The sequence below is a fragment of the Somniosus microcephalus genome, chromosome 1 (assembly GCF_052327205.1).
Source record: "Somniosus microcephalus isolate GS21.2 chromosome 1, FLI_Smic_1.0, whole genome shotgun sequence".
Classification (NCBI taxonomy): domain Eukaryota; kingdom Metazoa; phylum Chordata; class Chondrichthyes; order Squaliformes; family Somniosidae; genus Somniosus; species Somniosus microcephalus.
This window is the reverse complement of record NC_140987.1, coordinates 251,129,318-251,190,265: the sequence shown is the minus strand read 5'-3', so window position 1 is coordinate 251,190,265 and position 60,948 is coordinate 251,129,318. Positions and strand designations below refer to the sequence as shown.

The window sequence follows — 60,948 nt, the reverse complement described above, 5'->3', positions numbered from 1 at the left end:
CGGGAAAGGCACTATATAAATGCAAGTTACTTTTCACAAAATGAAATGTATGTAGAGATGCAATACCAGCTAAATCACTATGGAAATGGGAATTAATAGGAACAGAGGAACAGGAGGAGGCCATACAGCCCCTCGAGCCTGTTCCACCATTCAATTAGATCATGGTTGATCTGGATCTTAACTCCATTTATTCGCCTTGGTTCCCTATCCCTCAATACCTTTACCTAACAAAAATCTCAGTTTTAAATTTTCAATTGACACCCAGCCTCAACAGCATTTTGGAGTGGGGGGGGGGGGGGCGGGGGGGGGGAAAGAGTTCCAGATTTCCACTACCCTTTGTGTGAAGAAGTTCTTCCTGACATCACCCCTGAATGGCCAGGCTCTAATTTTAAGGTTGTGCCCCTTTGTTCTGGACTCCCCCACCAGAGGAAATAGTTTCTCTCTATCTACTCTATCAACTCCTTTAATCAACTTAAACACATCAATTAGATCACCCCTTAATCTTCTACACTCCAATTTAACCCTTTTATCCTTGTGATCATTCTGGTGAATCTGTGCTGCACCCCCTCCAAGGCCAATATATCCTTCCCGAGGTGCAGGGCCCAGAACTGAACGCAGTGTCCAGATGGGACCTAACCACTAGCTCTTAGTGATTTCAGTGCAAGTAATATTCGACAGGAAGAGATTGGTTAACAAAGATTGGCCCCAACGTACATTGAAAAGCAAAAATTGCACTTCTCTACACTATCCAATTAAAAAAAACTAATCATGGAACTGATCCACATTTCCAGCAGCATAGATCCATTGCCAGAACATTCAATAAGTTGACTGCTGCATTTCCTATTGACTACCAAAAGCAAATCATTTTACAATAAGTTGGCACATTCAGAATACACCATATCAGACCACAATTCAAACAGGTATAACATCTACTTAATGTGATCTTTTCACATAGAAACATAGAAGATAGGAACAGGAGTAGGCCATTCGGCCCCTCAAGCCTGTTCCACCATTTAATGAGATCATGGCTGATCATCCAAATTCAGTACCCTGTTCCTGCCTTCTCTCCATATCCCTTTAGCCTTAAGAAATATATCTAACTCCTTCTTGAATATATTTAATGAATTGGCCTCTACTGCCTTCTTTGGCAGAGAATTCCACAGGTTCACCACTCTCTGGGTGAAGAAATTCCTCCTCATCTCTGTCCTAAATGGCTTACCACTTATCCTTAGACTGTGACCCCTGGTTCTGAACTCCCCGACCATCGGGAACATCCTTCCAGCATCTAGTCTGTCTAGTCCGGTTAGAATTTTATAAGTTTCGATGAGATCCCCTCTCATTCTTCTAAACTCCAGCGAGTACAAGCCCAATCGACCCAATCTCTCCTCATATGTCATTCCTGCCATCCCAGGTACCAGCCTGGTGAATCTTCGCTGCACTCCTTCCATGGCAAGAACATCCTTCCTCAGATAAGGCGACCAAAACTGCACACAATACTCAAGATGTGGCCTCACCAAGGCCGTGTACAACTGCAGCAAGACATCCTTGTTCCTGTACTCAGACCCTCTCGCTATGAAGGCCAACATACCATTTGCCTTCTTAACCGCCTGCTGCACCTACATACTTACTTTCAGCGACTGGTGCATAAGGTCACCTAGGTCTCGCTGCACTTCCCCTTCTCCCAATCTATTGCCATTTAGATAATAATCTGCCTTCCTGTTTTTGACACCAAAGTGGATAACCTCGCATTTATCCACGTTATATTGCATCTGCTATGCTTCTGCCCAATCGCCCAACCTGTCCAAATCATACTGGAGTTTCTCGGCATCCTCTTCACAGCACACATGCCCACCCAGCTTTGTGTCATCTGCAAACTTGGAGATATTACATCTAGTTCCCTCGTCCAGATCATTAATATATATTGTGAATAGCTGGGGTCCAAGGACCGATACCTGCGGTACCCCACTAGTCACTGCCTACCACTCGGAAAAGGAGCCGTTTATTCCAACTCTTTGCTTTCTGTCTGCCAACCAGTTCTCTATCCAAGTCAATACCTTGCCCCCAATCCCATGTGCCTTAATTTTACACGCTAATCTCTTATGCGGGACCTTATCGAAAGCCTTTTGAAAATCCAAATACACCACATCCACTGGTTCTCCCTTATCTATTTTACCAGTTACATCCTCAAAAAATTCCAGTAGATTAGTCAAGCACGATTTACCTTTTGTAAAGCCATGTTGACTTTGTCCGATCCGGTCACTTTTTTCCAAGTGCTCTGCTATTACATCCTTTATAATGGACTCTAGCATTTTCCCCACTACCGATGTCGGGCTTACCAGTCTGTAATTCCCCATTTTCTCTCTACCACCCTTTTTGAACAGTGGGGCAACATTAGCTACCCGCCAATCCATGGGTACTGTTCCAGAGTCTATCGAATTTTGGAAGATGACCAGCAATGCATCTACTGTTTCTAGGGCCACTTCCTTAAGTACCCTAGGATGTAGATTATCAGGCCCTGGGGATTTATCAGCCCTCAATCCCATCAATTTCCTTAACACCATTTCCCTACAAATACTGATTTCTATCAGTTCCTCCCTTTCATTAGACCCTATGTTCCCGGACATCTCTGGGAGGTTATTTGTGTCCTCCTTTGTGAAGACAGAACCAAAGTATGTATTTAGTTGGTCTGCCATTTCTTTGTTCCTCATTATAAATTCCCCTGATTCTGACTGCAAGGGACCTACACTTGACTTCACCAATCTTTTTCTCTTCACATATCTATAAAAGCTTCATATATCACAGGAGTAAAAAGCCTGCAAGTGCAACACAAAACAATTAATTCTCTGCATTCACAGCTTCACTAACTCAACTATCAACTTCACTGCGCCTTTCCAGATCAATTCATGTATTTCAAAACAAGCCTGTGTTTAGCAACCCCACACCAAATGCCGCCCTCTCTCCCCGCCAAAAAGTGATCCTGCATTTGAGACAATACTAATTTTTAAAACTATATAAGACCAATGAATTCATCAGCAATGGTTCCCAGAATCATCTCCTTCATTCTCAGAGGGAGAAACGTGTCTCAATGGCTACAATTTTCCCTCGTACAAGACAGCATTCGTCTTCTTTCTCAGGGTGTGGACCAATAGCAATCTCTTTTCTTCTCCACTAAAGCTCTCAATTTCCACCAACTTTACAAGCTTTCTTTTCCCTATATTGTACCAACAGGACCACTAGTGAGCAGAACCCATCTGTTCCCCAACCTATCGGAATTCCAGAGATCAAGACCAAACATATACTTGAAAATGAAAAAGAAAATGCAGGGCAGGTGGGGTCAGAGGGGGTGGTGGGGCGGGGAGGCTAGTGGAGGCGAGTGGGACTGATTGGATAGCTCTTTCAAAGAGCCAGCACAGGCATGATGGACCAAATGGCCTCCTGCTGTGCTGTATGATTCTATGTACCAAAACACAGACTGAAACAACTGCTGAAAGTGCTCCCCCTTTAACAGGTGCTCCCCCCACTATCTGCCAAAACTCCAACCTAACTTTCTAATTCACCATATTTTTTAATTTTCAAAGATAGGAAGCCCATGCACACTATTGGAATAAACAGGGGGAGAAAAAGTTGTATTTGACAATATTCTGTCATGTATAGGGGATGCATTCTCTGATGAAAGCATGGTAAGACACGTAACAATTCTAAAGTGACAAACTGCGTTCTACCACAAGAATGCTTAACTTCTTGTAAACCATGTCCAATAGACTCAATTTCAAAATCTTTGCATATTATCTATAGTGCAAGACTGAATGTTCATGCAACATGTTTTGTCATTTTCAATATTGTAAATTCTCATTATATACCCAAGTATAATTTCAAACAGATTACACCATCTGTAAATGAGGTGCATTAAACTGTTTTATGGTATTAGTATCACATTTACAGATTGCTGCAGTTAAAGTAACTTAAGCATACAGCACCTGACTGTGAATTTCAAAATATTTGCATTTGCATTTTAGAGGACTGAATGGCAGTGTCACTGTCCTTTCAACAACAATAGCAACAACAAAAACTTGCATTTCTACAGCGCCTTTAATGCAGTAAAACATCCCAAGCTACTTCACAGGAGTGCTATCAGACAAAATTTGACATCAAGCCACATAAGGAGATATTAGAACAGCTTGGTCAAAGAGGTAGGTTTTAAGAAGCATCTTAAAAAAGGAGAAAGAGGCAGCAAGGTTCAGGGAGGGAATTACAGAGCTTGGATCCCAGGCAGCTAAAGGCACGGCCGCCAATGGTGGGGCAACAGGAACCAGGGATGCGCAGGAGAATTGTGGGACCTTTCACCTTTGAGACCAGAGTTCAAATCTGGCCCATAATGATGGGAAGCAAGTCTCTTCTGTCTGTTTGTCTAGTGGTCATATATGAAATGCATTTAGGCAGCTTCAATCCAGTTCTTAGTGGGTATGGACCCACTCTGTTGATCTGTTATAGGAAAAGGAAGTGTTACACCACTGGAGTAGGGTGCTCTGATGAAATTTAGGTAAGTTTTCATCTTCTGTCCTCGTGATTTGGAACTTTACATGGCTTAAGTACACATTGGGAATTCAGATGCAAAACTTAACTTCTAAAAAAATGTCCTCCTTGTTGGAACAGCAAATGTGGAACTATATCTGACCCAGTGATACTTAAACTAAAAGCAAAATACTGCAGATGCTGGAAATGTGAAATAACAACAGAAAATGCTGGAAACACTCAGCACGTGAGGCAGTATCTGTGGAGAGAGAGAGAGAAACAGAATTTTCAGGTTGATGATCTTTCAAGTTCATCGACCTGAAACATTAACTGTTTCTCTCTCCACAGATGCTGCCTGACCTGCTGGGAATACTTGACAATCAAATCAGGCAATTTCCATTTGCCTGCAGTAGCCTCCAACCTTTACATAAAAAGTAATTTTAAGAATGCTTTTTTCTCCTGCCAATTGCATAAAGTCACTGAGCTGAGTATTCACACCAATTGCCTGACTCACTGAGGTCAAAAGTGACTTTAAATAGCTTTACGCTATTGTAGTTTGTATAAACAGAATCCACAATGAGGAACTATTCCGCTCAAGGCAGACATTAACTTTACCACTAGATATCATATCAAACGTACTCATGAAATCATGAGGTATTCTCTGTTCTCAGTGTAGTTTCAGGTGGACGTTAAAGATCCCTTGGCCACCGTTTAGAAGAAGAGCAGGGGAGTTATCCCCAGTGTCCTGGCCAATATTTATCCCTCAACCAACATCACTAAAAACAGATCATTTGGTCATTATCACATTGCTGTATGTGGGATCTTGGTGTGCAAATTGGCTGCTGTGTTTCCTACATTACAACAGTGACTACACATAAAAAAATACTTCATTGGCTGTAAAGCACTTTTTGGACGCCCCGAGGTTGTGAAAGGCGCTGTATAAATGCAAGTCTTTCTTTTTATGTGTTCAGTTTTCAGGATGTTACAAGGTAGTAATGGACTACAGCACTGAAGTGATTTCATAAACCATTACAGCAAAGCTTGCCCTGTTCATTAAGAGAACATCAGTCTCAAGGTACTTTACTGCCTTGAAGTTCATTGTAGCATCTATTGTCCTGCAACATATAAAAAAATAGATTTCTTATATTTTAAACTGGCTTACATGTTTCAAGATAATTAGACATGATATGACTGACAGTGATAGACAAATGACCCTCATTAGTATCACATGATTAGGCCTGATTGTTAACTGAATTTATTTTACTGAATAAATCGATGTAATCAAGACCACAGTTTATATTATCACTTTTGCGCCATTGTTGAGAGTTTTCAGCACTTCACAGACATAAAAAAGTGATAATATAACTTGGGAATCAACCTGACTCTCAAGTACACCAAAGCGAAAACTTTCCTCCCCTGAAGTTTAACAATAGGCATTTCTGGTTCCAAGCTCTGTTTAGCTCTCACTCTCAGCGGGCCAGGATTACTTCGGATATACAACACAGAAACAGGCCTTTCGGCCCAACCAGTTCATGCTCCACTGGAGCCTCCTCCAGTTTGCATGTTACAGCTCCCAGTCTCAGACTGGCAGGACAGTGCAGTGTAAATTATGCATTAATTACTGGCACCCTCTCCACTGAATAATCCCAAACTTCCAATTGTCCAAGTCTCTTTTTTTTAAAACTGAGAGTACTCTGTTTTGTACAAGATCGTTACACCGCTTTCGTTGAACTGAGAATTTAAAAAAATACATCTTTAGTCATGAGTCAAGATATAGAAATTTTAAGTTTATTACTTTTTTCTTTGTCCAAAAACACTATATGCAAAAACCAAACTGCAGAAAATGTTACTCCTTATTTACAAATGTACAAAATTGTCACATAAAATGTACATTAGATAAAATATTATGTCGAGTATAATATAGAAATGCAATTTGTTCTGCTTTTAAAGTATAGAATAGAATAAAATAACTAACCATTATTGCACAGAGACCACAGAGTGATATTGAGCGACATGAACGAGAAGCCGTTACCTGACCTTTGGCAATACCGTGAACCTGACGTTATTTGTATAGCTTCTTGTCCCGTGGCAGGATTGGTTGCATAGTTTTCGTCTCTGAAGGAAAGTCACCGAGCACCATCACATCAAGGCTTTTTTTTAGAAAAGCATTTATGTACCTGAACTCCCCCTTTGAAAAGGAAAATTAAAGTTGGTTGAGCTGAAAGTGGGAATCGACTGGTTCATCCCGCAAGTTTGTGGTGGCTGCAGTCTAGAATTGCGAAGAGCCTTTCTTTGTACCGTGTTTCCAAGTCTCCAGTCATTTCTGTGGGCGTTTGATCACAGGCCACACAATGCTCACTGGAGCGAATCTCCAAGCTTTCAATCCGCGACTCCAGCGAAGAGATTCCACTTTCAGACTAATATTAGACATACTGGTCATGAAAACGGAGGGAGAGGGTTGGGGGACGTCAATGTCCTTTGTATGACCTAGGGGTACAGTATATAAGGCAGTAAATCTTTCTATTTACAGGCTGAATAGTTGGAGCAGTTTCTCGCTGTTTAACTACAGGTGCCTTTTCATGTGCAGAGCCAAGTGATCAGATCTGGAAAACGCTCGGTCACATTTGTGACACTGGAAGGGACGATGTCCCGTGTGCTTTCTGTAGTGTCGAGTCAACTCATCAGAGCGAGCAAACTTCCAACCACAGCCTTCCCAATCGCAGTGATAGGGCTTCTCACCTGAAACACAGAGACACCTCCCGGGTCAGAGCGGTCTGGTTGGAGGACAGACGCAGAGAGAGAGAGACACACACACACAGACCACAACAGACAGGGCCGATTCATTTAGTCATTTCCCCAATGGACACTGGCATTTGCACCCTTGAATTGTCCAACATTTGCACATATTTAGAAACGCATTCCAATCTCTTGCGCATCCACGCAGAATGCAGTACAAAAGTGGTTGTCAAACACGCACGGTGACATTGGAAGGGACGATGTCCCGTATGCTTTCGATAGTGCCGCGTCAACTCATCAGAGCGAGCTGAACTTTCGCTTAAACCCCCACGGATATTGAATGGGGAACACCTCACACCTGAAGGAGGTGAAGTTAAACTGCGTGCACGGGAGGTGGGGTGGGAGGGGCAGATTTCTTGCTAAAAGACAACATTTTGGTGTTAACATGCTCCTTTCAATGTTGAAAAAGAGAAAGAAGTCAGTCGCCCACTCGGATGGGAAATCTTGAAAACCTTTTCGGAGGGGCAGACATTTCAGTACAAGAGGCTTGTGGGCATCACATGAAAGACAAAGGCTGTAACCGATGGACAGGGGTCGATTGGGTTTCCGCAATAGGGACACAGGAGCGAACAAGTGGCGTAACATTTCATGCCCAACATAAAGCTGAAACCCAAAGGCGGCTCCTTAGCGCAAACACGTTGCAACACACATGTTCACCTCCATGTCACATCGGATACAATTTTGGAAGCGATAAGAGGAAAAGCCTAGATTAAAAAAAAAAGAGACTTGCAATCGAACGATCTTATTTTACAAGCTGACCTTACAGTAGTAGACAGGAAATGGTCGTAATTGTACCAAAACACAACAAACAAGAGAGGAACAAGTGGAAGGCAATACCTGTGTGTGTCCGCAGATGTGCCTTGAGGTGCGAGCTCTTGGTGTACGTTTTCCCACAACCCGCATAGTCACACGTGTGAGTTGCTACCCTTTTCCTGGGCCACGATCTGCGACCTCTCTTGGGCTTGTCCTCTTGAGGAGTGTATCCCGAGGGCATGAGCTCTAAAGGTGAAGAGGGAGGAGTCAGCATCGCTCCTTGAACCGATTGTTGAAAGCTTAATGGATCTTCAAAAAGACTTAGATAAGACTGACCTTGGTACTGCATCGGTGGCTGCTCCTGGAAGTGGGGGAAGCTGCCTGGCGGAGGGAAGCCCGGCTGGAGTGGAAGGGCCGGCGCTCTTGGGTGAGTCAGGATCTGAGATGAGGAGCGGCATTGCCTGTTGAGCATGTCCTCTGAAGTCATGGGCGGGGTAACCCTGCTGGAAAACCCGTGCTGCGATGGCCTCGATCTGCAGGGCTGTCTGTGGCTGCTCCCTGGGAGTGGAGCACCACTCACACGTACATCCAGTGCGCTTGCCGAGGAACACGTGGCGCCGACACTGAGCGGTTCCTGCTTGATCTTCTGAATGTGGCTCGAATGGGTCAGAGGCGCATCCATGGCCGGGGTATGCTTGCCTATACTGGCGGGCTGGCTGTACTCCCTCGCGTCTGCCGCTGTCCTTAACACAAATTTGCCATGTAGGCTACTGGGATGGCAGTAACTGGGATCCAAGTCCGGCCTCAGCAGCTCAGCGACAAAACTGCCGCCGGTCGGCGGGCCCTGGCTAATGTCCGTGATGCTGTAGCTTGTCAACGAGTCTCTCTGGTACATGTCCCCGCCGCTCTCCTGCCTGCTGGGCATGGGGCAGTTGAAGTTATTGGCAGTGCTCGACATGGATTCCGAGTTCATGGTGTTGGATAAAATAAAATCTAAATCTAAAAGTTCGCTCAATTCCTCGTCCTCTCTTCTAAATCCCAAATTCAGGTTGTCGTGCTCCGTGGATCTTCTCAAGTTTGCCATTTCTTCTCTCCATCTCTGTAAAAGGTAGTTTTAATGTCATTGGATGGCTCCACATTTAAATATAACTATATACGTGCATAAACAGACAGACAGTCATTAAAATCAAACACAAACATTAATAGCGAATATATTATATAGAAAGTCAAATGATGATAATACGGTCCAGTAAAAAAAAGCCTTCTTTCATTATATCAATCTATAACGCAATTATTCCGCACTGCAACTTTTAAGTTCTGTACGTTGCTAAATGAGGCATAAAGGAATGTAATACTCTAACTTTGAAAACTACCACAACTTAATGCTAACAAACGTATAAAGTGGAAAAAATTGAAAGTCTATGTCCCACCATCTGTTCAAAGTTTTATTTAAAAATAATCTGAATAGGAGTTATGTTTAGCATTTGAAGAAGAAAAATAAACTATGAAATAATATAATCGCGGTACTTACATTGCACCCGATGTGTTGTCCTGTGGATCTTTCCATGCTTTTCTCGTTCGAACTGGTGGCGAACGTGTTTATGGAGGGGAGCACAGTCCCGGACAGAGCCATGTCAAAGTCACTCTGCGGCCGCCTACAGATAACCAGGAAGACCAAGCACAAGAAACTGATCAGCTGCACTCTCCCTAGTCAGCTTTCCTTTATTGCATCCCGGGACCAGAAGTTCTCCCAAATGCACTGACGGGAACACATTTTTTTTTTTTAACTCCTAATGAAAAAAAAACCGAACCAATCGGCACATTTTTGTGTTTAAAAAAAAACCTACCTCATTAATAATGAGTTGACCAATTGCAAAATCTGCCTACAGGAAGCACCTGCACTGGGAACGGCCGGAGCATGGAGTGCGATGTATTACTACTGGAGTCGGCTAGCCCTATATTTAGCCCAAGTATATAAAGAGAGCAAGGAGAAGGCAGAGACAGTCGGCCGGAGCTGGGGAACCAGCAGTTTTTTTTTGTTTGCAGAGAGACAAGGCTGTGCATTCGCTCCAAGAGACGGCAGTGTTGCTGGTGATGGTGATGGTGATGGTGATTGGGGCGTGCAGCGCTCCACACTGCAGTCCCCGGAGCGCGAGAGAGTCTGTCAGAGGCAGCGCGCGCCGCTCTCCCTTATTAAATCTCCAAGGACCCGCCCCTAGCTGCCGTTGCCATGGATGCGCAGCAACAAAAATAACAAATTAGGAGCAGTGAGAAAAAAAGAGGGCGCGGGATTGGGCGGGACCCGCTTACGTCACAATGCCGTACGTCGCAATGACGTGTCAGCCGGAAGGAAAGCCTGTAACTATTTGGAACCAAAACAGTGGCAACAAGCGGCGATTGGCCATTGTTTGTATCTCTTTATTTACTCTGTTCGGCCGCCACGCTTTTAGTAGCAACAACCTTGTTTGGGATAAATAAAAGTTTGGCTGTCACTTTTCATCTCTTTCAAAAGAAGCTGCTTTCTACGAAGATAGGACTTAAAAAAAACTTGCATTCATTTATTTGGAACAGAACTTAAAAAGGGAAGAAGTTGTCACAAGACTTTATTCGGGTGAGCTGTGCGGGCAGCTGGAGTTGCAAATGCAATGTTTTGGGGGGTTTAATCCGTTTTTTTCTTTTGCATTTACTCACGGGCTTGTTCCTCGTTTAAGAAGTCGAGCTCGACACTGACCGGGACTGTGCAACAAGCGGGGTTGGGGTGCCAGCGGCCAAATATCCGAGCTTGTGCAGAACAAGAGCTAAATTATCATCATATTGTCGGATTTCCATCCTGTTTGTATTTCCTCGAAGTAGATTTTGAAAAAAAAGCTTGCACGATTGAACTGAATCTGAATATTAACATTTCGATTAAATTGATATTACACGTATTGTGCATATAACTGTGACAGATTCTGATCTTACGTTGATAATGAATAAGACTTATTTGTCATCATAAATTTCGAATTTAAAAGTAATTTACGGGAGATCATAGTGCGATTTTACAATTTGCAGTGCTATGGGGAAAGACTGGGAGAGTGGGACTAATTAGCTTTTTCAGAGAGCCGGCACAGACACGATGGGCCGAATTACCTCCTTCTGTGCTGTAAGATTATGTGAATGCCACCTTCCCCATTCATTCAAGATTATACCAGGTTTAGTATTAGCTGGTGGGGTGGGGTGGGGGGAGGCAGGGTGAATTGGTAACCTCTTACAAAAACAAGGACCTCCCCTTCCCTTTTTAGGTTTCCGACATCAATGGGAACTGTTAGCTCTCAAACACTTCTCTGTTTATTGATTAACAAAACCGCAGTGACGTCAAGCGCATTATATTTAACCAATTTGTGTTGAATGGGTAACTGTTTACATTCACGACCTCATTTTCATTTCATATGCATGCAATGTGGGAACTTCCTTATCCTCAATGCTAAGCAATGCTTCGCAGGGCAAAGCGGCAGAGCTGGGACTCTCTCGGAGAGTGCCAGGCGGTGACTCATCCCGGCCACTTTCTCTGGATTGCGCTTCCGTCCCATGGAATCCACCAAGTACTGTTGTAGTCAACATTCCCCCACCCACCCCACAAATGTTAGGCTTATTACAATTGCAAGTGGTGAGATCGCTCCATATAAAGGGATTTGATAACACCGAAGATCTACCCGGCATCTCAAAACAATTTCAGAAAATATGCCTGGCCTTATCCCATTAGTACTGCCGTGAGCTTCTTAAAGTTAACTCTGCTGTCTGTAATAGGAAAATATAAATGACCAGATACCCTGCTGCTTCTAAATATGCTTCTCTTTCTGACGGCTTTTTAGACCCAAGGCGTCGACTTCTGTCTTTCCACAGACATTGAGTGTTTCCATCTTTTTCTGGGGTTTTTCAGATGTCCAGCAAGTAATTTTTGCTTCCTTTTCTGATGCAGTTTTCAATGTGACACAAATCATTTTAATTTCATTCTTTTCCGCAAGCACTCGGCCTTTTTACCTTAATGGTTCATTCGTTCTTTCTTCAGATCTCCTGTTATATTTAGTGCACGGTAAATTTGGAAACCAGTGATTATTTGTGCACTCACTGTTGGCCCCAATAAACCCCGCAAATTTTGCCAACGGCAGCAGTGTGAATTATAGGTCCCCAATCTACCTGAGCCAGGTAACAGCCACTTAAGCATCTGACACTGTAGCCACGGTAGTTGCAGTGCCCCTGTTAGGACTTCGTTTACTGGAGGATACATTTCAAAATCTTTGTTCCGGTAAAATGTATATTCACTTAAAAAAAGCCAGAGAGGCTGTGGGTATATACATATTTAGATTATACTAATTACACTAGTTATAGCCTTAGTTGGTGCTTGAATTATACTTTATAAAATTCAGAAAGCATATTTAGCAGAGAGAGAGAAACATTTGAATTATAAAAGCAAGCAGGTAGCCTCTATAAATCACTTGATTATCATCTGTGTTTTGTTGGTAGATAGAAATATATATATATATATTAATTACCGATACCCGTAAGACAGGGAGATAAGACAGAAACACACACAAAGTTTCTTTCCTCATCCTAATTTGAATTCTTTAAAAATAATTGCACTGAAGTTTGAAAAAAAGCCTCTAATTATCCCTAATTATCACTTGTGTCCTGTTGACAGTTAGAAAATGTAAAAATTCAAATTACTGATATCTGTGAGTTACAGACAGAGACACAAAGACAGAAATGCATATGGAGAGAAACAGACAGAGACAGACAGACATGGAGATACATTTCCAAGAACCAATCATAACTTTGCTGTTTGCAGAGATCTTTTAGACAGTTACTAACTAATGTTGCCAGACTTAAGTTGCCCCCCTACACAATATGGTCAGATACATGCCCTCCCCTCACTACTAACAGACAGCTAGAATCCAACAGTGAACCAAACCCCATATTACACCCATGCCCTTTGTTCTGCCAAGCCTCAGGTTCCCCAATATAGTAATGGAAGATCAAAGAACCCCCATGCTGCTAAACGCCCACAGTCCCACAGCAGCACTGCCAATCTCCAGGACCTCTACCTTAATTTTGTTAAAGCCTAGGACCATTCTCCAGTACTACAAAACCCCAGCACCATCCACCAGTTCTACAAAACTCCAGGTCATCCTCAGTGCTACCGAAGTCCAGAAACACCCACCCCAGTCCATCTGCACCCAATGTCCCTCCCCAGTATTGCTAAATATCAGATATCTAACTCCAACTGGTACATATTACATACCATCATACTGTATATTTTCAGCTTTAATGGAATATATAAAATATAAAGTTCATTCCTTTACAGGTTTTACAGAATAATGGACACATTTGTGGAACTCAATCCCAGGCAGCAGTAAAATTCCCCAAATACTCTTTAATAATGATTTAGTTTATGTTATTCCATTGCTAAAAATCAGTGGTCCTGTGCCACCTCTCACATGGCATAATCACCCCCTTGTTATAAAACAATGTATCCCCCATTTCAACATAAACAATGCCATAATAGACCGCTAGTGTTGTATATTATCTATAGCATGTATTTAGGAATAGTATAAAGATAGGGACTACATATGTTTCTTTAGGTGTTGTGTGATGAATTGTTTAGGTGTGAGATTTTCAATTGGGGGGAGGGCCTCTGGTTTAAATGCCAAAATGCTCCTGCAGCTAATTCCCTGGAGTACATAGCTCATCCTAAGTGGGCTTCAGTCTATTCAGCTGCAGTATGGGTGACTGCTGGGAAGTCAACACGAGTCTTGTGTGAAAAGACTGGTCCCTGTCCATTGCAATTTGTACACTCCTGGTCCTGAGCCAATATAAGGGAAATACAGACTGGCTGGCCTTGATTAAGGGTTGGCTTTTGGCAGCTTTGTATGTACTCATATGTGAATTTCTTTGTGGATGGTATATAAATGCTTAAAGAAAGACTTGCATTTATATAGCAACCTTTCACAACCTCAGGACATCCCAAAATGTTTTTCAGCCAAAGAAGTACTTTTGAAATGTAGTCACTGTTGCAATGTAGGGTAACACAGTGATCAATTTGTGCACAGCAAGGTCCCACAAACAGTACTGAGATAATCAACAGATAATCCGCTTTTAGTGGTGTTGGTAAACAGATAAATATTGGCCAGGACACCAGGGAGAACTCCATAGCTCGTCTTCAAAATAGTGCCATGGGATCTTTTATGTCCACCAACAGTGCAGCACTCCCTTAGTACTGCACTGGGGGCGTCAACCTAGATTAGGTGCTCAAATATCTGGAGTGGGACTTAAACCCACAACCTTCTGGCACTGAGGCGAGTGCGTTACCCACTGAGCCATGGCTGACAATTCCTATCAATCCAGCCCAAGCAACTTAATCCATATTTCTTATTTGTTGCTTTGTCCTGTTTGAATTTCGGTAGTGTGCAGTTTTGCAAAGGGCCGTTAGTGGCTAAATCCTGAACCGAAATCTGTTAGTATTCACAACTTGGGAACATTGACTTAAATTTTATATCTGACCAATGCTCTATGGTATGTCCCTAAGAGACCCAGGGAGACAAAGGTATTCGGGTGACAGTGACAAATATCCTCAAGGTGGCATTTGCCCAGAATAACGCGGGTAGCTGGTTACATACATTCCAAATCACATATTTCATTGTTAATTGTAATTTTTTTTAATGTTCCTTTTCATTATAACATCAATCGGTTTGCACTGCTGGTGAAAACACAAGAAAAAGAAAAGCTTACACCAAAATGGCATAACTGGTAGAATTGGAGTTTCTTACTTAGGCAAATATCTAATAGAGGATTTGTATTTTAATCCCAGGTTGATGGTCTTGTTTGACTGATGTGATGTATAAATAGCAGGACTCTAACCATCACTCCCACAACAATTGGGATTTCACATGAGGCCGCTATTGATGTCAAATAAAAGAGGAAATAATAGATAAATTGCAGTGTAAAACGTGTTTAATTGTTTTGGCCTGGTTTGCATTAAAATTCAGGTCCTACAGGCAGAAAGACAATTGTTGTAACTCACCGTGCAATCCAGACTTACTGTAGGGATGCATTCCTGTTCCTATATATCCTATTCTGTTTGGGTCACGTGCAACAAGATGTTAAAATATTATCTTTAGTTAATTATCTGGTGGAATATGCAATTACACTTATTTCAAATATTGTTTGAAAGAAACAGAACCTAGTTCTAAACATCAAATCACCAATGTAGTCACAAAGCAGCGATTGGGTTTACTTACCATTTACATCCTTTATAAGGTCATTGCAAATTGATTTTAATTAAAAGCTGACACGTAACGGAATCTTTCTAAAGAGAACCCACCAGGGAGCTTTGTGCGATGATGTGGTTTTATTTTCAGTGCTGAGGTTTACCAAATCTAGGGTACTCGTTACTTTATAAGTCAGGTAGTCATTTTATTTGAGGAAGTTAAAAACCAAACATGTCAATTAACCAATTTATTTGTAATCGCAGCAGGAAGTAAATGGACAAAACCTCGAGAAGCTGTTATACAGTAAGTAGTATTATTATCTGGGGTGTAATGTGTAGCATTCAGAAGCAGTCCCTTTGACCAGGAGTTTAGCCCCATCCACTGTGGGTGGACTCCCATCTCTTATCTCCAATGCTGCACACACTTCTCATTTGCAGTTCAATTAGTCACTTGTGCACCATGATGGCCTGACCCTGGGCAACTGCGCCAGATCCCAGGCTAAACTAGGTAGAGGGTAGCTCTTGGGTGGATGTCCCTGAATGATGGGGAGACACCCATCTCCCTTTCTGGGGAATCAAGTTTACTGTTGTGGACAAGGAGCATTATCAGACAACATTTGGCAACGAGCCACTTAAGGAGACATTAGGACACATGACCAAAAGCTTGGTCAGAGAGGTATGTTTACGGAGCATCTTAAAGGAGGTAGAGAGGTGGAGAGGTTTAGGGAGGGAATTCCAGAGCTTAGGACACAGGCAGCTGAAGGCACGGCCACCAATGGTGGAGTGATTAAAATCGGGGATGCGCAAGAGGTCAGAATTAGAGAGCAAAGATCTTGGAGGATTGTAGGGCTGAAGGAGGTTACAGAGATAGGGAGGGGTGAGGCCATGGAGGGATTTGAAATCAAGGATGAGCATTTTTAAAGCTAGGCATTGCTCAACCAGGAGCCAATGTAGGTCAGCGAGAGCAGGAGTGATGGGTGAATGGCACTCGATGCTATTTAGGATATGGCAGCAGAAACGTAGGGCCACACGTGGGTGGGACAGTAAGCAGTGTACATACACATACATACATACATATATATACACACATATATACAGACACACATATATATATGCACACAGAAACATTCATACATATGACACATGCACATTCCTTTGTAGTGTCGCGGCCTTACAAATGTCACATTTTCCAGCTCTGGCCTCTCATGCCGTGATAAACTACAACCAAGACTAAAATCAGACAGAAAATCAGACTCACTGGAAATGAGGATCAGTTTTTTCCCGGTGGTGTATCAATCACTGATGTTGGAGAGTTTCTGCCCTGTCACACCTGGTGAGATTATGTGAAGGTTTCTAGAGAAACATACCTTCCACTGAGCCACACATTGTACCAGATTAAAGAATCCGTTGCAAAATTCCTGATATTGTTGAAATGAACCTACGAAAATATAAAATGAAAATGTGACAGATGCAAAGCCTAACATTTAAATATTCATTGTTAACTCAGCCGATTCTTAAGTAAACACAAATACCTGAAAAGTGATTGAACGCAATGCTGCTCCTTGTTAACAGGATCATTTCAGCCGCCGACTCAATTAAATGATCACAAATCCTTGTCCAGGTGACTGTTTTTCTGTAGTGAGATACCAAGTAAAATTACACATCATCTAGACTGGACAGCGGGTGTATTCTAGACAATAATATCAGTATGACATTTCAGAAACATTTTAACATTGTAAGAACATGTTTAACATATTACAATTGAACACGCACACATATATATATACACACATACTGTAGATAAACAAACTCATGCACAGATATAGTATATGCAATTATGGGGAAGCTGGATAAACACACGAGGGAGAAAGGAATAGAAGGATATGCCGATAGGGTGAGGTGCGGGAGAAGGCTCGTGTGGAACATAAACTCCAGCATGGAGCTGTTGGGCCGAATGGTCTTTTCTGTGCAGTAAAGGTCTATGTAACTCTATGTAATATACATATACACACATATACCTACACACATCAATACCCACCCACACACTTACACACTCACACTCAAACACCCTTACATTGTGAGTTACAGATACCTAACAATTACTCGGGCACACACACATTAAGTGGACAAGGGAAGTACTGTATGGGATAATGTTCACAACTACTTGCAATTCTGAAACGGTGTATTCTATTAAACCATTTATCATCCCTGTATCTTGTATAATAATTAAACTACACCGGGGCTGTAGATCTACAGTGCTTCTTCCCTATTTTTTAAAACATATTTGATTTTACTGTCCATAATTTTTTTTAAAGCAACTGTGCATTCGAATACATTATAAACCCAAGATAAATGAACTCTCGGATAACAGGGAAGAAGCGTCTGTACAACTTTCTAATGGTATTCTGTAATGTTTAAAGCACGTTTCACAGGACGTTTGAGGACCATGCAAATGCAACACCTTCTTCATACGAATGAGTCTGAAATTATGTCTCGAACCTGGTGGTATAAAACTATGTAGGAATATGTAAGTCTAAGAGAGTTTTCAGCGAGGACGCTCAGCAAATCACACTGACACCAAGACTTGGAAATCGTGCTGTAACCGTTAGGTTTGCTACAAATCCCGCAGCAAAGTAATGTTTAATGACACACACTGACACACAGAGCTAGGCATACACAGGCACACACAAATACACAGACAGACACACAGAGATAGGCGCACAAACAGACACACAAATGCAGACAGACACACAGAGATAGGCGCACACACAGATACACAGAGCTAGGCATACACAGTCACAGACAGACACAGCCAGACACACAGACACAGACACACAAACACACATAAATACACAGACACACAGAGATAGGCACATACACACATAAATACACATTCACACGCAGATACAAACACGGTGGTTTTCAAGGCTATAGCCGAGGCTCTCATTTCTCCAGACTGACCACTCTCTCTCTTCCCTTCTCCCTCTCTGGTCTGGGATTCCGCTGCACCAGTCCTTAAATATCCCAGTTATTTTTAACCTACTACGTAATTCTCAGCGCCGACATCCCATAACACAACTTTGTTTCCTCCAGCCAAGAGGGGAAATGGAAACACTGCCTGCCTTCCTGATCACACGGCGCTGAAGTCAGTGAAAAAAAATACACAACTTCTTTTAAGAATTTTTTGTCCATTATAAAACCCCCCGAACCACGGCGTCTGGCGTTCCTTGCAGGACCGACGCCAAACTAAACAGAGGAGAAATGATAAATAAATAATTCGCATCCTGATTGGAGGCAGTGGGATGTTGCGGAAATGATCGGGTCCCGACAGAGTCAGCTGACGACATGGGCTGATGCAATGGGCTGATCCAAGATTAGAAACCCATAAAAGCCCCCCGAAAGTTGGGAGCCCGGAGCTGACACCAGACTTGGGCTGTGGCGAGAGGCACCAGACTTCGCCCACAATCTAATCCGCTGCGAGGGCCTCTTAACAAAGATGCCGAATTTAGATTTAGAACTTCATCGCAACCACTTACGTATCTCTCTCAACCCCAACCCCTTCCCCCTCTCCCTCCTCGCCGGCCAAACGAGTTTCTTATTAATGAAACAAGGAGCATTTAAGGTGTTATTATGGCACCGCCTGGCCATGATGTAGCTCCAGCAATCTTAGCAACAAAAACATCCAGAAAGTCTTCTTGGAGACCCCCCAAAAACACGGGTTTTAGACAATTTGAAAGAAACCTCTTTCACGTCAATCTTGCCCCAAAGTAATTCAACGAATAAATAAAAACGCACACAATGGCCAATCAATTGTATTTTTACAGTGTCCCATAGCCAGTGAGATCCAAACTTACATCCCATTCTATGAAGCCTTCCAGTCCTGAATGTAATCCTTTTCCACAAATATTTTCCCATCTCCACTCTACGAATTTCCGATGCTGATCAACTCGAACGGTGGAGTTGGGCATTTTCACCTATTCCCATTCTCTAATCAGAGTAAGCGAGGTGTTTGTATTTTGTTTGGGTGCGATATTGGATCACACTAAATAAAAAGCTTATTGCGGTGGACATTAATAGCGAGAAGCCTGAACAGTGACAGCTTCATCCTTTCAATCTTTTGCTATTGTAAATTAGAAAGTACAGTAATCTTCCAACGTGACCTGCATCGCATTTACAATTTGTTGTACATTATTCAACTCCCAAGATCATAGAATGATACAGCACAGAAAAAGGCCATTCGGCCCATTGTACCTGTGCCGGCTCTTTGAAAGAGCTACCAATTAATCCCACTCCCCTGCTCTTTCCCCATAGCCCTATAAATTAGTCCTCTTCACGTATTTATCCAATCTCCTTTTGAAAGTTACTATTGAATCTGCTTCCACCGCCCTTTCAGGTAGTGCATTCCAGATCATGACAACTCACTGCGTAAAAAAAATCTCCTTATCTTCCTTCTGGTACTTTTGCCAATTATGTTAAATCCTTTGGTTACCGACCCTCCTAATAACCACAGCACACAAAAAACAATGTCTTAATACTGTCTGTTTCAGTCACGCCAATAAACTGTTGCAACTGAAAGTCATCACTTTTTTCAAGCATTCACTTTACAATGTTAGCTTTTTCCCCCTGGATATCTTCTCACACTGTGAAAAACTACATCTGGGCATTTACCGACAATGTAAACTGTCATATCGTCATTATTTTATTTCAAAAGTTTAGCCCAAAAGCGAATGAGCGTAAAGTGGATCATGAATGTGGTAAAATATGTAATCTGGTATAACAAATTAAACAATAGATTACAAGCAAATTATTCATTTAACACTAGTTTGGCCCCAGCTGGAGTATTGTGTCCAAATCTGGGCACTGCACTTTAGGAAGGACGTGAAGGCCTGAGAGAGGGTGCAGGAAAGATTTACTAGAATGGTTCCAGGGATGAGGGACTTCAGTTACGTGGATAGACTGGAGAAGCTGGGGTTGTTCTCCCTTGAGCAGTGAAGGTTAAGAAGAGATTTGATAGAGGTGTTTAAAACAATGTAGGGTTTAGATAGAGTAAATAAGGAGAAACTGTTTCCAATGGCTGAAGGATCGAGAACCAGAGGGCACAGATTTAATGTGATTGGCAAAAGAACCAAAGGCGACAGGAGGGAAACTTTTTTATGCAACAAGTGGTTAGGATTTGGAATGCACTGCCTGAAAGGGTGGAGGAGGCAGATTCAATAGTAGCCTTCAAAAGAGAATTGGCTACATACTTGAAGGAGAAAACATTGCAGGGCTATGGGGAAAGAGGGGGGAGCGGGACTAACTGGATTGCTCTTCGAAAGAGCCGGCACAGGCTCGATGGGCCAAATGGTCTCCCTCTGTGCTGTAATGATTCTATATTCTTTCAAGCCGAGTCAGTTGTAATTGCTACAGGGAAAGGGAGCGTTTTACTGTTTTGCATAGCAAGTCTCTGCAGATCTAGCGCGCAACCCCACCCACATACTAGAATCAGATTAAATACATTTTGGAAAGCAAGACACGCAGATGCTTTCAACGTTACCATTTGAATCCACACCGACAGAGCGTTGCAGTAGTGACAATAGTGCCCTATTCAGGTGTACCTGAGAATCTAATGACTTAAATATTCAAATATTCTTCCTAGAATAATATCTGATGCCAGTGTGCTACATTAAACAGACAAGAGAGCTCACACATGCAACGGCCTTATTGTGAACAATTCCCAGTGATACTGTTCAACAGAGATGGAAACAAAACAAAAACTGGCCATCAACCTTGAAACAAAGTCACCGAATATCAGGATAAATAAACCGACGCATTAAAGAAAAGGCCCTTTGCTGTAGTGATTTACACCAGGAACATTAACCGACCCTCACAATTATCACATCGGCCCCAGCGTGTTTCAGTGAAATACAACGTTTACAAATTAGGAAATCGTTTAACATTAATTCGTTTGTTGGACCGGCGAAGTTGAACTAATCACATTTCAGGAATCGATCACTTTTTTGTGCAACCGGTAAAAACTGGCGAACGCACAAATCTTGGTTACATCACCTTTAAAATGAACGATTCAAATGCAGCGATAATCGTGCATTAGATAGTTGAAGGGCCAGCCAGGTCTTGCTTTTTATTTTCGCGGCGACCTCCGTGTTGCTTTAGAAGATGAGTGATGGAGGTAGCATTTTTTTGCAGTAACATCACAATCTCCTGTAACTCCGATTGCTGATAATGTGACAAGAACACTTAGTAGGAAGTGTAACAAATAATGTTGAGAAGTTTTCCTTTTCAGCACTGTGGTTTCTGTAGATATTTGAAGAATTAGAATTGGCTCTTGATGAAGCATCTCTATCCCATTTTGTTGTTGAAATATACAGTTTGAATCCATTCAGTGTATGGTGGGAATCTCGAACTCCTGCCGATCCGTGTCCCCTTTTATATTACAACATTTGTAGTTTGTAAGCGAGATCTTGTGAGTCTCTTTGTCGAGCAGATGTTTGGAGACCACCAGAGAAGATTGGACTGACTCAATCAGTATCTGAAAAGTGACAATTTTACAACTTAAAGCAGCAATTTTAACCGACACACAGGATATTTTCGGAATGAATTAAATCGTTCGGGGGGTGGGGGTGCAGAAGTTGAACAGAACAAAACGTTTGAAAGTAAATGATTTGCCGATTTGTGGGATATCGGCGAAGGAGAAGTGGAGATCGCATTAATCACCGTCAGGTTAAACACAGCGGAAATAGTTCAGAAATCCCCTTTTGATTGATGTTGAACTTAAAGTCATCTCGTTTACTGAAGCACTCATCTAAACATGTTTTATTTGACGAGTTAGTCAGATCGGGTGAGCTGTTGAGGGGAGGGGGGTTATTTCTGAGCTGTCGTCGTAAGGAGTAAGTCACTTCATAGAATATTGTATGCACATGTATTAAACACACACACATACGTTAGATATCGCGCACAGATCCCACACAATTCAAAGCAATAATTAATTCTTAAAATCTTACTTTATTTATCAAACTTTATTACATAACTGTGACAGAAAAAAAGATTTCAGATAAAATGAGTTCGCTGGCTACTCGCTATTCGCGGGGTGACTGCAGGGAGGGAAAATGTAATTTTCCGCCAAGTTCTAGTTTTAATTCTATTCTAGTTCCAGTTTGCAATAAGGCAGCGTATTAATATTATCAACGTATATACGAGTAAAGATGGATAGAACTAGAAGAGCGAAGAGCGACTTATGAGTGCACTAGGGTAACGCTATTTGGTGAAGGGAAATTCACTCAGGTTCTTAATTGCGTATTAACAGTATAAGTCCAGGCTGACGTGAAACGGCAGAGTTACACTATAATATGGGTTTTCACAGATTTCCCCTTTATAAGTTGCCATCGATGGTTCTTGGTAAACCTTCGGAATATAATACTCTTCTGCACACATCATTGGCACTGGACTGGCAATCTGAAGCTTGCTTCAAGCATCTATTGACATTTCACAATATATAACTTTTAAAAATGTTAATTTAAATGTAATGTAAATCAAAGTACAGTTCAGTACATAGAATATGCAATCACAAATAAAAACATATAAAAATCGATCGAAGGTAGAACCACCGAGCCCTTCCAGCTCACTCTAACTGAATTCTCTATCCCTGGTCTGTGCTCTGTGTTAAATGGCATAATAAAGACCAAATCTAACTCCACCTGGCCACTAACCTGCAATGCTCATTTCCCCAGTCCTTCTTTATCTGAAATTACCTATTTTATTCTTAATAGTTCCTAAAGTTTCTGAATTTTCTGTGTTTTTTTAATTCATTTATGGGATGTGGGTGTCACTGGCAAGGCCAGCATTTATTGCCCATCCCTAGTTGCCCTTGAGAAGGTGGTGGTGAGCCGTCTTCTTGATCAGCTGCAGTCCGTGTGGTGAAGGTACTCCCACAGTGCTGTTAGGGAGGGAGTTCCAGGATTTTGACCCAGCAAGATGAAGGATCAGCGATATACTTCCTAGTCAGGGTGGTGTGTGACTTGGAGGGGAACTTGGAGGGGAACTTGGAGGTGGTGGTGTTCCCATGCACCTGCTGCCCTTGTCCTTCTAGGTGGAAGAGGTCACGGGTTTGGGACGTGCTGCTGAAAAAGCCTTGGTGAGTTGCTGCAGTGCATCTTGTAGATGGTACACAGTGCAGCCACAGTACGCCGGTGGTGGAGGGAGTGAATGTTTAAGGTGGTGGATGGGGTGCCAATCAAGCATTTCATTTTGTAACTTACAAGCTTAAGCCTGGAGGTCAGTTAAAGCCTGATCCCAGAGTTAGGTTAATAGTCATAAAGTGACCGAGCTTCATATTCTGAACCAATTAGGGCAGCATATTGTAACTCACTAACAGTTATCTATTATTCTGTATTTAATATACATTCCCTTATATATTTGACACCAAATCAATTCACCAAATTTAGCACAGTTGGGATATGAGAAGTGGAGCTCTTATTTGTACTTAGATCATACAATAAATATGAATATGAATTCATTTTTACAATTTCCATTATAACAAATGCAGAAGATAATGTATTTTTTTTACAAATAGTTTCTAATCAGTCTTTAGTGGAACGCAATCTCTCACCTGGCCACAATGGTTCTGTTGTACAAAAAGCACAAGTCATTATTCCATGCGTAAAGTGCACTGACAGCCTACCACTACTGACAGCCTACCACTACCAACCATGTAAAGTAATTCAAAGTAGCTCTAGTGAGGATATTTAAAAATCTTTGATTCTTTGGTGACATTTTGGCACACTGCATTAGAGCTTGAACCTTGCACATGGAACAGAGAGACATAGGTTTATGTCTGCCATTTCCCACTCGCTGTGTTTCCTATCTCAGCCATTCTATCAAGGAGAGTCATAAACAGTAACTAGGGCTGGAATTTTCTGCAGGTAGGCGGGTTGGAGGCCTCCGAGGTGGGTGGGAAACCTTGGAAGCCGGGTTTCCCGCAGGCCCTGCCAACTGATTTGCATGTGTGAAGCCTTAGTGTCCCGGCCGCAGCCAGCCAGGGGTTGTGGCCGCCTCAACATCATTGGTGGGGTGGGGGGAGGGAGGCCTCATGGTGGGGATCGGAGGACTGGGAATGTGATCGGAGGCCTCATGCGGGGGTTCGCTGATTGCAGGGGATGGGTATGGTCGGGACCCTGGATCCAGGAAGTAGGTATAAAACCACTTACCTCCTGGATGCAGCAGTCCCCACCTCGGTTTAACTACCGTCTTTCACGAATTGTGTGAAATCCATCCACAGGCAGTTAAATTCAAAATGGAGGTGAAAAAAAGAGGCTTCCAGCCTCATTATAATATTTAAATTGACATACCACCCCCTGGGAGCAGGTTGTTCGCCCACCACCCATCCCGCTTTCATTAAAACCAGAAGTGGGCGGGTTGGAGGCAGGATCAGGTCCGGAATCCCATTTTTAACAATTTAACTGCCCTCACGCTCCAAACCCACCCTTTTTTTTAGTGAAAAATTCCGACCTGGGTGTTTTCTTACAAGGAAAGGGGAAAGTCAAAAGGACTTTGAGCTGCTCTGGTGAACCCCCTAGCAGGCAGTAACAGTCTTGGGTCCTTATCCACCTTCATGTACAGAGGTTTTAGGGCATGGCAAGAGAAATTGTTTCTATAATTTATATAGATAATAAAAAGCAGAACAATAAAAACGTATGAATGACATATTTTCTAATTAATAATGTTCTTTTACTAAATATGAACGAAGCCTACTGCCCTCTTGTTATATGTTTAAGTAATAGAGTTTGCTGACATTGAAGCAGGTGCTCCTGGATTTCAGTGTCAATAACCCCAAGTTACCCTAAAGGAATGCATTTAAGGTGTGATCATATTGAATGGCGGAGCAAGCTCGAGGGACTGTATGGCCTACTCATGCTCCTATTTCTTATGTTCTTATGATACTCTGGAGATAGCGATGTGTTTTGAGAGTATTAAAAAAAAAGATTTTGTATAATTTCTAACACTGTTTATAATATTTTCCCACGGTACTGAACACATGTAATTTGTTTTTAATTTTCTACCATATATCCCATCATGGTGCAAATCTTCCAAAAGCTACATCTACCAATTAGCATAACATTTATGAAGAACTGTTCAAATTTGAAAGCAGGAGTTTAATAACCAAAAGTGATACAGAGAAGAGCCTGACCTGAGGAAGGAATTTAGACATCCTTAATCTTTCCCACCACTCCACCAAGAAACACATTCTGAGATCCTCTTGTATGTCCCACTCCAGAGACTTGAGCACAAAATCTAGGTTAACACTTCAGTGCAGTACTGAGGGAGTGCTGCACTGTTGGAGGAGCCGTCTTTTGGAGGAGATGTTAAACCGAGGCCCCATCAGCCCTCTCAGGTGGATGTGAAATATCCCATGGCACTATTTCAAAGAAGAGCAGGGGAGATGTCCCTGGTGTCCCGGTCAATATTTATCCCTCAACCAACACCTAAAAACAGATGATCTGGTCATTGTCACATTGCTGTTTGTGGGAGCTTGTTGTGTGCAAATGTGAGTGTAAGGTTCTCAAAATTCCCGCACTCCCCAAATTATGGATCAAGGGACCCTGTTTGGACAAGTTATTAAAAACAGGGTACCCAAAATGGCTTCTGTAACCTCGTGACCAAAACCGACAGGATTTTAAAGCAAGGCCCTGCAGACAGGCAGGCCCGGAGACGAAACTTAAAATGCAGGAATCTGTGAAAAGACTCTGGAGCCAGACAGCCAAAGTAAACACAGAATATGCACTCATTTGCCTTGAAACAGATCAAGCTAGAATGGGCCTAAAATCGAGGCCATTAGGTTTCTGCATATTTAATCGGTAACAGCTCACAGTAGCCATCAAGTCAGGATGGGGACAATTAAGTCTCATCCATGACAAACAACCAGGACATCGGGGCCATTAGACCCGGAGACAACCACTCCAGAAGTCGTTAAAGTAAATGGCTGTAATCATTTTAAACGAGCCCGCCAAAAGTTAGACAAAGGACTGACCTGATTTGGTGTGCAGATAAGGATTGAAGAACTGGTATAATTGTAGGCCCATCAGTGGCAATCACTCTCTTATCTCTTGACTCTTGCTCCTGCCCTCATCTTGTGGCCTTGGCCTGCTGCCTCTCGTTCTCGTGCCCTGGCCTCGTGGCGGGCTCTCTTCTCGCTCCCCGCGCCGCTCAACAACCAAGGACGCCCATTACACCGGGGCCAAATGCGGGAGGAGAACGAGACCCGAGTTCAAAACCACACAAGACACACAGGCCACAAACGGGCAGACGAGACGAGACGAAACGAAGAAGAAGGTGAACTGGTAAAGGCAGAGAAGGGCAGCGGAAAGACGCATTTGGGGACCAACGCCCAGTTATAAGCTGGTGTTTGGTGAATAAGTTGGTGTTACATGCACGGACAGTAAAGCCCCATTTTTAAGAATATGCTGGCGTTCGAAGAATGGGTAGCAAAATCGAGACAAACGGCCTAGTTATAAGCTGGGTAATTTTTGATAAAGCAGTTCGGGAGCATTTAAACTAGTATGGCAGGGGGCTAGAAACCTATGTAGTGAAATAGAGGAAAGTGAAAGGCAGACAGAAATAAATGGTAAAAGGGTGAGGAACAAAAAACAAAGGGCCAAACTAATTCATAAAAAATGTGAGCATAAAAAAAGCCTGAGGGTTTTATACCTTAATGCGAGAAGCATCAGGAACAAGGTAGATGAATTAGCTGTGGAAATAGAGGTTAATAATTATGATCTAATTGGGATTACGGAAACATGGTTGCAGGGTGAGCAGGGCTGGGAGCTTAACATACAGGGGTATTCAGTATTTAGGAAGGATCGACAAAAAAGAAAGGGAGGAGGGGTAGCATTGCTAGTAAAAGAGGGGATAAATGCAATTGAAAGGAAGGATATTAACTCAGTTAATACAGAATCTATATGGGTGGAGCTAAGAAATAGCGAGGGGCGAAAAACATTAATAGGAGTGGTATATAGGCCTCCAAATAGTAAAATAGAGGTTAGGGAGGGCATCACGAGGGAAATTAGAGAAGCGTGCAATAAGAGCACAGCTGTCATCATAGGTGACTTTAACTTACATATAGATTGGACTAGCCTAATCAGTAAAAATAATGAGGAGGAGGAATTCCTTGAGTGTTTAAGGGATGGTTATCTGGATCAATATGTCGAGGAACCAACTCGGGAACAGGCTATATTGGACTGGGTACTGTGCAATGAGAAGGGACTAATCAGTAATCTTGTTGTACGGGGACCCTTGGGTCAGAGCGATCATAACATGATCGATTTCTCACTCGAAATGGAGAGCGAAGAAATTGACTCAGAGACTAAGGTCCTGAATTTAAACAAGGGGAATTATGATGCCATGAGACGGGAACTGAGTAGGTCTGATTGGACAACGTTCCTGAGAGGACTGGAGGTAGATAAACAATGGCAAACATTTAAAGATAGAATGACAGAATTGCAAAAATTGTTTATACCAATCTGGCATAAAAGGAAATCTAAAAAGGTGACTCAACCGTGGATAACAGGGGAAATTAGAGACAGCATAAAATCCAAAGATAGGGCGTATAAAATAGCCAAAAAAAGCGCCAGAGCGGAAGATTGGGAACAGTTTAAGATAGAGCAAAGGAGGGCAAAGGGCATGATCAAGAGGGGCAAAATAGCTTACGAAAACAAGCTGGCGGAAAATATAAAAACTAACTCCAAAAGCTTTTATAAATATATCAAAAGGAAAAGACTGGTGAAAACCAAAGTTGGTCCATTGCAGTCAGATACGGGGGAATATATAATGGGAAATAAGGAAATGGCAGATCAACTAAATGCATACTTTGGGTCAGTCTTTACGAAGGAAGACACAAAAAACCTCCCTGGGATATCGGGAAAAATAGGGACATTGGCAAAGGAGGAACTGACGCAAATCAATATCTCTAAGGATATGGTGTTAAGGAAGCTAAAGGGATTGAAGGTGGACAAATCCCCAGGGCCTGATAACATGCATCCTAGGGTACTGAAGGAGGTGGCCCTAGAGATAGCGGATGCACTAAGGATGATTTTTCAGAATTCATTAGACTCGGGAACAGTGCCGATGGATTGGAGGGTAGCTAACGTTACCCCACTATTCAAAAAGGGGGGTAGGGAAAAAGCAGGTAATTACAGACCTGTAAGCCTTACATCAGTTGTGGGCAAAATGCTGGAGTCCATCATTAAGGATGAAATAGCGGAGCACTTAGCAAATGGGGACAGGATAGGACAGAGTCAACATGGATTTACAAAGGGTAAATCGTGCTTGACTAATCTATTGGAATTTTTTGAGGGAGTAACTGGTAGAATAGATGGGGGAGAGCCAGTAGATGTGGTGTACCTGGACTTCCAAAAGGCCTTCGATAAGGTCCCACATAAAAGATTAGCATGGAAAATTGAGGCTCATGGGATAAAGGGGAAAGTTTTGGCGTGGATAGGGAACTGGCTGTCAGATAGAAAACAGAGAGTTGGAATAAACGGCTCATTTTCTGAATGGCAGGCAGTAACAAGTGGGGTACCACAGGGATCTGTCCTGGGCCCCCAGCTGTTCACAATTTACATTAATGACCTGGATCAGGGAGTCGGATGCAGCATTTCCAAATTTGCAGACGACACTAAACTAGGAGGTGGGGTGGGCTCAGAGGAAGAGACCAGGAAGCTCCAGAGCGATTTGGACAGACTGGGCGATTGGGCGGATAAATGGCAGATGCACTATAATGTGGACAAGTGCGAAGTTATCCACCTTGGGTGCAGGAACGGGAGGGCAAATTATTATTTAAATGGCAATAGATTGGGAGAGGGGGAAGTACAGAGAGACCTGGGTGTTCTTGTACACCAGTCACTGAAGGCGAGCATGCAGGTGCAACAGGCGGTCAAGAAGGCAAACGGTATGCTGGCCTTCATAGCAAAAGGGTTAGAATACAGGAACAGGGATACCTTGCTGCAGCTGTACAGGGCACTGGTGAGACCACACCTCGAGTACTGTGTACAGTTTTGGTCGCCTCATCTGAGGAAGGATGTTCTTGCCATGGAGGGGGTGCAGCGGCGATTCACCAGGCTGATACCAGGAATGGCGGGAATGACCTATGAGGAGAGACTATGTAGTTTAGGGATGTACACACTGGAGTTTAGAAGATTGAGAGGGGACCTCATAGAAGTGTATAAAATTCTGACAGGTCTAGACAGACTGGATGCAGAAGGAATGTTTCCCTTGGCGGGTGAGAACAGAACTAGAGGACATAATTTAAGGATAAGGGCTAAACCATTTAGGACAGAGATGAGGGGGAATTTCTTCACTCAGAGAGTGGTGAACCTGTGGAACTCATTGCCACAGAGGGCAGTGTACGCCAGCTCATTAAATATATTTAAGAGGGAATTAGATATATTTCTACGGGCAAAAGGGGTTAAGGGTTACGGAGAGAAGGCGGGGACGGGATACTGAATTAAAGGATCAGCCATGATCTCATTAAATGGCGGAGCAGGCACGAAGGGCCGAATGGCCTACTCCTGCTCCTATCTTCTATGTATCTATGTATCTATGTTTGTCACATGGACAGTACTAGCCCGGTTGAAGAATAAACAGGTGTTCGAAGCATGGGTAGTAAAATCATTTAGACGGTAAAGACCACCAACCGACCCCCAACCGTAACATTGCCGCCGACGACCGCCCGAGGAAGAAGAAGAAGAAGACCCATCGCGACTCGACGACGACGGTAGCTGAGGAAAAGGAGGGTGCTTCGCATCAACAACTTCAGCGCCGTGCCCTGAGACCATGTGGTGATGGGATACCCCAAAGGACAGCAAGAGCGGACCTCAAAACCAACCCAGTTAAAGCAACAGGTTTCGGATTGGTAAGCATGAATTCCTGGCCCCTCATAGCTTAATCTAGTTAGGTATAGGGGGTGGGATAAGGATAAGGGGATTGTTAATGTAGTTGTTTTCCCTCAATGTGCCGTGTGTTCCCCGTTCCCATATAAGTGTAATTGTTTATGCCTGTATTCATACCAGTAATTTCTCATAAGATTGTGTTTTATTCTGCTTTAATAAAATTTTGGTTTTCTTGCACCAAACCACATGTCTACTCGATTTTCTGTATCGCCACCTGTACCTAAGTCCGGTGTCTAGAACCCAGGGGTGTGGGAGTGATTCGAACCGCTCAAAGGCAGTCAGAGGTGAAGCTGACTGGGCACACGCCACCCCCCTACACAAACTGGCTGCTGCATTTCCTACATTGCAACAGTGACTACACTTCAAAAAGTACTTCATTAGATGCAAAGCGCTTTGGGATGTCCTGAGGTCATGAAAGGTTTTATGTAAATGCAAGTCTTTCTTTTTACATGATGGCTGCTGTATAAATGCAGATTGTTGCTGCTGTTGTTGTTGTGTAACTCTCAATAGTTCCTTGTTCATATTCTTGAACTTGTTCTTTGGTGGAACTGGATCATTTCAGCATCCTTGCTTTGTTTGAGTGCATGTAGTCTTGAATGGAATTTAATGTTTGGAGGTGTTCTTCCAAGGAAAAGTGCAATCAAGATGTACAATGATGAGAAAGGGGACACGTCCGAATTATAGGTAGTTTTATTACACATTTTGCTTTGGTGTAAAGGTTTTATAGTGTAACTACAAGCAGTATGGAACAAGTTTTAAATAGTTCCCTGAGAGTCCATTGGACCACATAGGAACTTTTAATCTTTAGAATGTCAACAACGAGTTAATTGTTCCCTTTCAGCTACATTCAAATTTAACTGGCATTGGGATACCGATGAATGGAACATTATGCAAGCAAGTATGCACCAAGATCTGTTTTCCCAGGCCAAAGTGCAATGCACAGCCAACAGTATAACTGGGGTCTGCCAGCCTCATGGTGCTCTAACTAAGTACTGGTTTCAAATTGATGACTGTGGAATAACTGCCACAAGGATTTTGCACATGCTCAGCTGCCTCTTTTGACCAGTTGAGGATACTGACAGACAATGAAACTACTGGAATACAAAGGGGTGGCCGTTATTCTTCAGTTGTATAGAGCTCTGGTTAGACCCCATCTGCAGTACTGCGCTCAGTTCTGGGCACTGCACCTCGGGAAGGATCTATTGGCCTCAGAGGGGGTGCAGCACAGATTCACCAGAATGAAACTGGGGCTAAAGGGGTTAAATTATGAAGACAGGTTGCATAGACTAGGGTTGTATTTCCTTGAATATAAAAGATTAAGGGGTGAACTAATTGAGTTGTTTAAGATGATTAAAGGAGTTGAAAGGGTAGATAGAGAGAAACTATTTCCTCCAGTGGGGGAGTCCAGAACAAGGGGACATAACCTTAAAATTAGAGCTGGGCCGTTCAGGGGTGATGTCAGGAAGCACTTCTTCACACAAAAGGCAATGGAAATCTGGAACTCTTGCCTCTAAAAAGCTGTTGAGGCTGGGGCTCAATTGAAAATTTCAAGACTGAGATTGATAAATATTTGTCAGGCAAGGAGTATTAAGGGATACGGAACCAAGGTGGGTAAATGGAGTTAAGCTGCAGATTAGCCGTGATCTCACTGAATAGTGGAACAGGCTTGGGGGGCTGAATGGCCTCCTCCTGTTCCTATGTATGACATAGTTTGTGTTTTATTTAATAGTATTCAAGTTTAGCAAGGCATAGAATCCTCAAAAAAGGAGCCCAACAGACTTGAAATCTATATCAAGCATTTGGAGTACTGAAAGGCAGCTTGATTATAATTTTATTTTGCATTATAGCTCTCTGTCTGCCAGACGACAGCATGAATACTGTTTGAGAACGAACCTGTGATTTACTGTCAGTCAACAGTTTCTTTTTTTGACATTTCTAGAAGATATGGGTTGTACATAGCTATATTTTACTAAGTCTTAATTAAAGAGATGGGGATCTCTTTTGCTGACCTAGACAGACTGTAAGGCAATTTTTCTCTTTTTTTTTTAAAAATAGCAAAACCGTTTAAAAAAAAAAGTATAAATAGTTTGTGGAAGACTGAATCCAGAAAGTTGGCCTCGCATTCAGTAATCTTGTAACGACTAGCCCGCCTCCTTTATATGTTGGTTTATGAGATTCATCAAACAGAGCCGATTCGCTTTTGAAGAAAGCTGTGCTGAAGATTTGGGATGAGCTGGAACATGTTGATGAGAAATGCTGTAGGTTTTATTGTATTAGCTTTAAAGGTAGAATTTTTTTTTAAAAAGTGGACACTTTCAAAGGCAAAATAATCACATAAATGTAATCTTAATTAAAGCCATCAATTAAAAAAAATAAAGTGTATCTTACTGTAGAAACTCTTCATGGCAATGATCTTCTGCTAAGCTTTTGGTGAAAACGTCTTTGTTTTGTAGTTTTTTACATCGTTGATCCATTTTCTTTCTGCGCTCCACTGAACCAAGCATGTTTTATACCATTTTTAATCTTTTAATTTAACTAATTGATCTCCGTGAATGAAGATTGGCAATTCTGATTTTCATAATGTATCTGGCCTTTACACACCATGCAACAGAATTTGTTGACAGTGCTCTCTGCCTTTTAAGGGTGATACTTAAAACCACACTATAAAACTCACCTTGGCAGCTCTGTGATGTGTAAGCAAGTAGACAGGTTAAATGCTCAAAATAGTAGAAAACTATGTCAACAAACATTTTCAAATTTAAACATTACTGCTTTGGTTTTGAATGTGTACACCCTCATTCCCATTATGGCCTGGCCATTTTCCATAGGGACTTAAATATTTAGGAATCCTTTCTGTTAGACTTCCATACATTGCAGACATAAAGCTGGGTTTTATATTCTCCCCTTTTCCCTTCCTAGTGTCTCCACATTATGGGGGTAATTTTCACCATTACTGCTTGGGCTGGCAGACCAGATCATAGAATCACAGAGCACAGAAGGAGGCCATTCAGCCCACCATGCCTGTGCCGGCTCTTTGAAAGAGCTATCCTATTAGTCCCATTCCCCTGCACTTTCCCCATAGCCCTGCAAATTCTTCCCCTTCAAGTATATATCCAATTCCCTTTTGAAAGTTGTTATTGTATCTGCTTCGCCCTTTCAGGCAGTGCATTCCAGATCATAATAACTCGCTGCATAAAAACTTTTTCTCTTCATCTCACCACTAGTTCTTTTGCCAATTACCTTAAATCTGTGTCCTCTGGTTACCAACCCTCCTGTCAGTGGAAACAGTTTCTCCTTACTTATTCTATCAAAACCCTTTGTAATTTTGAACACCTTTATCAAATCTCCCCTTAACCTTCTCTGCTCTAAGGAGAACAATCCCAATTCTCTAGTCTCTCCACAGATTGCCCACCTGTTATACTACCTGCCTGATTTTCTATCCATTGAAGTCAATGGAAACCAGAATCATGTGGGTTGTGTTACAGATAGGTGATCCAACTGTGCCAGTTTACCGCCCAAGGTGGGATGGTGACAATTACCCCCATATACCCTTTCCAGGAGAGACAATCGGCTGGAATTAACAAGATATCTGTGCTCCTCCAATTCTGGCCTCTTGAGCATCTCCAATTTTAATCACTCCACCATTGGCAGCCGTGCCTTCAGCTGCATAGGTCCATTTCTGACATTAGGACTAAGAAATACAACCAAACTCCTGACATGGTGAACATCATTTCTCATTGACTAAGGTAAGTCTAGATTTCCTCTAAATTGTAACCAAGTCTATTGGAGGCAATCCTGAACAGAAATGACAGGATCCACATTCCTGACACTGAGTATGGCACGGCAGGAAACAACCAGGCATTTATTCATGGTGCCGTGGCACTTAATCTGCATTTTCAGAACAGATTACAAGACCTCTTCAGATAAAAAAACACCATTGCTTCTTTCAGATAAGAGTAGATCAAATAAAATGTTAAAAAAAAGCATGCCAGTTTTCATCACAAGCTGTTGGCACAAGTTTAAAAGTTGTTCCTCAGCACGATAATAATAGATCAGGAAATGTCATCAGCCAACTACATAGTCAGGTACTCAGTTAATCTCAGGACACTTCAAAAGAGCATATTAAATTAGTGCGGATAACGCAAATATTTCAACCAGATATGGAAGGGGTGCATTTCAGTGTGTTCACAGACCATAAACCAGTATAGTGGCTTTGCAATAAAGAACCCAAGTGGCTGATAGTCCTGCTAGGAAGGATCAGATTTTGAAGTTCAACACAAGGAAAGGAAAGCTTAATTTAGAGCCAGATGTCCCAGCACGCAGCAAGGAGACGAATGAAACTAAGAACACATTAGCTGTTAAATATAACATACAAACCAAGTTAGATGGATTGTGTGCATAGAAAAACGAAGAAGTATATACGTAAGTCTAAGTGTTTCTATAAATGCGCAACATGCTATTAGTTAGTGTGAGAAAGACATTGAGAAATGAAATTACTGTATGCAAGACAAGATTGCTTGGATTTTATCAAATTATATGTTGAAGAAAGGAATATGTTTTAGGCAAGCAGATGGATTTAATGGGCACAAAAATGCAAGACTTTAAAAGAAATGTAATTAGTAGTTGTGCATCTATCAGAGGCAGACCTTTCAGAGAAATGCAATGGTGATATTGTGGTGGATAGATGAATTTCAAAGAAAACGCAATTTAGGAACTTTTCGCTAAAGTAACACCACAGAATATGTGACAACTGCAAAATTATAAAGGCAACCCGTGTTCTAGTTAAATAAGCTGATGTAGTTGAAACCTATATAAAGTTATGCGTTGCTGCTATTAACCCTGTAAGTGTAAGGATGGGATTCAATTAAACTAGACAGTGTCACTCACACAAACTATTTTTCCCCCCAAAGGAAGTTAACATATAGTTAATTGATTGTTTGTGTATGTATTTTTTAATCACAGTCCATATAGACTGAGGAATAGTAAAAAAAAACATTTACAGGAATGTAGAGTACTAAATGTAGAGTTTATAGAGTACAAAAGCAAGGAGGTTATGCTAAACCTTTATAAATCACTTGTTAGGCCTCAGCTGGAGTATTGGGGGGAACTTTAGCCTAAAAAACCAGGTGGGTTGGGAGGGTGGGTTAGTTAAAGTGTTAAAAATGTGAAATCCGACCTGAAGCCGCCTCCAACCCACCCACCCACCCACTTCTGGTTTTAATGGAGGCAGGATAGGGACGGGCAGCCAACCCGCTGCCAGGAGGCGGGTCGTCAATTTAAATATAATAACCTCCATTTTGTGTTTAACTGTAGCTGGTTGAGTTTTGCATACATTCTGGAACTCGCCAGCTACAGCAAGGCGAGGACTGCTGGATCCAGGAGGTAAGTGCCTTTACACTTACCTGCTGAATCCAGAGGCCCTACCTAACCTACCCCCACTATCGGAGACACCCACCCCACACCCCCACCCAGGCCTCTGATTCTCCCACGAGGCCTCCCCCCATGCTCCTCCAGCACCCGCCTGCCCGCTCTTCCCGGCCCACGATCGCTGATACACCACCCCCCACCCCACCGCTCCTCTGGCCACTCCCCGGCCCCTGATTCTTCTTCAGGAATTGGATAAATACTTGAATGGGAAAAAATTGCTTGGTTATGAGGAAAGAGCAGGAGGGTGGGACTAATTGAATAGCTCTTTCAGACCCGGCACATGCATGATGGGCCGAATGGCCTCCTTCTGCGCTGTATCATTCTATGATTATAGGAATGTTAATTAGAGGCCAAGATAATAATTTTATCCAGAATGATCTATGATTGTTTGGATGCCATTGAAGAGGCCCAGAATATGCCGTTTGAGGAATTGCCACCTCACTGAAAGAAAAATAAACTAAGTGAAGTTCCCTGATTTGTGTTCAGTTAGCTGATCTCAGTTGGGTTGTAGAAGGGGTTCTACAATTGACCTCTGGGCCCTGGGCGAGAGAGGAATAAAATCAAACTATCTGCTCCCAATCACTTCCCAGTGATTCCTGCAGGAAGGTGTGTGTGTGGATGTCAGGTGAGAACAGATTGGGTTTGATGTCTTGCCTTCCCTAGCCATGGCTCAGTGGGTAGCACTCTCACCTCTGAGTCAGAAGGTTGTGGGTTTAATTCCCATTCCAGAGACTTGAGCACAAAATCCAGGCTGACACTCCCAGTGCAGTGCTGAGGGAGTGCTGCAGCGTTGGAGGTGCTGTCTTTCAGATAAGACATTAAAGCGAGGCCCTGTCTGCCCTCCCTGGTCGACATAAACGTTCCCATGGCACTATTTTTCTAAGAAGAGCAGAGGAGTTATCTCCGGTGTTCTGGCCAACATTTACCCCTCAATAAACATTACTAAAACAGATGATCTTATTATCTCACTGCTGTTCATGGGACCTTGCTGTGTGCAAAATTGCCTGCCGCGTTCCCTACATTACAACAGTGATTACACTTCAAAAGTACTTCATTGACTGTAAAGTGCTTTGGAACGTCCTGAGGTCATGAAAGGGGCTGTATAAATGCAAGTTCTTTCTTTTTTTCTCCTCATGACTGATTAGGCCGTCACCAGTCTCTATCAAGACTCACACAAGAAGATTGGCCACCTGGGTGAGATAGTAGCGAGCATTCGTGGACCATTACCCCCAGCATAAATCGGGCAGGGAGGGGTGAAATTCAACTGTGGGGGGGATGCAAAATGGTGGGAGTGATGATCAGCTGCCTGTTATACTCCTCCGCCCAATTTCCCAAAGTCTGGTGGTGTGTACAACAGTTGGATGATCCGCTGCCGCCTGTTATAAGTTGCATTTTATCCCCAGTGTCTTCAGAACATCGGGAAGTAAACAGGTTTCCACCGCACCTCTGACAGTGTAAGGCTGGTGGAGAAAGCAGGAATCTCCCACCCAGGATATATGAGCAATGGCAATAAATGGTAAAGCACAAAGTCATTTATATTGCACAATACATTTTTTTTCTGCTCAATAAAGTGAAGAATGCCAATCCTGGGAAATGGAATAGTTCTTTGCAGTGGGTACAACGTCAGCAGTAAGCACTGCCAACTCCTCTGCTCTGCTCCAACAATTGGCCTCAACTCCAACCACAGAGCAGTGGTGTGAATTTTTCGCTTTCCATACTAGTTATTATTGCAATCTCTCTGATGGGACTGCCAGTCTAGATCTAATTTGCTGTAACTTGCAAACTCCCTGCAGACTAAAAAATGGGTTGAGACTGGCTAAACTCATTTAGCACTGAACCCTGACAGCCGACAGTGAGAGTGAACGAGAGAGAGAGTGAGAGTGAAAGAGAGAGAGAGTGAGAGTGAACGAGAGAGAGAGTGAGAGTGAACGAGAGAGAGAGTGAGAGTGAACGAGAGAGAGAGTGAGAGTGAACGAGAGAGAGAGTGGGAGTGAACGAGAGAGAGAGTGGGAGTGAACGAGAGAGAGAGTGGGAGTGAACGAGAGAGAGAGTGAGAGTGAACGAGAGAGAGAGGTCTTTTATCTGTTCAGTCTAGGTTGGATTTGAACCCAGGTTCTACAGGTGCAAGGTTAATGTGAACAATCCACCCCTCTAATGACGAAAAGTATTTTTCTTCTCCAGTTTTCTTCCCTATTTTCATCTAAAGCTCTGCTGCCCGTGTCCTAACTCACTCCAAGTCCCGCTCACCCATCACCCCAGTGCTCGCTGACCTACATTGGTTCACGGTCCAGCAAAGCCTCGATTTTAAAATTCTGATCCTTGTGTTCAAATCTCAATTATGCAGCGAGTTGTTATGCACTGCCTGAAAGGGTGGTGGAAACAGATTCAATCGTAACTTTTAAAAGGGAATTCGATAAATACTTGAAAAAGAAACATTTGCAGGGCTATGGGGAAAGAGCAGGGGGACTAATTGGACAGCTTTTTCAAAGAGTTGGCACAAGCATGATGGGCCGAATGGCTTCCTTCTGTGCAGCATGATTCTATGAATATTACAATAATGAATAAAAGGTAGAATTTTGATCTATTCCCTCCCCCATTTTAGAAACATTACTTTGTTTGTCTCCATTCTTAATAGTTTGGTTGCCTATCTGCAAAATGGTTGTGCCTTCTATTGATTCTAGCAAAGGTCATGGGTCATAGAGCTTCCATATTTGATGTTCTCTTTGACTGTAACAATGAAGAGCTGAACTGGAAACTACCTAAGGCCACTGTTTGAAAAGCTTTGTAATTAAGAGTTCCTGCGTGTAGCTCAGATGACAGCTTGTAAAAAAACCAAAAAAGAACCCGCGAGTACAGCTTCGACATGAAGAGAAAAGTGCTGCAGAAAGTCATAATACAGGAAGGATAAAGATATGAAAGAACAGGAGTTGTCATGTCTGGGAATTGCTTTAAATTACTGCTCTAAGTAACTTAAACTAAATCGGTAAAAATGTTTTAAAGTAAAATGTAAAAGGGAAATGATGGATCTGATACCTTTGAAGAGAGATAAGGACACTACTGTACTGCTTAAATATTATACTTGGGTAGAATTAACCAGTATTTGACAAACTCTTTTGAAAATGATAGCCTTAAGTGTATGGATGAAACGTAATGCAGAAAATTGTCCAACCTTGTTAGAACAAACTTAATTATTACAACCTTCCCTCCCCCATTACAACAAACATTCCCCCCCCCCCCTGCTTGATCTTAGTTAAAAGACTGTTAAAGTTAGGAAGGCAGATTAAATTGCAAAAATATATATCCTGATACTTGCTTTGGTGGTTGTCAGCAAAATATTCTTGTGCTTTTAATATTTAACTTGTAAAGAAAAAAATACTTTCCATTCCCAATGAGCACAGTTGTTGTTATCACTGTACATTTTCAATGTTTTGTGGATTGTACAGTATATGAGTAATTTGTGACATGACATGTGGTGAGTGTAGCATGCTTCTGAGGAACTGGTGACTTTGGATCTATGTTTCCCAAAGCTCCCCACCACTGGGGGTTTCCTCATCTCATGGGGTCTGTTGTAGACTAATTGATAGAGATTAAATGCCATGGTTAAGTCAACAACTCTGTTATTGTATCATGTGACTACCAGGATGGTAGAAGGTGAGCTAGATGGACCTGGTCTTTTGTTGTCTAGCAATTCCTACGTTCCTATGTATCTTGGGCAAATAACCTTGCCCAACAACAGCTACTGTCATATTGGGATTAGTGCGGTGCTGGGGTTGTCAGTTCCTGAAACCAGCACCTCACGAGCCCCAATACAGAGCCAGTCAATTAAGGACTACAATTATGCTATTAACAGGAACATTTTAAATAAAAAAACCAGCTGATACACATCACAGACCAGCGCTTAATGCAAAATAAACTGTGAGGTGGTGGTCACCGCATTACTCACAAGTGCCAAAGTCAGAAGTCAGTTACCATTTTTGTAACATAAATGGTTGCTTTTCTATAAGCCACCTGTTCCAGCATGCCATGTAGTTAAAATCTACCTCTTTGACCAAGCGGTGTCAAATGTTGTTTGATAATCGCTCCTGTGAAGGGCCTTGGGACATTTTACTACGCTAAAGACGCTATATAAATGCAAGTTGTTGTTGTTAGACAAGGGGCCTGAATTTGTGGTCGGAGACTTCCCGTGGACGGATGCCTCCGACCAGCAAAAAATCTACAACCTTACCTGATGGTCCCAGAGGTTCGGACGCTTGCGCTCCTGGGTCTATATGCGCAGGCCTGCGTAGAGGCCCACATATTCCAACCAATCAAATAAGGGGGATCCCCATTTATACTTCAGGAGGTTCCGTTTGTATGGAACCTCCATAAGCATGAACAGGGATGACATTAAAAATAGATTTAACGTAACAAATAAATTAAAAAAACATTGCATATTTAAAATTAATTAAAATACAATATAATTAAACATTTAAAACAAAAATTTTTTTTTTGAAAAATAAATTTACATATTTTAAATGGTCTAAAAGTAAACTTACCTTATTGTACATGTGTTTCAATGTTTAAATGAATGAAAACAATTTATTTTTATGTTTTTTAAAACTCTTACGCCGGTAAAAGCAGGACTTACGCCTGCTTTTACCAGGCGTAAGAATTTCACGGACAGTTGCTGGGCAGAGTTGGGCATATAGCCCAAGTCTCTGCCCGCGGAGGCCATTCTCCTGGGGATGCGTGCGATCTGTCAAGAAGATTCTTGACGGACCGCAAGTTCCAGGTTTTAGCGCATGCGCTTTGCATGCCTAAACTCGGAACTTGTGCGGCCCCTACGGGTGCATGCACACCTCGTACGCACTCGTAGGGGTCACAAATTATAGAAACATAGAAACATAGAAGATAGGAGCAGGAGTAGGCCATTCGGCCCCTCAAGCCTGCTCCGCCATTCAATGCGATCATGGCTGATCATCCAAATTCAGCCCAATATGTTTCATTTATAAAACCTTGCTTTATAAATGATATATTTTTTAGGTATACTTTGGGTTCATTCCTGTTCCCACAATGGTTTCCAAGTACAAGTGTTGAGATATTGAGCTGAGTTATTGATATAGCTATACATAGTTAGAAGAAAGTTCTTGTTTTAAGAGTTCAACTTAATTTAGTTTTGATGATTTTGCAAACTACTATAGATTTTCAAGTGAGAATCCAGATTGCAAAGCATTATGATGGCACGTAAAATGCCCCAAATCAGCACACTGTAAAAATAATTTACAAAGTTACAAAGTATTTACAGCACAGAAACAGGTCATTCAGCCCAATAGGTTCATGCCGGTGTTTATGCTCCACATGAGCCTCCTCCCACCCTGCTTCATCTAACCCTATGAACATATTCTTTCTTCCTCATGTGTTTATCTAGCTTTCCCTTAAATGCATCTATGCTATTCGCCTCAACTACTCCTTGTGCTAGCAAGTTCCACATTCTAACCACTCATACCAGAATCAGGTGGTTTATCTGAAGGTTTGGGGGGGGAAATAGCTCATTGGAGGCATAAGCCAAAGTACACAAACCATTGGGTATCCCTAGGATGAACTGCCCAGTATACGCTCCACATGCAATGCTGATGCATTTTAAGATAGTCAGATACACAAGTCAGATACATACCAAAACAGTGAAAATATAATTCTTATATATATACACACAAGGGGAATGTCTTTGTAGTTTTTCATGTAATGTATTCAAAGCACCTGAAACTCCTGTTTGTATGAACTCTTACTTTAAAACTTGGCAGCAAACCCATAATTATTGAAGATTGGGAGACAAGACAGATTAACTGGATATTTGATCTGGTGCCAATGGTGGAATCAAATAATTTGGGCTGCTACCAAATGAATCCCAGATCCCAGTGCCTGATTTGTCTAAATACTTACAACTGTGACATATGATGCAATTGGCAATTGATAAACAGATGCCAGGCAGACAGTTCTGGATTCGTTTATGGAAGAAACTACCTCCAGAAAGACTCGCCAATTGTAATTTTTTAAAAATTCGCCTCTTATCCACACTCATTCCTTGGATTAAAATCAACGTGGGAATATGATGTTACTCTTGATTAACGGAAGGGGATTTGGACAAAGACTCACAGTTTTGTCAAGGAAGCATGAAGTTAACTGATTCCCTGGAAAGTAATTTGTCATATGTGCTGCGAGTATCCTAGTCTAGAAAGTGGCTAACCTACCGAGTGACAGTACATGTTGGTGATATAATCCATATTATCTGGTAATGGCCTCTCCTGAGAAGGTTCGGGCACAAGCTCATTGAAGGTAGTTCAGAGACAGTAGAAATGCAAGTTTCCTGAGACAACAACAACTTGTATTTATACAGCACGTTTAACGTAATAAAAACGTTCCAAAACACTTCACAGGAGTATTATTGGACAAAATTTGACACCGAGCCACATGAGGAGCTATTAGGACAAGTGACCAAAAACTTGGTCAAGGAGGTAGGTTTTAAGGAGAATCTTAAAGGAAGAAAGAGAGAGAGAGGTGGAGAGGTTTAGGGAGGGAATTCCAGAGCTTAGGGCCTAGGCAGCTGAAAGCACGGCCGCCAATGGTGGAGCGATTAATATCGGGGATGCTCAAGAGGCCAGAGTTGGAGGAGGGTTATAGGGCTGGAGGAGTTACAGAGATAGGCCCTTCCTTAATATATCTGGGTGACTCAAATAGGATGAAGAAAAGAGGTAAGAAGTGGTGTTCTGCTTATGTTCACGAAATGTAATCTGAAACGCTGGCGCGATTAATTAACTACCCCTGGACCAATGGTCAATCCTTGCTAAGTGTCATAACTAACTATTCTCAAAGGAAGCTAGAGGTTGTTGGCCAGACCTTTACTGTCTGCTCCAAAGAGGCACATGAATCTATCTTTCACCATGGTTAAACTTCACATAATACCATGTATTTAATATAATTATATGATAACAGATAACAAGCTCTAGTATACAGTGCGGACTGTCCACAGTATGCACCCGTACTCTTGGTGTGTGTGTGGTAAACTTCTGTTCCAATTGGTTGGGGTTTTATGAAACTACTTCAATAAGGGCTTAAACATAATTGTATTAAACTGACTTCCTTCACTATTTTTCTATTTTTTTAAATAATAATTCAATGATCATTTTACCTTTTATTCTGTATAAAATTAATTTGTTTTCTATCTAAACTTAAATTTGCAGTGAAAATAAGAATATTGTACTTGATTAACTTTACTGTCTATTTCTATGTAACTGTTTGTAATGTATACATATACATTTCTGAAATACTTGCTGTAGTCTGTCATTTTATTTGATAAATGTTCACTAAATGTACTTGGGTCTGGACTGGAAAGTTTAGGTTTTAAACCAGTTGACTGGAACTTTTTAAAATACGTACCAGATAAACATCTGATTTTTACCATTTAACTGCCAAAGAGGTCCAGGGAAATTCCTATCTCCCTGGGCTAGATCATAGTATCATACAGCACAGGAGGAGGCCATTTGGCCCATCATGCCTGCTCTTTGGTAGACCTATCCAATTCGTCCCACTCCCCATAACTCTGCAAAATTTTCTTTTTCAAGCATTTATCCAATTCGCTTTGAAAGTTACAATTTAATCTGCATTTTAGATCATAATAACTCCGCGTAAAAAATGTAGATAGATGGTTTTGCAGCTCATAGAAGTTTATGGCACAGAAAGAGGCCATTCAGCCCATTGTGTCTGTGCTGGCTCTTTGAAAGAGCTATCCAGCCTAATCCCACTTTCCAGCTCTTGGCCCATAGCCCTGTAGGTTGCGGCACATCAAATGCACATCCAAGAATATTTAGTGAACATACGATGTGGTAATGAGATAAATAATAATAGACAATAAATCAGCTCAAACATTAACCTCGTATCATTAAAGCAACCATTTAAAATATAATTTTATTTAGTAAAGAAGGAAACACGATAATCCTGGTCACCCACTCATCTTTATTTTTCCCCTTTTCCTGTTCTGCATTCTCTCATTCTTATTTTAATTTATTAACTTTAAGTTTGTTTATTTTGCTACTTAATCAAACTTATCCCATCACTTCTAGTGCCCCCACCCCCACCCTCAATAAAATAATAAAATCTTTTGCTTAACTTTTTTCTTCTTACTTATAGTTCCTACCTACCATTTTGGAGATAAGAGCAACGTTTTTAAAAACTGGGTTTTCGTTGGCTTCAAAGGCACCTTTATCTGGTATTAGCCTTGTAAATCTTTGTTGCACTTTCTCCAGTGCTTCTATATCCTTTCTGTAATATAGAGGCCAGAACTGTGCACAGTACTCCAAGTGTGGTCTAACCAAGGTTTGATAAGTTCAAGATAACCTCTCTGCTTTTGATGTCTTACAACGTGGGGCTGAGGTGCAGTTATTACGGTTGCTCAGATTTCCAATAAATTTTCATCAGCAACAAAGAGGACATTAGAACCCATGCCTTGATCCCACCCCCTGCCCACCTTTATAGAATCATAGATGTTTATGGCACAGAAGGAGGCTATTCGGCCCATCGTGTCTGTGCCGGCTGAAAAAGAGCGATCCAGCCTAATCCCACTTTCCAGCTCTTGGTCTGTAGTCTTGTAGGTTACAACACTTCAAGTGCACATCCAAGTACTTTTTAAATGCGATGAGGGTTTTTGCCTCTACCACCCTTTCAGGCAGTGAGTCCCAGACCCCCACCACCCTCGGGGTGAAAGAATTTCTCCTCAACTCCCCTCTAATCCTTCTACCGATTACTTTAAAATCTATGCCCCTTGTTATTGACCTCACTGCTAAGGGGAATATATCCTTCCTATCCACTCTATCTAGGCCCCTCATAACTTTATTCAGCTCCCCCTTTGGTTTTCAACTGAACAAATGGTAGCAGCCCTAACCTCACTCTGGGGTTCAACTGCACAAAACATTTTCCATTGTGGTTCGTGATGTCACCTGAAACCCTGGGCAGCTATTATTCTCCATGGAGTTATGGGAATGACCAGAGTTAAAATGTAGACCTAAAGGATCCACCGAAGGTCGCTCTACGCATCCAATCATTTGAAGACCAGTATTTTCAACCTTTCATTCACATTTCTGTGCTTGTGCTGGGCTCTAACATGTCTGGAGCATTTGTACTGAAAGAGAAAAAGCAGTTATCTGCATGTGTGCCCTTGCTGCCATTTTTGAAACCAGAAATGACGGGTAACGTACTCTACGATTAGGTAAGCTTATAATTTGCGTTTGCTGCAGTCAGCTTAGTGGTATTTTGGGACAGATAGACGCTCTGTGCTCTATATAGCATGGAATTTGCGGCTTTTCACCACATAACTTTCAAATTAAATGGAAGGCTGAATTGCCTGATCGTAGGCTATAGTTGAAGATATAGATTTGTTTTTCTTGAAGTAGGGCGGAGCAAATTGAGACAAAATGTGTAAAATATGCTTTGTAAAAAGAAGAATGGTCGGGTACCATAATCTGGAATGATGTGTTTCATGGAGCAGGACAACTGTGAAATAGGAAAGTGTGAAAACTGAGGTCAAGGCCCAAAACAAGCCCAGATAAGCCCACAATAGTAGAAACAGTGATAGGTTCATATTAAAAACAGATTAAAGTTCCTGAATGTTCAGGAGCTGCTCACGGTTGGTAAAAAATGAAATAATTCCCTGGGACTGTAACAACAACTTGCATTTATACAGCACCTTTAACGTAGTAAAATGTCCCAAACCGCTGGGTTTGTATGGGCTTGTTTTGGGCCTTGACCTCAGTTTTCACACTTTCCTATTTCACAGCTGTCCTGCTCCATGAAACATATGTTCCAGATTATGGTACCCTACCATTCTTCTTTTTATGAAGCAAGGAGCGATTATCAAACAATTTGACACCGAGCCACATAAGGAGATATTAGGACAGGTGAACAAAAGCTTGGTCAAAGAGGTAGGTTTTAAGGAGCGTCTTGAAGGAGGAGAAAGCGGCGGAAAGGTTTAGGGAAGGAATTCCAGAGTTTAAGGCCAGGCAACTGAAGGCACGACCGCCAATGGTGGCGCGATGAAAATTGGGGGATGCGCAAGAGGCCAGAAGTGGAGGAATGAAGGGATCTTGGAGGGTTGTAGGGCTGGAGGAGGTAACAGAGATAGGGAGGGGTGAGGCCATGGAGGGACTTGAAAACAAGGATGAGAATTTTAAAATTAAAAAGACAGCAGCATCAACACTATCACATATGCCCAAACAACTAAGTCCTATTTACAAAAACAGAAAATGCTGGAGACACTCAGCAGGGCAGACAGCATCTGTCGAGAAGTGTACACAAGTCAACATTTCAGGTATTCCTCAGAACTTATTCTGGACACCCATTGCCAATCCTTGGTTTATATGTAAATCAGAAAAAACGATTAAAATTATAGTTAAGGGCAAAGATCCCTAATTGATGAGCCGAGATTGGCTTCATGCCCTGAAATTAAATTGGGCCAGTATTACCAAGATCCCAATCAAAGACCCATGGACATACTCATGGAGGAGTACAAATCTTTATTCAGTCCTAAACTTGGTACAACAAAGGATATTGAGGTGCACTTTAATGTGGAGGAAGCCAATTTTTTAAAAGCCTTATGCTCTAAAGGAAACGATACCAGCAAATTAGATCGCATGGAATGTGAGGGCAGAATCGAGATCGACCACAGCGACTGGGCAGCGCCAACCATGCCTGTGGTAAAACCTGAGCAGAATGGTTCGGAGGCCGTTTCTGAAAGTGAAAGTACCGAGACCAGCACCAAAAGAAGCCTCGATGACCATCTGATGTGTGGCTTCAAAGAAGAGCAGTGGCAATTCCTCAATCCAGAGGCCAAGAAGCGATATGCCTGGGAATTTTTCCAGTTCACACCAGCTAGAATCCAGAAACCAGATGGTGTGCCGGCATCCAGTGATGTGGTTCTTGACCAGATTCGCCAGACCAAACAAATGACAAGATGTTCGGACTCAACAGTGCTGTCCAGAGGCTTAGACTTTACACCATCCTGTGCAGATTTTTAGAAGGCAGTCACAATGTGAATGAGGAGTTCTTGAAATACAAAAAGACACAGGAACACAGAGAAGGTTAAGAGACGATTTAATAGAGGTGTTCAAAATCATGAATGGTTTTGATAAGAGTAAATAAGGAGAAACTATTTTCAGTGGCAGAGGACAAAGGTTTAAGGTTATTGGCAAAAGAACCAGAGGCGACATGAGGAAACTTTTTTTTACACATCGAGTTGTTGTGATCTGCACTGCCTGAAAGGGTGGTGGAAGCAGATTCAATAGTAACAGATTCAAAAGAGAATTGGATAAATAATTGAAGGGAAAAAAATAGCAGGGCTATGGAGAAAGAGCCGGGGAGTGAGACTAATAACTCTACCAAAGAGCCAGCGCAGGCACAAGGGGCCAAATGGACTCCTTCTGTGCTGTATCATTCTATGATTTTTTAAAATTCATATATGAGATGTGGGCATCGCTGGCAAGGCCAGCATTTATTGCCCATCCCTAATTGCCCTTGAGAAGGTGGTGGTGAGACGCTTCTTGAACCACTGCAGTCCGTGTGGTGAAGGTACTCCCACAGTGCTGTTAGGTATGGAGTTCCAGGACTTTGACCCAGTGACAATGAAGGATTGGCGATGTACTTCTAAGTCAGGATGGTGTGCGACTTGGAGGGGAACTTGGAGGTGGTGGTGTTCCCATGCGCCTGCTGCCCTTGTCCTTCTAGGTGGAAGAGGTCGCAGATTTGGGAGGTGCTGCCGAAGAAGCCTTGGCGAGTTGCTGCAGTGCATCTTGTAGATGGTACACACTGCAGCCATGGTAAGCCGGTGGTGGAGGGAGTGAATGTTTAAGGTGGTGGATGGGGTGCCAATCAAGCGGACTGCTTTGTCCTGGATGAAGTCGAGCTGGATGGTGCGTGTGGGGTGGGGGGGTGAGTGGGGGAAGAAACTAAAGTCTGGTTGAAAGAATAATGTTTTTGCAAGAATTTCTTTTAGGTAGGAAGTGGTTTTGGAAGAGAGTTCCAAAGGATGGAGGCGTAGAGACTGAAAGATTGGCCTTTGATGGTGGAGCAAAGGAAATGGGAGCAAGCTGTAGTCCAGAATCAGGAGAATGGAGGATATGGGCTGGAAAAGTTTTACCAAATAGGGTACAATGAGGCAAGGAGGGATTTGAAGTTGAGGATGGGGGCGGGTGGAGGCCCTTATGTTGTGTGAATGTTTCTGTGATATCACATGACTTTAGAGCCCAGTACCATTGTATAAAACACATTACTCATTACCCTTCAGTTAGATTTTGTAATCTACAATGCTTGTACACATTTGACCTTTTCAATGTGTGTGTGTGATGGTGAAGAGGAATAAGATGTTTCATTTCTCTCATTTAATTTCTATTCAGATACAGATGATAAATGTCCTGAAACCTGTCAAAGTGAGCAATCAGGTTTAGCAAAAATAAATCTTTATCCTGTCCCAGAGGAATTTACATGTGACACAAGTTTGAGTGAGAGTGCTAAAAGTACAGAGACATGTTTATAGGTATTTAAAAGCAGTTGGTCGAGATAAAGAGGACCTTCAAACAATTTGACTGAATGCAGCACAAAGATAATTTCTTACATTAAAAGTATTTCTTGAAGACGCCTGGGAAAAAAAATCCATAACTCATGTTTTATCTTGTGATGCAACGCTTATAAATACCACCGTATTGCTCAAAAGGGTCATTATGGGATAGTTATTGGTTTTAATTAAAGCTCTTTAGGGGCTTTCTTGTTTATCGCCTGCAGCTCACTCGGGTCCTGCCGCTCCCTGATCTCAGTCCCACAGCCATGCCGGGTGACATCAGCCAGTGATGTCAGTGAATGTGTTGCAGAAGTCCAGTGCCTGACATCAGCCTGAGGGGACGTGGAGCAGGCAGCAGCTGAATACTGTGACCAGTTGCTTGTAAGTAAAAAAAACACAGCAAAGCACCAGCTGCCAACACATTGTTGAACAGATGTGTGAGATTACTTAGCATATCTCACCCATAATGATAGTAATACATCATTATGTGTTATGTCATCAAGTCACAGTGAGGCGCTGGGGAACAGTTTATTCCCATTCATGCTGTGCTGTTGCTCATTTATGGAGAACTGAAAGTTGCCGACGGCAGAACTGAGCATTGTGGTGTAGAACGAGTCTCTCTCCATCACTACACACAATCTCCATTGCTTGTGTTTGTTATGTTGACAGTTTCCATAGTAACTTCAAAAATACGATATAATAAAGGGACACTGTACGAAACAGAGAGTGTTATTTTGGAATACCTGAATAATGGGCAACCAAAAATAAACGATTTAAATTAGTGTAATACAAACAAGTACGAGTTGTAACAGTATCAATAATAACAACTAGAACAATACCTTTTTTAAAAATAAAAGTGGTAGTCTCCATAAGAAAGTGTTTCACAAACCATTTTTCCTATATTTAGGGAGGAGGAAGACTTGGAGAGCTATGGGTTACTTTTGTATCTATGGTATCAGACACAAGTGACTCAATGATGTATTTGGATGTCATTAATGTCATTGTGCTGTCCCCTAGGAATTTAGAAAAAAAAAAAAAAAAAAAAAATCGCTGAGCAAGTTTTCATGCACTCTGAAACATGTACTTTACCTTTAAGATGAATATAACGGCCTGGAATTTCCGCATGATTTTTACCCAGATATCAGCTCAATCCACAATTTTCTACATTGGCTCAGCAGTCCCTATGCCGTAACCAGTCCATGCCCACAAAACTGGCCATGCCCCTCCCCTGGGTTGCAAAGGTGAGTTTGCGCCGATTGCGCCCGTTCGGGGGCATTCATCACATTGCGCCCAGATTCTTGGGTGCACAGCCACCCGTGGTCATATGAATCCCGCTTTAATCACCTGACCATAGTTGAAGTCGATTGATCTGCCCTGCTGCTGCAGAAATCAATTAGCTAAAAAGTTGAAGAGTGGCTCATTTCCTGGCAATCCACCCTTACTGTTCTACTACTCCTTTACGCTGCTTGATTGCGCTGATTCATGGGAGATTTTAAGCTCGGGCATATACCAACAAGTTTGCATGGAAACTTGGGCGTAACTTCATCTCGGCAAAACTGGCGCAGTGTCTGGCGCATTCTGGGAGTAGTTTGCCGATTGCGCCCCAAGCAGAAACTCCAGGCCAATAGCTACGAAGGTCTATCTGGAGTTAAAGGTAAATACTCCAGAAGGAAAAATGGATGAGAGATCAACGAAGGGACGCGAGTGTATCTGAGTCAGGTGCTTTGAGGAGGGCAGCTCCACACTGCTTGGCAGTGCCAGCTACCCCGTTTACATTTGTGCCCAGTGACGTATTGAGGAAGACACTGGGCAGACGCAAGGCCAACAAACCTAACTGCAGTTCACAAGACCAATGGTGAAGTGGATGTCCACTGGCACTGGTAAGTCGGTCCTTTTATATTTCCCAGTGTGGTGGATGGTAAGAGAATGATGCCTACACCACTTACTTACTGCTTTGTACCATAAAAGAGCCTTTATTCCCCTGTCAGATCATTGAAAGATAACAGTTATTAAGAGAATTAGAGGATTAGACTGAACCAAAAAAGTCTTTCATATTCTTCATAAAAATTTTAAATATAACCTTTCAACACAGTAATTCAGAATTTCTTTTTAAATACCAAGGAAGAATATTTTAAACAAATTCCTTAAATTCAAATTGAGCCAGTTTCGCTGGTGCATTATCAGTGTAGGTTTTTTCCCCCTCTCTCTCAACAAAAATGTCCCTAGGGTTACGCTGTCAAAAAGGATTTGACAGTAACTACAGCCAATGTTAGAGAGGGTTGATTGAAACAAGCTGGGGAGTCAGAGAACATGTGCTTCCAGGGAAGGAATGTGATTAACGACACTGAAAGTGATGTCAGCACTTTTTAAAAGGTTAGAGGTATTTATGAGACATGCTTTGAGATCAGAACTCCAGCACCCATGACCATGGCCAAAAGTTTACATTGTTTATTGGCTGTTCTTGGCTTCCATCGCTCGAAAAGCACAGCATCTTAATCGTACACACTCTGCCTCCCTGTATGCTAGTGTTCAATGTGAATTAATCTTTAAAAAAAAAATTATACTTTAAGGGCTCGAGATGCTGTTGCTCTCTTGAAAGAAAATTGTACTTGTCGGTGGCCCCAAAAGGGAGTTACACCTGGGTTTCTTGGGTCTGCTCACTTGCATTCCCATTGGTGTGGGCATTGGTGTGAAGCCGGTGTAAGCAGCTGAACTGCCTGGAAATTCCTGTGCAGCCTCTAAAAAGACAATTCAACCTGCACTCTTCTGAGGCAGACTAGCAGATAAACAGGTAAGAGAGGAACAGGAACAGCACTTGACTCTTTCACTTCACTCTCAAATAACTTCACTGCATGATACAGCACTGAAGGAGGCCATTTGGCCCATCATGCCTGTGCCAGCTCTCTGAAAGAGCTATCCAATTATCCCACTCTCTTGCTCTTCCCCCTAGCCCTGCAAATGTTTCCTTTTCCAGTATTTAATTCCCCATTGAAACTTACTATTGAATCTGCTTCCACCAACCTTTCAGGCAGTGCATTCTAGATCATAACAACTCACTGCGTAAAGCAATTTCTTCTCATCTCCCCTCTGGTTCTAGAGATAGGGAGGGGGCGGGGCCATGGAGGGATTTGAACACAAGAATGAGAGTTTTTAATTTGAGGTGTTGGTGGACTGGGAGTCAATGTAGGTCAGTGAGCACAGGGGTGATGGGTGAATGGGACTAGGTGCAAGTTAGGATATGGGCAGCAGAGTCTATAGCGGTTATGGGATCTTGCTGGATGATATTATATACACTCTGGGTGTGATACAGGTTAGTAAGCGTGTAATCCTGCTCTGTCAGAATCTCTTTTCTCTATTATCTTATGATGATCTATTTTTTTTTAGCCAAATGTTCTTCCTTCCCCCACTTCAATTCCAGCTATTACATTTAAACAGTCAATCCTGAGGTAAGCTCAGCAATTACTTAGGCCACAAAAAGAACTAGAAATAATCTAACTGAGGTCCTACACAGACACAATGACTATCCAACGCCTACACTGCTGACTAACGCAGACAGGGCAATTCTAAAGTTTATTTTGGTCAAGTTAACGCTGATTTTGCAAGAGGCTTTTGGAGAATTATCTCAGGAATGTAAAGCGCCCAGCAACTCTTTTCATGACCACAAGTCAAAATCCATTATAGAATATTGGGGACTCACTTTTCTCCTGTTACTCCTGTTCCCTGGCATAATTCCAGCAAGGAGAGGTGGAAAAATCGGGTAGGAAACCATTCCATTAGCTCCTTGCCAAACAGGATTTGTTTTGTCAAAAATGACACTGGATGTTCAATATGACCACCCAGGTACGGATGGGTGCATTGAAATTGTAACAACAACAACTTGCATTTTTTTAGTGCCTTTAATGTAGTAAAACCTCCCAAGGTGCTTCACAAGAACATCATCAGGCAAAAGGAGTGGCCACTTAAAGAGATATTATAACAGGTTACCAAAAACTTGGTCAAAGACAATATTTATCCCTCAACCAACATCACTACAAACAGATTATCTGGTCATTATCTCATTGCTGTTTGTGTGTCTTTGCTGTGCACAAATTGGCTGCCGCATTTCCTACGTTACACTTCAAAAGTACTTCATTGGCTGTAAAGCACTTTGGGACATCCTGAGGTCATCAAAGGCGTTTCTTGCAGCACTGGGCGTTTTTCCCTTGGGTTCAGATTGCTATTGGAGACGTGAGCAATATCAATCAATCTACAACCCATATATAATAAAGTAAGTGACTAATATATTGTTTGCCTGGGCAAAAAACTTAAAATCATAGAATGATACAGCACAGAAGGAGGCCATTCAGCCCATCGTGTTTGTTCCGGCTCTTTGATAGAGTTATCCAATTAGTCCAACACTACTGCTCTTTCCCCATAGCCCTGTAAATGTTTCCCTCCAAGTATTTATTCAATTCTCTTTTGAATGTTACTATTGAATTTGCTTCCACCACCCTTTCAGGCAGTGCATTCCAGATCACAACAACTCACTGTGTAACAAAATGTTTCCTCATGTTGCCTCTGGTTCTTTTGCCAATCACCTTAAATCTGTGTCCTGTGGTTACCGACCTTCCTGCCACTGGAAACAGTTTCTCCTTATTTACTCTATCAAAACCCTTCATGATTTTGAATACCTCTATTAAATCTCTCCTTAACCTTCTCTGCTTGAAAGAGAACAACCCCAGCTTCTCTAGTCTCTCCACATAACCGAAGTCCCACGTCCCTGATACCATTCTACTAAATCTCTATGCACCCTCTCCAAGGCCTTGACATCCTTCCTAAGGTGTGGTGCCCAGAATTGGCCACAATACTCCAGCTGAGGCCTAACCAGTGATTTATAAAGGCTTAGTATGAGTTCCTTGCTTATGCCTCTATTGATAAAGCCAAGGACCCTGTGTTATAAATTTCATCATCATGAAGAAACGACTCATGAAGTAACACTGGGCGGCCAGCTGGTGGCGCCGTCCAAGGAGTATAAATACTCGGGCATGGGCCCAGCTTGCTCAGGATGTTTCTGTAACCAGGAATTAGTGATGTAACTAGAAATCTCATGGTTTTGAAACAGTTGATTAAAGCCTTGTTTTATACTCAAACCAAGTGCTCAGTAGGCTTTACATCACTGTGTATACTTTTTTAACAGACTTCTCAACTTGTTCTGCCACCTTCAAAGATTTGTGTACATACATCCCCAGGTCTCTCTGTCCCTGCACCCCCTTTAAAATTGTACCATTTAGTACATATTGACTCGCCTCATTCTTCCTACCAAAATTATGTCCTCTTGTTCATTCATACAGCAAAGGCTTTCCCTTGATCAATGTATGGCTCTTCTGTGACCAAGTGCATCAGATTAGACAAGTGAATGACTGCATCCCTGCTGGCATTGCTGTTTGTTCATAATCGTGTTCTTTACCATTTCCCAGTCTTCAGCAACACCTTTTTTAAACTGCTGCAGACCTGCAGTGGGAACCAGTTATCATCCACCAATGGATGAGCTATCAATCAAGGGCTAATTCACACCTCCAGCTCTGTTAACTAGCCTTATCCCGGGCAGATTAAGTATTCATCAATTTGGGTGGGTGCTAATCTCGCCATTTACATTTCCCTCTCAGTCCACACATGGAAACTAAAATGTACCCTTTCAGATCTTCAATTTGATGCCAGAAAATAGCATATAGATTGAGCAGGTCACCAATATGACAGGACCAGGAGAATCTTCAGACTATTGGCTATAGATGAGCCAGTGACTACATCCTCTCTGCGAAAGAAGAAAACAATGATTTCTCTGGCTGAAACTAATAGCTGCTTTACAAACTTCTTGGCAGCATAGATTAACTGGTGATTTTAATGATCCTAACCTCTGACTCACAATTAGAAACTAGAAGCCACTGGCTATAATGAAACGAGACTAAAGACTTGGTTGTTTCCTTAGCCACAGGCAGACCACTGTAAACACCCCATTAAATGAATAACATACAGAAATAAACTTTGAAGGAAATTGATGATTAAATATGAATCAGTTCGAAGAGGACATTAACACATTGCTATTTTCAACAGGCCGTGAAACTCAAGGGGTACATTCCCCATTACATAGGGATTCGGTGATCAAAACCAAGAGCAAAAGACCAAAGAAAATCTAATAAAATATATCCTTACACTATATGATAATAATCCAATGATGAGATTTGGCATTTCTTTCTTCATTCTGTATGATAACTTGCAATTTTACATATTCAAAATATTCCACCAGCTGTATTTAGCCATTTTAAGACTGAAACAAATGCTGCTGGTAAAATTTCAAAAGATAGCACATCATGCTAGATGGAGGATTAACAACCAAATCTCAATGCAATCTGGTCAAATTCACAGATAATATCAAACTGGGAAGTGGGGTCGGGGGCGGGGGAAGGTGAATTTGAAAAGGTTCCCAGCGACCTGAAAAATGAGCTGGAATGAGTTGTAAGTGGGCAGAACAATGGCGTATGAAATGCAATACATTTCAAGTGCAACGTATTGCAAATAGGAAGACAAAATAGCCATAAGTACACACCATGGAAGGTGTTAACTAGCTGAAGATGAAATCCAAAGAGATCTAGGAATATTAGTAGACTGGCCACTTAACATTTACAGCGAACAAAGAGCAGCGCTCAACAAAACTAAAGAATGTTGAACTATATAACCAAAATAGTAGATTACAAGTCCGAGGAAGTCATGCTTAAACTGTATAGTGCTCTGGTTAGGCCACATCTTGACTACTGTGTGCAGGTTTGGTCATCAAAACATATGGGAGACATTCAAACCCTGGGCACAGAGGAGTCACGCAACTGATCTCTAGCATCAAAGGACTGAGTTTTGAGGGAAGACTGGAGAAATTTGGCCACTTCAGCATAGAAGATACAACACGGAAGCAGGCCATTTGGCGATCCAGTCTATGTCAGCCTTTACCTTCCATTTGAGCACATAGTTCCAATCACATTTACCCGCCCTCTTCCCATATCCCTTCATCCCCTTTTTCTTCATCCGCCTATCCAGCCTAACCCTGAATGTTTCTGCCTCAAGCACTAACCCCGGAGGTGAACGCCACAGTCTTACAACTCTCTGGGCTGGATTTTGCCAGCCCTGGGGAGGCGGGTTTGGAGGCAGTACTGCCGGCAAAATGGCATAATTTGGGGATGGGTGCCCAACCAGCCACCAACTCGCCTCCGTGCCATCTTGCCAGGAAGCGGGTAGCCGTCCTGCACAGGGTCCCGTCTCCTTGGAGGCGGGAAGGGATTACAGCCACTTAACTGCCTGTTAACAGGTAGTTAACAGGCAGATAAGAGGATTATCCCCATTTTGCCCACGCAAGTACGGGCTTTCCGAAGGCTCCGAAACCCACCAGAGTCACTGAGGTGAGTAGTGGGTCTGCGGGGGTCGGAGGGGTTCAAAAGTGCGCTGTGAAGGTAAGTGATGGGTGCAAGTGTGGAGAGGTGGGTATGTGAGGTAAGTGGAAAGTGTTAGAAAAAGTTTACTTACTTTTGTTTCTTCCTGCAGGCTTCAAGAGTTGGGTATGCGGAGAGTCTCGCACCTCCGTGGTAGAGATGACAGATGGCCGCTGCATTCTCCAATGCAACAACCATCTAATTTCTGCAAAAGAAAGAGGTTTGATGAGGCCTTGAATTTAAGAACTCATCAAACTACAGAGAGTGTCAGTGATTGACAGCTTCACAGAGCTGTCAAACGATGACAATTCATCTGTCAAAAATTTTTGACAGATGAAAAGTCATACGTTGACGTTCTCTGTAACCGGCTTTCCCTTAATTGGCCTGCTAAACCCGCTGGGTGGGCTTAACAAGGTCAATCAAGGGAAAATAGCGTGGGTTGGCCAGAAGTTGATGGAGGCGGGTGTTAGATCCGTGTATCTTGATGTTGTATTTCCTTCAATAATGAGACAAGAGACTGCAGGGAATAATCAACAGGTGTTTACTGAATGAGGGTTACTCTAAAACTAACTGTACAGATCCCTACTCAGGGTTTATATACAGGTGTGGTCACTGCCGGTACTACAGTATACAGGAGCTGTAAAAAGTAGTTCTCCCCTTAAAGGTACATACATTACAATTCCTCCCCTTTTAGATTAACAGTACCATAACATTCATTTAACAATTAAATATCAACTAATTACAATTAACACTTTTAACATGCAACATTAACTGAAAAGAGTCTATTTATAAATTCAGCCTTTGGGGAGGCTTCCAGATCCTTTCTGGATAGTGCCTTTCCTGAGTGTCTTGCTCTTGGTGCGGAGGCGATTCTGGCCCCCTGTCGTCGGTTGGTTCATCAGCTTCCGATGCTACTGTTTCTGGGGTAGATGCTACCGGTATGTCGGGTTCATCACCAGGTACGTATGGGCGAGACATGGGGTTGACTCGTTCCTGTGACTCTAGGATCTGGTCAACATGGCGTCTCACAATGTTCTCCCCAACATCCACTGTGTACATTAATGGCCCCTGCCGTGTGCATATCGTTCCTGGTTGCCATTTCTCTGTTCGGTAGTCGCGGGCCAAGACTGGTTGCCCTACATTGAAGCTCCTTGTCGGCTTCTCATTGATGTGCTGGAATTGCTTATTCTCAACATCTCTTTGTACATTTGGTCTGAGCAAATCCATACGAGATCTCAACCTTCGGTTAAAGAACATCATGACCGGGGTCTGGTTGGTAACTGCATGTGTCGCATTTCTGTAGGCTAACAGGAAATTGTCCACCTTCTGCTGCAGTGGAATGTCGTCATCGCACATGGCCCTTACTGCTTTCTGAAAGGTTTGTACGAACCTCTTAGCCAATCCATTTGTGGCTGGATGATACGGGGCGGATGTGTAATGCTTTACCCCATTCCTCTTCATAAATCTTCGAAACTCCTCGGACAAAAAATGTGGACCGTTATCAGAGCAAATATGCTCTGGCAAGCCGTTCCTGGCAAATATGGCCCGTAGGACTGCATTAGTTTTCTCCGTGGTGGTGGAGGACATTTTGATCACCTCAAGCCATTTCGAGTGCGCATCCACGGCTATTAAAAACATTGAGTCCATGAATGGACCAGCAAAATCAATATGCACCCATTGCCATGGAGATGAGGGCCACTCCCATGGGTGTAGAGGGGCATGTGGTGGTGCATTTTGGACCTTCTGGCATCCTGAGCAGCTCTTTGTCAGGTCCTCGATTTGCTGATTGATCCCCGGCCACCACACATAAGCCCTAGCAACGCTTTTCATTTTCACCCCTCCCAGATGGCCTTCGTGAAGCTCATTGAGCACTCTCTCCCTTAACTTGGGTGGAATTACCACTCGGGATCCACACATCAAGGTCCCCTGGCATACTGATAGCTGTTCTCTTCTGGATGAGAATGCTGGCAACAGTGAGTCGCCATGTGTTGGCCATCCCTTCACCGTCAAGTCATATACCCGAGACAGTGTCAGGTCATTTCGGGTCTCCTTCTCTATATCAGCGTTAGTTACAGGCAAGCGTTCAATTATAGTCGAATGAAATATTTCGACAGGGTCCACTGCTGGTGCTTCCTCCGCAGTAGGCAGTGGCAGGCGTGATAGCCCATCAGCGTTTCCATGCTGTTTCGTGCCCTTATACTCGATTTCATATTGGTTCGCCCCTAGAAAAAGGGATCATCTTTGTAGCCGTTGCGCAGTCATCACCGGAACGCCCTTCTTTGGATTAAAGATGGAAACAAGTGGTTGGTGGTCAGTCAGTAAGGTGAACTTCTGCCCGTGCAGATAGTGGTTGAACTTTTTCACTCCCCACACTAGGCTGAGGGCCTCCCTGTCAATCTGGGCATAGTTACGCTCGGCTGAGGTTAGTGATCGTGACGCAAAGGCTATTGGCCTCTCTGAGCCGTCCGAGAATTTGTGCAACAGCACTGCTCCAATGCCATAGGGTGATGCATCACACGCCAACCGAATTGGTAGTGCTGGGTTGAAATGAGCCAACACCTCTTTTGATGTGATCAATTCTTTGCTCTTCTGGAAAGCTCGTTTACATTCGTCATTCCACTTCCATGGTACCCCCGTTTGCAGTAGGGTGTTCAGTGGGTGTAGTACGGTAGACAAATTTGGCAAGAACTTATGGTAGTAGTTCACCAGCCCGAGGAACGACCTCAGTTGTGACACATTTTCCGGTGCTGGAGCCTTGACTACTGCCTCAATCTTTTCAGGGGACTTATGTAACCCCTCTTCATCAATAACGTGGCCACAATACGAGATCTGCTTCTGGAAAAACTCGCATTTGTGGCGATTAGCTCGGAGCCCATAGTCCTTCAATCTAGTGAGCACCTGCTCCAAGTTGGCGAGGTGATCACTGTCATTTTCGCCCGTGACCAGGATGTCATCCAAATAACACTGGGTCCCTGGAATCCCTTGCAGGACTTGATCCATTGCCTTTTGCCAAATAGCCGGAGCTGATGCTACCCCGAACACCAGCCAGTTGTATTGGTAGAGACCTTTATGAGTGTTGATCGTGAGGTACTGTTTCGAGGCTTCTTCTACCTCCATTTGCAGGTACGCCTGGGCCAGATCAATCTTAGTGAAGCGTTTCCCTCCAGATAGCGAGGCGAAAATATCTTCAATCCGCGGAAGCAGATATTGTACCGTTTGAAGGACTGGGTTCACTGTCACCTTAAAGTCCCCTCAGATGCAAACCTTCTTTGGTTCCCCAGGCGTATTACTCAATGACCTCTTCATTACAGGAACGATGGGTGTAGCCCACTCGCTCCAGTCCACTTTGGACAGTACTCCTGAACGTTCCAAACCTTCCAGCTCTGCTTCGATGGCTGGGCGGATCGCATAAGGCACCGGTCTGGCCTTAAAAAACTTTGGGATTGCATTTTCCTCTATTTTGATCGTCGCTGTTATGCCTTTTAGTGTTTCGAGTTCCTCCTGGAACACTTCTTGTGCGTCAGTTAGCATTTTTGACAGTCGTCCAGGTGTGACGTCGTCATCCTTTTTGGCATCTACAGTCAGTGCTTGTATGGAATGCCAATCTAGCTGTATCTTCCGGATCCATTCACGTCCTAGTAGTGGTGGTCCTTCCTCTGGCAATACATATAGGTCCATTTTTGGTGTTTCCTTGCCGTTATATATAACGTTCACCCTTATTTTTCCTTTGGGGTAGACTTTTTGCCCCGTATACATCTTCAAGACGATCTCTGTATCTCTGTATCTCTCAAGGGTATATGTGAGAATAGCCGCTTGTAGTCCCTTCGGTTTATGACTGTTAGGGCTGATCCTGTTTCCAATTCCATTTTCACTTGGACTATCTTGAGCGTGACCCAGATAGTTTGGTGATCCTCCGTTTTGATCACATTATGTAGTTTCAGACAACCCTACTCCTTGCTTCCGGAGTCTGTATCACTTTTCTATTCATCTGAACTACTCTCCGTCACCTTATGTACCTTCTTGTACTTCTCCTGTGGAGATTTCTTGCTGCTGGTTTTCTTTTCCGACCTGCAGACTCTTGCTATGTGTCCTACTTTTCCACACTGTCTGCACACTTGGTCCTTGAACCAGCAATCCTTATGGTCGTGTGTTGTTCTGCCGCAGCGATAGCACTTCACTGTTCCGTATGACATTTCATTTGTGCCATATTCTTGCGGTCTCCGTTGTATCTCTGCCGCGGCCCGTGCTGCTGCTTCGTGTGATACTGCCATGCTGAAAGCCTTGTCCAGCGTAAGATCCTTTTCTGATAGAAGCCGTTTCTGGGTTCCTTCACTTTGAAGCCCACACACAAACTTGTCCCTTAAAGTATCTGCTAGTCCCGTTCCAAACTGGCAGTGTTTCGATAGCTTGTGCAGTTCCGTTAAATACTCAGCATTACTTTCATCTTTATGCTGGTTCCTTTTGTGAAACTTAAATCTTTCTGCTATCAGCAGCGGTGTGGGGTTTAAGTGGTCCTGTAGGATTGACACTATGTTTTCAAAATTCTTTCCCACTGGTTTCTCTGGGGTTACTAGGTTTCGCAGTAAGCCATACATTTTTGCACCCATTGAATTCAACAATACCAGCGCTTTCTTGTCATCGGGCACTTCATTCGCCTTGCAGTATAGTTCAATGCATTCGACATATGTAGTCCAATCTTCGACTTCATTGTCGAACGCTGTGATACTGCCACTCTTCGGCATTTTTGGGTGTGGTTAGACTGGCTCAAAATGGCATCTCCCGCGCTCTCCCTCCTTCTCCGCTGCGGCTCAAAATGGCGTCTCCCGCGCTCTCCCTTCTTAATGGCATCTGCAGCGCTCTCCCTTCTTCTCCGCTGCGGCTAGGCCCTTGAACACCGGCTGCGCTCTGCGCGTTTTCCTGTGCACCTCTCTCTCTCATTGCCGCTGCTCGGCCCTTGAACACCGGCTGCGCTCTGTGCGCTGTACCCTCTCTCTTCTCCCATCGACGCCGCTTGGTCCTGAACACCGGCTGCGCCCTGTGCGCTCTACCCTCTCTCTTCTCACGTCGACGCTGCTTGGCCTTTTCTGTGCCGTCGGTCGGCTCTAGCCGCCGCTGTCCAGGAAGGGTCTGCGCCGTACCTGCTGCCAGCCCGTTTAGCTGGACCACCGTGACTGGAGAACCAAGCCCAGCTCTCAGCAGCCTCCCCTGCGATGCTCAAATCTCTGCTGGATGGTCGACGCCCGTGCT

At 42.8% G+C, this 60,948-nt stretch overlaps 1 protein-coding gene across 4 annotated transcripts; it reads right to left on the bottom strand.

Moving 5' to 3' along the window:
- Positions 1-6,278: 6,278 nt before the first annotated feature.
- On the bottom strand, positions 6,279-18,513 carry klf4 (Kruppel like factor 4). Of its 4 annotated transcripts, XM_085991877.1 has the most exons (7): positions 18,266-18,513; positions 16,837-16,937; positions 16,563-16,742; positions 9,593-9,716; positions 8,398-9,160; positions 8,146-8,307; positions 6,279-7,251 (listed from the first exon to the last, which is right to left on the bottom strand). In XM_085991877.1, exons 4-7 carry the CDS (start codon positions 9,692-9,694, stop codon positions 7,076-7,078), a joined length of 1,203 nt encoding a protein of 400 aa, XP_085848003.1. In that variant the 5' UTR covers positions 9,695-9,716; positions 16,563-16,742; positions 16,837-16,937; positions 18,266-18,513; the 3' UTR covers positions 6,279-7,075. The 4 variants fall into 4 exon arrangements, with proteins under 4 accessions (XP_085848003.1, XP_085848011.1, XP_085847993.1 ...); XM_085991885.1 differs by lacking the exon at positions 18,266-18,513 and having other exon boundaries at positions 16,837-17,072; XM_085991867.1 differs by lacking the exons at positions 16,563-16,742; positions 16,837-16,937; positions 18,266-18,513 and adding an exon at positions 9,909-12,475.
- Between the last annotated feature and the right edge of the window lie 42,435 nt (positions 18,514-60,948).

What these genes read in the sequence shown, in the direction of transcription:
- klf4 (XM_085991859.1), bottom strand. An exon ending in GACAACACATCGGGTGCAAT is followed by an intron (nt 9,161 to 9,592) that starts GTAAGTACCGCG and finishes TACCTTTTACAG; the next exon opens with AGATGGAGAGAAGAAATGGC. An exon ending in ACATCTGCGGACACACACAG is followed by an intron (nt 7,252 to 8,145) that starts GTATTGCCTTCC and finishes TCTGTGTTTCAG; the next exon opens with GTGAGAAGCCCTATCACTGC.